The sequence below is a fragment of the Ranitomeya imitator genome, chromosome 1, assembly GCF_032444005.1.
Source record: "Ranitomeya imitator isolate aRanImi1 chromosome 1, aRanImi1.pri, whole genome shotgun sequence".
NCBI lineage: Eukaryota > Metazoa > Chordata > Amphibia > Anura > Dendrobatidae > Ranitomeya > Ranitomeya imitator.
In genome coordinates, this window is record NC_091282.1 from 650,851,051 (window position 1) to 650,923,139 (window position 72,089).

At 44.2% G+C, this 72,089-nt stretch overlaps 1 protein-coding gene and 1 pseudogene across 1 annotated transcript; one reads left to right on the top strand and one right to left on the bottom strand.

Moving 5' to 3' along the window:
* Window positions 1-12,213: 12,213 nt before the first annotated feature.
* Window positions 12,214-15,277, bottom strand: LOC138658011 (uncharacterized; annotated as a pseudogene).
* A 5,242-nt stretch (window positions 15,278-20,519) lies between these two features.
* LOC138658012 (olfactory receptor-like protein OLF1) lies at window positions 20,520-21,798 on the top strand. The gene has a single exon (XM_069745596.1). The coding sequence runs from the start codon at window positions 20,520-20,522 to the stop codon at window positions 21,453-21,455; it is 936 nt and encodes a 311-aa protein (XP_069601697.1). The 3' UTR covers window positions 21,456-21,798.
* The last annotated feature ends 50,291 nt before the right edge of the window (window positions 21,799-72,089 follow it).

The following is a 72,089-nucleotide window of genomic DNA, read 5'->3' on the forward strand; positions in this document are numbered from 1 at the left end:
CTGCAGTCAGAGATTGACACTGGCATTTAACATACATACATGTAAGGCAGATGTGGTAAAGGTGTTAATCACCTGAGGACCCCCTTCACCACTGTGTCACCCAATATCCTATGGGCCCCCTCCCCCACCGTGTCACCCAATATCCTATGGGCCCCCTCCCCCACTGTTTCACCTCTATTTTCCTTTGGCCCCCTCCCCCACTATTTCACCTCTATTTTCCTATGGGCCTGCTCAGAGAGTGAAAGGGGAGCCACAGTAAGGCTATGTGCACACGCTGCGGATTTTGCTGCGGATCCGCAGCGTTTCCGCAGCTGCGGGTCAGCAGGAGTTTCCCATGCATTTACAGTACCATGTAAACCTATGGGATACAGAAAACGCTGTGCGGAAAAAAACGCGCAGAAACGCAGCGGTTTACATTCCGCAGCATGTCACTTCTTTCTGCGTTTTCCGCAGCGGTTTCCCACTGCGGAATTATCAAATCCGCTGCAGAAAAATCCGCAGTGGACCCAGAATATGTGTGCACATACCCCAAAAATTAGAATATCACTGTGGGCCCCCACCCGTGTCACCTTTAGGATGCATGGGGCCCCCTCCCCTAACTGCCTCTGTGGCCGGAGATCTACTCAGGGTGCCGGCATCATATAGTTATTTACTTACAGTCACACTGACTGCAGCCATCAGACTCCCTCTGCTCCACTGCTGCTTGGGTAGAACTGCTGACCAATCACAGCACAGCTCCTTGCCTGAGCTGTACTGTGAACTCACACAAATAAAACTAACGCTGATTGGCTGAATTGCAGCCAATCAGCGTTTACACCGCTGCCCAGGGCTTTGTAGAAGAGGAGCAGAGATACCCAGCACAGGAAACAGGTGACTGCGGCCGGTCAGCTGTTGTGTGCTGTCTGCTCTCAGCCTCAGCCTCACAGTCAGCTGTTCCTCTGACTGCTAGCTGAAGTGAGGGTCCGCACACACAGCACAGCTCTCCTGGCAGAGGAATGGCAGCGGCAGCAGGTGATGTGAAGGAGCTGCTCCTGCACTTCCCATCACCTGTGCAGTCTGCCAGCCGATGCCGGCTATATAATAAAGTGCGCACTGCTGGTGCACCCTACGAGCATGCAGAGCAGGCACAAATGAGGGAGGCAGGAGCTAGGGGCGGGGCCTACCGGAGGATTCTCCGGTGTCCCGGTGCCCCAGTCCGACCCTGGATCTATGAGATGGAGCACCATCCTGCTGCAGAATTTACCCCTTTTATGATTTGGAATATAAGAGGTAGCTAATACTTCTTGATAGTTTAGGCTATTGATATTGCCTTCCACCTTGCAAATGCTTTGCACACCCCCATGCTGAATGTAACCCCAGACCATGATCTTTCCAACACCAAATTTAACTGTTTTGGGGGTGTATTTTGGATCCATACGGGCTCCAGTAGGTCTCCTGCAGTATTTGCGATGGCTGTAATGTAATTCTACTGAAGATTCAGCAGAGAAATCCACCTTCTGCCACTTTTCCAGCATCCATCTGTTTAGCAGGCCGTGTAACTTTGCAAATGCCACACAGTTTTTTATTTGCCTTTTGTTTAGTGCTGGATTCTGGGCCCTGATTCGACCATTGAGGCCATTTCGAGACAGAATCCTACAAACTGTTCTGTTGACACAGGGACTTGAGGTGACCAGGCCTGTTGGAGATCTGCTGCAGTGGAAGAGGGGCTTGCTTTGGCGTATAGCAAATGTGGTGCCAGTATTCAAAAAGGGGACAAAAACCGAACTCGGAAATTATAGGGCAGTAAGCTTAACCTCTACTGTGGGTAAAATCCTGGAGGGCATTCTAAGGGATGCTATACTGGAGTATCTGAAGAGGAATAACCTCATGACCCAGTATCAACACGGGTTTACTAGGGACCGTTCATGTCAGACTAATTTGATCAGTTTCTATGAGAGGTAAGTTCCGGATTGGACCAAGGGAACCTAGTGGATGTAGTGTATATGGACTTTTCAAAAGCTTTTGATACGGTGCCACACAAGGTTGATACATAAAATGAGAATGAGGATAGGGGAAAATATGTGTAAGTGGGTTGAGAGCTGGCTCAGGGATAGGAAACAAAGGGTGGTTATTAATGGAGCACACTCGGACTGGGTAGCGGTTAGCAGTAGGGTACCACAGAGGTCAGTATTGGGCCCTCTTCTGACCTGGGCTTGTCAAACACACCTCCAGTCTCTTCAAATCTTTTTTTTAATTCTTTGTACTTGTCTTTCTTATACACCGGAGACCAGAACTGTGCACAGTATTCTAAGTGTGGTCGAACTAGTGACTTGTATAGAGGTAAAATTATGTTCTCCTCATGAGCATCTATGACTCTTTTAATGCATCCCATTATTTTATTTGCCTTTGTAGCAGCTGCCTGACACTGGCCACTGAATATGAGTTTGTCATCCACCCATACACCCAGGTCTTTTTCATTGACGGTTTTGCCCAGAGTTTTAGAATTAAGCACATAATTATACATCTTATTACTTCTACCCAAGTGTATTGATTACCCTGCAGAGTTTAGTGTCATCTGCAAATATTGAAATTCTACTCTGAATGCCCCCTACAAGGTCATTAATAAATATGTTAAAAAGAAGAGGGCCCAATACTGACCCCTGTGGTACCCCACTGCTAACCGCTACCCAGTCCGAGTGTGCTCCATTAATAACCACCCTTTGTTTCCTATCCCCGAGCCAGCTCTCAACCCACTTGCACATATTTTCCCCTATCCCTATTATTCTCATTTTATGTATCAACCTTTTGTGTGGCACCGTATCAAAAGCTTTTGAAAAGTCCATATACACTACATCCACTGGGTTCCCTTGTTCCAATCCGGAACTTACCTCTTCATAGAAACTGATCAAATTAGTCTGACATGAACGGTCCCTAGTAAACCCGTGCTGATACTGGGTCATGAGGTTATTCCTCTTCACATACTCCAGTATAGCGTCCCTTAGAATGCCCTCCAGGATTTTACCCACAGTAGAGGTTAAGCTTACTGGCCTATAATTTCCGAGTTCAGTTTTTGTTCCCTTTTTGAATATTGGCACCACATTTGCTATACGCCAGTCCTGTGGCACAGACCCTGTTATTATGGAGTCTTTAAAGATTAAAAATAATGGTCTATCAATGACTGTACTTAATTCCTGCAGTACTTGAGGGTGTATCCCATCCGGGCCCGGAGATTTGTCAATTTTAGTGATTTTTAGACGCCGCCGCACTTCCTGCTGGGTTAAGCAGGTGACATTTAATTGGGAATTATTTGCAACAACAGAAAACAGCTGACCGCACTACCGCACTCCAAACAAAGCGTAGAGAACTCACAGCTTGCAGCCAGCCGGCAGACCAGAGGTGCTCAGCCAGAACGGACATCAGCGATGCAGGCAACAAAGGAGAAACTTGGCGGCACTCACCGGTCTTCAAAACAGGTTTCTTTATTTCATAAATTCACGGCACGGGGAACCCGTTGAAGCGCCAGAAGGGCGCGAAACGGCCGTTGTTCGCCAGCTGCTCTTGTTGTATACATCCCCGTGCCGTGAATTTATGAAATAAAGAAACCTGTTTTGAAGACCGGTGAGTGCCGCCAAGTTTCTCCTTTGTTGCCTGCATTTAATTGGGAATTTTTATCACTAGACATTTTGTCTGCCATGGGATTTTCTTGTGTAAATACTGATGAAAAAAAGTCATTTAGCATATTGGCTTTTTCCTCATCCTCATCCACCATCTCACCCAGACTATTTTTAAGGGGGCGAACACTATCATTTTTTAGTTTCTTACTATTTATGTAGTTAAAGAATATTTTAGGATTATTTTTACTCTCTCTGGCAATGAGTCTCTCTGTCTCAATCTTTGCTGCCTTGATTTGCTTTTTACAGAATTTATTTAATTTTCTGTATTTATTTAATGCCTCCTCACTACCTACTTCCTTTAATTCTCTAAATGCTTTCTTTTTGTCACTTATTGCGCCCCTTACAGCTCTATTTAGCCATATTGGTTTCCTCCTATTTCTAGTATGTTTATTCCCATACGGTATATACTGTGCTAATAAACGTCTCCCATTTTCTTTGTGTATTTTTGTGTCTCAGGATATCGTCCCAGTTAATTGCACCAAGATCCTCTCTCATCCGTTGGAAATTTGCCCTCCTGAAGTTTAGTGTCCTTGTAACCACTCTACTACACATCTTTTTAAAGGATACATGAAAACTTATTATTTTGTGATCGCTATTTCCCAAGTGACCCCCAACCCTTATATTTGATATGCGGTCTGGCCTGTTGGTTAATATTAGGTCTAGCAGTGCCCCCTTTCTTGTTGGGTCCTGAACCAGTTGTGAAAGGTAATTGTCTCTCATAGTTGTCAAAAACCGATTACCTTTGCTGGAACTGCAGGTTTCTGTTCCCCAATCTATTTCAGGGTAGTTGAAGTCCCCCATAATAATGACTTCTCGTTGAGTCGCAGCTTCATCTATTTGCTTTACGAGGATATTCTCCATTGCTTCCATTATTTTTGGAGATTTATAACAAACCCCTATCAGTAATTTATTATTTTTTTACATAACATGGATAAGCGACATAACGTCTGTCAAGGAGTGTATGTTAAAGTTTCATATGTACTCTACCATAACAGATTTTCTCAGAAGATAAGCCAGTAACATGTCAGTTTTTTTTCTAATCATGTGGAACCATCTCTGAATATATTACATACAAAATAAAAAAAAGTTTTATTAATTGTCACAGATCGTTGTTCAGAAATATCCTTTATTTTGTTGCATATTTTGCTGCTCATCACCAGGAGGATCAGGCACCCACTTTGTTACGGTTCCAGGACTTTTGATTTCAAAGAGAAAAAATAAATCATAACCTCACTTCTTTTACATTTTACTCATGGATACATTAAGGCCATGTGCACACGTTCAGTATTTTTCGCATTTTTTTTGCTATAAAACCGCAATAAAAACGTGAAAAAAACGCTTACATATGGTTCCCAATCGTTTCTATGGATTCTGCAAAAATTGTGCAAATGTTGCGTTTTTTTCCGCGAAAAAAACGAATCGTGGAAAAAAAAGCAACATGTTCATTAATTTTGCGGAATCGCTGATTTCCCGCACACATAGACTTGCATTGAAACGCTAGAAATCCGCAAACATATAAAAATTTGGGGATTTCTAGTGTTATTTTTGCGGTAAAACTGGGGGAAAACAGGAAGTGACAACACAATGTCCATCCCATAATGGCTATCCCATCATGCCATTCATGCGCATCCCATAATCCAGGAAGAGGAAACTCCCACATCATTCCCGTCTTCCTGTCTTATGGCTGCCGACATGGAGTGGTATGATCGCATGAGCCTGGATGTGCTGCAGATGATAAGTGTGGTAAGTGTGTGTGTGTGTGTATATATGTGTATATATATGTGTATCTGTGTATATGTGTGTGTGTGTGTGTGTGTGTTTGGACATCGGCCGATGAGACTACTCCCATCGGCCTATGTCTGTTCCCTCCAAGTCGTTGTAGCAGGCTCAGCTCGATGGGAGCAGTATTTCCCATCAAACTGTCCCAGCTGTTATGTACTTTATTTGATTTTAATGTTGCCCCCTCCCCCTAAACCAAATAAAATGTCCCAATTTTCCCCACAAAATGTCCCCTAAAATAATTGCCATTGGTGACCAGTGGTTACGGGCCCATTCCCCCTAAACAATACAACTATTCACCCCCACACTAAATTATCATTGGTGGCCAGTGTGTAATAATTAACATTGGTGGCCAGTGTTAATTTAATTCAATATATTTTATCGTCCCTTTCATTCATTTACATTGGTGGCCAGTGTTTAATAATTAACATTGGTGGCCAGGGGAAATAATATATAAATAAATTATGCCCTCATTAAAATTCATTTTCATTGGTGGCCAGTGGAAAAAAAATAATAAAAAAATGTTTACACTTTCCATAATATTCCTTTTCATTGGTGGCCAGTGGTTACCTGTGGAAAAAAATTATAAATACCTGTACCCGGCGATAGCCACCTAAAATAAAAAATAAAAAAACACACCCATACTCACCTAAACGCCCAATTCCACGAATCCCTCGTCAGAAAAAAAGTAAAAAAACAAACTACAACAAATACCTACCCTCCGCAGCATCCCATTAATGAGTGTCCCACGATGATCTAGAGTTTAGAGCAGCCACCTAACATGCGGCTGCTCTAAACCGCGGCCGCCGATACAATGAACGGGATCATAAAGCGATCCCGTTCACTGTATACCGAGTTCTCCCGAAGGCAGCTTGCGCTGTTCGGGGGAACTCGTTAGGTACTCACTGCAGCTGTGCGGACTCCCCGGCTGACCGGAGGTGAACTCTGGAGCGTGGGAAAATTTTCCCATGCTATCAGTTCATCTCCGTTCAGCCAGTGAGGCTGCGCAGAGATGATATATGTCATCTGCAGTAATGTTTACAAAGGGCCGTTCAGCCGGTGAGGCTGCGCAGAGATGATATATGTCATCTGCAGTAATGTTTACAACGGGACAGGTGCATTTGCACCTGTTCCCTTGTAAACCAATGTTTTTGGGGGGGTTTTAACCCTTGGATTTCCAGTTAAATAAAATGTGGTCTAAAACTTGGTGTCTTTATGTCATTAAAATATTAAAATCAGATGTGTGGCTGTCTTTATTAACCCTTTATATGTGCAAAGGTTAACAATGGATAGGTGTCTTATTGACGCCTCTCCATTATTAACCAGGCTTAATGTCACCTTACAATAGCAAGGTGACATTAACCCTTCATTACCCCACATCTCACCGCTACACAGGAGTGGGAAGAGAGTGGCCAAGTGCCAGAATAGGCGCATTTTACAGATGTGCCTTTTCTGGGGTGGCTGGGGGCAGATTTTTGTAGCCAGGGGGGGGGCCAATAACCGTGGACCCTCTCTAGGCTATTAATATCTGCCCTCAGTCACTGGCTTTACCACTCTGGCAGAGAAAATTGCGCGGGAGCCCACGCCATTTTTTTCCGTAATTTAACCCTTTAGGTTAACAGCTATCGATAGAAGAGAACAGAGGAGATAGAAAAAGCCGGGAATTTAATAACCGGCTTTTCTGAATTCTAGCGCTGTATGCAATAGTAAAATATATTATATATATAGTTATTAAAGTTGAAGGAAGACTTTAAGTCCATCTAGTTCAACCCATAGCCTAACCTAACTTGCCCTAATATGTTGATCCAGAGGAAGGCAAAAAAAACCCATGTGGCAAAGAGTAAGCTCCACCTTGGGGAAAAAAATTCCTTCCCGACTCCACATACGGCAATCAGACTAGTTCCCTGGATCAACGCCCTATCAAGGAATCTAGTGTATATACCCTGTAACATTATACTTTTCCAGAAATGTATCCATTCCCCTCTTAAATTTAAGTAATGAATCACTCATTACAACATCATACGGCAGAGAGTTCCATAGTCTCACTGCTCTTACAGTAAAGAATCCGCTTCTGTTATTATGCTTAAACCTTTTTTCCTCCAAACGTAAAGGATGCCCCCTTGTCCCTGTTTCAGGTCTATGATTAAAAAGATCATCAGAAAGGTCTTTGTACTGTCCCCTCATATATTTATACATTAACATAAGATCACCCCTTAGTCTTCGTTTTTCCAAACTAAATAGCCCCAAGTGTAATAACCTATCTTGATATTGCAGACCCCCCAGTCCTCTAATAACCTTGGTCGCTCTTCTCTGCACCCGCTCTAGTTCAGCTATGTCTTTCTTATACACCGGAGACCAGAACTGTACACAGTATTCTAAGTGTGGTCGAACTAGTGACTTGTATAGAGGTAAAATTATGTTCTCCTCATGAGCATCTATGTCTCTTTTAATGCATCCCATTATTTTATTTGCCTTTGTAGCAGCTGCCTGACACTGGCCACTGAATATGAGTTTGTCATCCACCCATACACCCAGGTCTTTTTCATTGATGGTTTTGCCCAGAGTTTTAGAATTAAGCACATAATTATACATCTTACTACTTCTACCCAAGTGCATGACCTTACATTTATCCCCATTAAAGCTCATTTGCCATTTATCAGCCCAAGCTTCTAGTTTACATAAATCATCCTGTAATATAAAATTGTCCTCCTCTGTATTGATTACCCTGCAGAGTTTAGTGTCATCTGCAAATATTGAAATTCTACACTGAATGCCCCCTACAAGGTCATTAATAAATATGTTAAAAAGAAGAGGGCCCAATACTGACCCCTGTGGTACCCCACTGCTAACCGCTACCCAGTCCGACTGTGTTCCATTAATATATATATTAAAAAATATATTTAAAATTATATATATATATATACACATATATATATATACATATATATATATACATATATATACAGTATATATACACACATATATATATATATACATATATCTATAAACATAATTGTGTAAGGGGTACTTCCGTCTGTCTGTCCTTCTGTCACGGTTATTCAGTCGCTGATTGGTCTCGGCAGCTGCCTGTCATGGCTGCTGCAACCAATCAGCGACGCGCAGAGTCCGGAAGAAAATGGCCGCTCGCTCCTTACTCCCCGCACTGACTGCCCGGCGCCCGCATACACACCGCTACTATTAACCCTGTGTGACCAAGTTTTTTACTATTGACGCGGCCTATGCAGCTCCAATAGTAAAAACATTTAATGTTAAAAATAATTTAAAAAAATAAAAAACGATTACATACTCACCTACGACGCCTTTCCCGCTCCACGCAATACAACCGCCACGTTCCCTTGCCCCAGATCGTCTGGCAGAAGGTCCTGCCATGACGACACGGTTATGTGACTGCGACGTCATCACAGGCCCTGCGCAAGCAGGCTGGGACCGAAAGTTGCCGCCTGCACCTCGCACAGGCGGCAGAACTACAAGGGGCCCTCGGATCGGAAGGTGAGTATGTTTATTTTATTTTTTTTTAAACGGTGACATACCTGGCTAGGCAATATACTACGTGGCTGGGCAATATCTTATGTTGCTCTGTGCTGTATACTACGTGGCTGGGCAATATCTTATGTTGCTCTGTGCTGTATACTACGTGGCTGGGCAATATACCACGTGGCAGAGCAATATACTACGTGGCTGGGCAATATACTACGTCGCTGGGCAATATACTACGTGGCTGCGTGGACATGCATATTCTAGAATACCCAATGCGTTATAATCGGGCAATCATCAAGTATTGACACCCCTGCAATTCTGTCAGATAATACTCAGTTTCTTCCTGAAAATGATTGCAAACACAAATTATTTGGTATTATTATCTTCATTTAATTTGTCTTAAATGAAGAAAACACAAAAAGAATTGTCCTAAAGCCAAATTGTATATAACTCCACACCAAACATAAAAAAGGGGGTGGACAAAAGTATTGGCACTGTTCGAAAAATCATGTGATGCTTCTCTAATTTGTGTAATTAACAGCACCTGTAACTTATCTGTGTAACCTAACAGGTGTTGGCAATAACTAAATCACACTTGCAGCCAGCTGACATGGATTAAAGTTGACTCAACCTCTGTCCTTGTGTGTACCACATTGAGCATGGAGAAAAGAAAGAAGACCAAAGAACTGTCTGAGGACTTAAGAAACCAAATTGTGAGGAAGCATGAGCAATCTCAAGGCTACAAGTCCATCTCCAAAGACCTGATTGTTCCTGTGTCTACCGTGCGCAGTGTCATCAAGAAGTTTAAAGCCCATGGCACTGTAGCTAACCTCCCTAGATGTGGACGTAAAAGAAAAATTGACAAGAGATTTCAATGCAAGATTGTGCAGATGTTGGATAAAGAACCTCGACTAACATCCAAACAAGTTCAAGCTGCCCTGCAGTCCGAGGGTACAACAGTGTCAACCCGTACTATCTGTCGGCGTCTGAATGAAAAGGGACTGTATGGTAGGAGACCCAGGAAGACCCCACTTCTTACCCCGATACATAAAAAAGCCAGGCTGGAGTTTGCCAAAACTTACCTAAAAAGCCTAAAACGTTTTGGAAGAAAGTTCTCTGGTCAGATGAGACCAAAGTAGAGCTTTTTGGGCAAAGGCATCAACATAGAGTTTGCAATCATTTTCAGGAAGAAAATGAGTATTATCTGACAGAATTGCAGGGGTGTCAATACTTTTGACCATGACTGTATGTGTATATACATACATATGGGTTAGGAAATTTAAACAATTGTGTTGGTATGGGTCCGTAGCAAAGCTGCGGGTCCACTTTCTGACCGAAGTTGTCAACCTAGTGCACGACGTGAGCAGTGGATGCAGTATTTCAACGCATCTGCCGCCCTTAATTAAATGAAGTACGGCGAGGAGGGGGAATAGTTACTGTTGCGCAAGGACGGTGGAAAATGTCGGACGTAACGGGCCAAAAAACCAACACTTTAATGTATTTTCTTGCACACGGTCTTTGTGCTACTGTAGATAACCGTATATTTCTTTTAGCCCACAATTAATTTTAATACAATTTTTCCCTTGTTATGTTATTTTTTAGATTGAAAAACACCCTGAGGTCTGGGACCGGTCAAGTGATAAATACAAGGGGGCAAAGCGTGATGCCTGGCCCCAAATTGTAAACGCTCTATTTCCAGAGTGGCCGAATCTCCCGAAACAGGGGCAAACAATGATTTGAAAGTACTGATTTTTTAAATTATTTTGAAAATGTAAGAAAAATGGATTTGTAATGTTTTATTTTTAAATTATTTCATTTCAGTGGGCGATGTGAAGAAGAGATGGCGGTCTGTGACAGACAGATTCATGAAATCCCTCAAGAGTCCAAGTGGCAGCTCACCGCCAAGGAAGAGGGTGCCATATGCAGACCAGCTGCAGTTCATATTGGGAAGCCGGAGTTTGAGGAGGTAGATAATATATAAAAATTGTTTTGCTTGACCTCATGATTTCAAATTGTATTTTTGTAACATTGGTTTTTCTTTGGTCTGCAGAACAGAAAGCAACGTCTATGCCCAAACACCTCCGGACCTTAATGAAGGTGACACCACGGAGGACAATATTGGAGAGGAAGTACAAGACTGCAGGATGGGCAGCCAAGATTCTACGGGGAACATGTCTTTGTCCGGAAGGTCACCAGAAATTACTGATACCTTTGGAGAACGTGACATTGCAGCAAATACGGGAGAATTTTTGGACTCTAACACAACTTCAACTTCCTCGGACGCTGCAGCCAACTCTGGTGGTGGTGTGTCGAGGCACATGGGGATGGGGGCTGCTTCTGCCCGTCCCGTGACTTTGAGAAGGGCGGTACCAAAGAAGACCAAACAAGCTCAAATTATTGAAAACTTAACAAGCAGAACGCTCAATCTGCTTGATAATTCGGCAAAGCAAGATGAGCAAGACAAATTTGGGTCACTTTTGGCAGACTGCCTTAGACCACTCCCACGGGACAAGCAGCAAATGTACATGACTGCAGCCAATTGTCTATTAATGGCAATTGATGGCACATCCACCCTACCCCCTGCTCAACAAGTTATGATGGGTATTTTTTACCTTTTTAACAACCCCATTGTGCCTCCACCACCACCACCAGCAGCTGCATCGCAGCATTATGGACAGGCGGCAACATACAGGGCCGACCATGTAGATGCGTACAGTTATGGCCATACACCTGTACCTAGTGCAACTGGCCATCGTTCAAGTACGCCCAATACCAGTGTCTCCTCCCGTCCAGACTTATTTACGGGTTATGGATATCAACCCGAATATCACCACTTTTGAGATTTGACGTCTCATCCTTTTTGAGTAGAGATGGGAGTGAAGAGAATGTTTAACCGTTAGAGTTCCAGACAAAATATTATAAAGTTATTTAAGTTTTGTTAAAAAATGTCAGTTTATTGAAAAAAAAAATTTGTTATTTAATGTTTGATATTACATCAGCTTATGTATCTTCCTTGAACAATATTAAAAACAGTTTCTTGTATGTAATAAAACTATTTTACTTTATTAAAAAAAGTTTAGTTTAACTACTCTGTGAGTTGGGATTATCAAAAAAATGTGAAAATCGGATAATGGGATCTGATGAAGCAACAGTAAAAGAAAAAAACATGGAAACGATTATTGTTTTAATCATATTTTGTATTTATTAACAATTATTTGCTTTCAATTTGATGATTAAAAAGGGCCTTGGTAGATAGGGATTTGGCGTCGGTAGATAGGGATTAGGCCTCGCATTTTCTCTGGTGTTATCATCTCTGCCGTACAGACTGGTTCCTTAGTTGATAGGGTTCAGCCGTCATATGTTCTCTGCTGTTATATCTGACGTCCAGGCTTGGGCCTTGATTCAGTTTAGGCATCCGATCTTCTCTGCAGTTCAGGCTGCTCTACACCGGCAAAAGAGTATTGCCAGTGCACGGCTCCTTCAGGACTCATGAAGTAGTCTGCGAAGATTTCTCTCACACGCACACCCGAGTTACATTGCTTTCCTTGACCAAAGTTGTCCACTGCAACTAATTCCGACACCTGTGGCTCCTCAACTACCTCTGTGCTGTATTCCCGAGCATAGTTGTGGAGCACACAGCATGCCTTTATCTCAGTGTCCACGGTCTCCGGATCTAAATGGATGGCAGTGTGAAAGATCCTCCACCGACTACACATGATCCCGAAGGTACATTCCACATATCTTCGTGCACGGCTCAGCCTATAATTAAAAATCCTATGCCGATCATCCAGTGCTCTTCGTGGGTATGGGCACAGCAGGTGGGGCTTTAAGGGAAATGCCTCATCCAATACCATCACAAAGGGCACTGCATGTGTGGAACCTGGCAAAGGTCTTGGGGCTGGGAGCGTGCCGCCATCTCGAAGAATTTGAAGTCCAATCTGTGATGATTGCAGCACCAGAGAATCCCCAGAACTGCCATAAGCACCGACGTCGATGGCAACAAACTTGTAATGTGCGTCAGCCACCGCCATCAGGACCACCGAAAAATACTTCTTATAATTAAAGAAGCTTGATCCTGATCGTGGTGGCTTCAGCACTCTTACATGTTTGCCATCAACAGCACCTGCGCAGTTGGGGAAATTGGCCACAGTTTGAAACCCTGCTGCAACCTGCAGCCATGTCTCCTCGGTTGGGCAAGACATCACGATGGGCTGCAACTTCTGCCAGATGATGGTACATGTGCACCCTACAATTTGCGAGATGGTGGATTTACCAAGCCTAAATTGGAGGTGCAGGGATGTGTAGCTCTCTCCTGTGGCTAAAAACCTGAAGAAAGGAAAAAAATAATTTAGAAAACCTACTAACACTAAATGTATGTATTGCAAGATAAAACATACACATCATGGCCACTAGCGTTATGGGGACACAGGCAGCATTGTGGCAGCATTATGTGGGCGTGCTGCCAGCATTGGGGCAGCATTATGAGGGAAACAGGGTGCACTCGCAGCATTGCGGCAGCATTATGAGGGAAACTGGCAGCATTGGGGCAGCATTATACGGCCACTGGCACAATTGCGGCAGCATTATTAGGGAAACTGGCAGCGGCAGCATTATGGGTGCACTCGCAGCATTGCGGCAGCATTATGAGGGAAACTGGCAGCATTGTGGCAGCATTATGGGGCCACTGGCACAATTGCGGCAGCATTATGAGGTAAACTGGCAGCATTGGGGCAGCATTATGAGGGAAACAGGGTGCACTCGCAGCATTGGGGCAGCATTATGAGGGAAACAGGGTGCACTCGCAGCATTGCGGCAGTATTATGAGGGAAACTGGCAGCATTGTGGCAGCATTATGGGGCCACTGGCACAATTTGCGGCAGCATTATGAGGGAAACTGGCAGCATTGGGGCAGCATTATGGGGCCACTGGCACAATTGCGGCAGCATTATGAGGGAAACTGGCAGCATTGTGGCAGCATTATGGGGCCACTGGCACAATTGCGGCAGCATTATGAGGGAAACTGGCAGCGGCAGCATTATGGGTGCACTCGCAGCATTGCGGCAGCATTATGAGGGAAACAGGGTGCACTCGCAGCATTGCGGCAGCATTATGAGGGAAACTGGCAGCATTGGGGCAGCATTATGGGGCCACTGGCACAATTGCGGCAGCATTATGAGGGAAACTGGCAGCATTGTGGCAGCATTATGAGGGAAACAGGGTGCACTCGCAGCATTGCGGCAGCATTATGAGGGAAACTGGCAGCATTGTGGCAGCATTATGGGGGAACTCACAGCATTGCGGCAGCATTATGGGGGAACTGGCAGCATTTTGGCAGCATTTAGGGGGGCACTCGCAGCAAGGCCTTACCGCAAGGTGATGAGCAGCCTTTCTTCTGCAGAGATTGCTCTTCACATAACCGTATCTTCATAAGTGAGGTGTGGACCAAGAAGAATTAGAAGACGATCAAATGCCACAATGGAAAGCCGGCAAAACTGAGTAAATTTATCTGGAAAGCTGAAAATAAAAAGGAAAAAAAAAATTAAAATTAAAATAATTTTAAACACACACATATTGTACGTTGTATATAGCAATAAAAAGTTACAAATAAACTCAGCTGTCAATATACCATTTCTCCCTATATCTTACCTCCTTAAATCCCGGAAAAGAACATGGAAGTGTCCCTTTTCCTCCCATTCCTGAATAATGGGATGAACCCACATCCTTTTTTGTCGTCTGCTATTCCTTCTTCTCCGAGATTGCTCCTATGGGAGAATATAGTATGTGTTATTACATGGAACTGTACAACGCATGGAATACTGCTGCCAATCCGCAGCGTCATAAACTCGGCATCTCCGCAGCCTAAGGCTGGGTTCACATTGCGTTCCCCCAGTCCGTTTGACGGACTTCGTTACACCGCTGCATAACGTGGTGAAACATAGTCCGCTAGCGCCGCCATTGACTCCTATGTCGGATGCATCGCTAGCCATGTGCCGTCATTTGAGTGATGGTAGGACCCCGAGACTCGGACTGCAGCGTTGCCGGGTCCGTCACTGCTAGTGCAGATAGAGCTGGCAGATGCTCTATCTGCGCTAGCGATGTGCCAAAGACAGCACTTGCGTTACAGCAGACCGTTAACGTATGTGTTGAACGGGCTGCTGTACACAGTGTGAACCCAGCCTAATACGCAAAATGTTCACATCTAATGAAATTATCTTACCAGATCGCTGTGGTGGTGCAGCAAAAGCAGTGCCGTATGCAACAGTAGCCGGTTCTGTTGTGGAGTAAGACGATGGTGCGGCATGTTGAATCCTACAAGGAAGCAAAATGGAGAAGAGGGGTTGGACCAGGAAATGACCTCATGGGATGTTTTTTTTTTCAACCAACTTTATGTGTTTTAAAAAACGCACAAAAAAATGCATTTAAAAAACACATAAAAAACGCACAAAAAACGCACTAAAAACAAACGCATGCGGATTTCCTGGGAGTGGTGCCAGATTTTCCTCAGGAAAATTCTGCACAAAATCCTGACGTGTGCACATACCCTAAGTTTTCACCCATAAACAAAGTTCTTCCTGTTAAAATAGATAAGGCAGACTGGAGAAACTACCTGTTGGAAAAATCCAGGGTAGAATGAAGTAATTTAAGTATGCCAATATATATCTAAGTTATTCTTAGATAACCAGGGCTAGGATAATGACTAGGTAAGTGAGGCTGTATGGCGACAAATATGAAACAGGAGCAAAGTAATGCAGACTGGAGCAACTGCCTGCAGGAAAAAAATAATGCAGTGACGGGTAAAAAATCAATTCAACGTGATAGGAGCCATATAGAATGGAGCAACTGTCTGCAATAAAAAATACAAAGTAGCAACAGGTAATGAAATTTAACTATAGATAACAACAGAAAATTAAGCTTTTCTTAGGAAATCAAGGTCAGCACAGAAACTAGGCAATTGAGGCAATATGGCTACTTAAATGCAGCATGAGAGGTGTAATGCAGACTGGAGCAACTGCCTGCAAGAAAAATCCAAAGAAATAATTTCTGGACAGGAAAAAGGGCTAGACGTGAAAGTGCACCAGGGTAGTTATGGCTAGCACTCATGATTTATACCACTGCTTATCATGATCTTCCTAAAACATTAATAAAATATGAAATTCAAGTAACATACTGCAGCTGGTAAAACAAAAGTTTATTACTCTAACAATAATTATTGTAGTAAATCATCATCACCGTGAGATAATAATAGTAATGCCGTTGAGACTCCAATGATGAGGAATAAGGGATTTCTGCAATGAAGACATTTAATTGACCTGGGAAAATATAATCAGAAATAAACAACAGCAGCCAAATATTACAAGCAGCAAGACAGTATATAAAAGGACAGGTTATCGGACTGGTGATTTTTCTAGGACAATTGCTGTTCTCGATGTGGAGACTCTGTGATGAATATTCCAATATGGAGCAGTCAGCCATGGATGAATCAGCTGAATAAGGAAGCGCCTGCTTATGTGTAAGTTCAAATAACGTGTGTTGTAGGCTTCATTGACTGAGTTCACATGTATGTGTCTAACTTGTCAGAAGCATTATTATGGACTTTCTCTAAGAGAATCATTGTGAAACTTGGAAACATGACAACTGCTTGACAGCATTTTCTAAAAGAAAGTAAAGAGAAGAGATATTCATGAAACTTGTGACTGACCTCATGACTCTGAGTTGCTTGGGATTTTTTCCAAAGGGGATTTTTAAAAGGCCATGAAATTTTAAGTAGCCATCCTTTAAAATTGATAATCATAACTTTCTCACACTGAAGATACTTGAGGTTGCTCCCATATAAGATATCAGATGAATAAAAAAAACAAGACAGTGTAAATGATCCAGTAACAGAGAAAGAACTTAAAATTATTAGCAACGGACTTAAAAACTGGGAGAATTATAAGGTACCTACTGGTCACTTTATGAATAGAAGGCGAAGGGGAAAGGGATATGATTAAGCGCTCCACGTTGATGACTTCAGTTCTCCAAGGCGGTCAAACTGGTTGGTGCCATTTCCGCTGGTGATAGCAGCCATAGTGAAGGGGAGGAGGGAAATTTAATCCAACCAGGTAATAAAACTATTTTTTTTATCTAAGGAATTTTAAAAGGTTAAAAGGACCTTGAAGCCTTCGAAGTCCTTTTAACCTTTTAAAATTCCTTAAACAAAATAATTGTTTTTATTACCTGGTTGGAATGTGTTGATGAAATTCCCCTTCTCCCCTTCACTACTGGACACTTTCTGGCTTACCATCAATTGATGTGATTTGTTAAATACCAGCCTTTCGAAGTTAGATGGACAATGCTTAGATAGGGTCTTTTGAACTAATTATACAATCTGTCCCAACCAGATCTCCTTTATGGACACTATATCATAAACTAAGTGTTACGCCCTTGTCCTTGATATACTGGGCTTCACTTCCTTCCCCTGGGTCCTCTGCTGTCTGTTGTGCTCCGTGTCGGGTTTTACAAGTTGCCCAGCATGGATCAATTCCATCATCTTCCTAGGCTAACTAGGTAAACATGGAGAAGCAAAGAGTCAAAAGCAGATGCTTTTTTTGAAAATTATGCACTTTTATTTGTTGTTGTCTCCTGTGCGAGTAAATCAACATATTAGTACAAGTCTTTCCAAAACACAACATGGTATTTGCTGGAAAATCTAGTAGAATATTTGGAAAAGCTCAAAGCAACTTGTTATCAAATTAATAGAGAGTGTGGGTGGGAGCCAGTAGTTTGTTTCGGTATGTGTCATTTTGTTCTGTCTTTATTAAAAGGTTTTACTTTTATGTTAAAGATCTTCTGTGATTCACTTTGTGTTTTCTTAAAGGTGACATTTTGGCATTCAGATATGTGCAATGCAAGTTTGTATAGTTCAATAAAAAGAATTGGAAGGAAAGAAAAAATACCTAGATATTAAAAAAAGAAAACTCATGCCAAGCCAAACATTGCTCAATAATTCACTATTTTTCATTGAATCGCTGAATTGTAAGATTCCACCACATTCTAAGGAAAAATAAGTCACATACACAGGGGCAATACAGATGAGCTAGGCAGTCTCAATGTTCCATGGTACCGAGGGTCTGATCAAGTTTTTTGTTTCTTTGTTTTTTCTGTCTTAAGGTTGTTTTTGTTTTGTACTAAACTCTTCTTTTGAATTAAAAAAAATCACAAAAATGGAGGAAATGGACTCCAATCTCTTTAAGTATGAATGATTTTTTTGTACGCCAGAATTTTTATGCAAATGTTAGAGTTGTGTGTAATGTTTTAACCAGTCATGTGACTTTTTTCATTAAATGGACGAAAAAGAGGTAAAAGACGAAAATAAAATATAAATTTTATTTTGTGCAAAAATAATTAACTTCCATGAGCCATTTTTAAGAATTTGGTGCTAAAAAAAGCCAACGAATACTACCAGACAGAAAACAAAAGTGACTTTAAAAAACCCAACACATAATGAGAACTACAGGCTGGGCTGTATTAACACATGGCCAGGTTCCTAGGCTTTTAAGTATTTCCGTCTCCTTCCAGAACTTCAATCTGTGACTGATATGCAGTTAAAAAAAATATTCTGCTGACCTATTTTTTTCACAGAGCAATTCCGCCTGTCTTTTTGAAATCCTGACATGTGCTTGTACATTTTGGCTGCCATCTTTTATTTCTAAAACTGGCTGGTTCCAATAGCCCGTGGCAACATACGAGCAGGTGGGATCAAGGTCACGACTAGACAGTATTGCTCATTGAAGTATAACAAAGGGGAAAGTAGCATGCCATTACAACTCAAACGCTAGTACGCTATTGGTTCATTGTGATATATTGCTATGTCGCAATAGCAATTAGATCCCTAGGGTGCAATTAACAGTGCTTAAAAAAACATTTGATGGGGTCAGAGTTACCAAGGGTCATTAAGTTACAGCTGTCTCCTCCTACTTGTCCATAAGAAGCCCAGTGCTCCAGTGTTCTGTACGAGAGAGCACCTGCCAGACTCCTCTGGCAGCGGCTTAGTTCCCATAGAACAAAACGATTTTCCATTGGCAATCCAACCAGCTGGATCCTCTTCTCCTTACAAAATCCTCTATTGAGGAGAGTTGTGAAGCTTCCATACACATCAGACTGCCGATATTGGCAGGTTCAGATAAGGTTAGGTTTAGTCTAATTTCTGTGGATTTTAGAAGTCAGCCTAACAAATAATGGAGCCAAATAGTGTCTGCAAATAAAGGGGTAGTATGAGATTATAAAGAAGGGTCTGTTTTTGGTCCAATAGAAGTTCCACTTTTGCCGATGGAAAGTGCCTGACATTGTTGAGCAGATGTAACACCCCAGGTAACCTGTTGTTACATTGGCATTGCTTTCCTCACGGGGAGAGTGATGTCACACTTGGAAGCAGTGAATGATCCATTTAGCAGGTAATCAGCACATACAACACTGAGGAGTCAGTTGCTAGGCCATTGCTAGGCAGTTAGGAAGAGTTGGGACTTGGTGAGAGGAGAGCGACATGTGAGGAAGGAAAGCTGGAGCCGTGCAACTCCTAGGAAGGAATGACAGAATAGAACAACTGATCTAGAGACTGAAAGGGAAAAGAGGCAAAGGTGAAGTTAAGGCCAGAGGAGAATAGCTGCAATTTAGCTACCTCTTGACAGAGCGCAGACACCGGTGGCTGGAAAACTGAGGTTGTGAGGGGCTCTTAAACTCACAGCAGAAACCGGCAGGACAACCAAACTACAGGTCACTTGCCCGCCCTAACACCTGAAGACACAGTGGCGTATAGAGCCTGGGTCGTGATAGAGACCCTGTGAAAAGGCTCGAGCCACCTGTCATACAGGTTTGTGTCCCACTTCAATAAAGGACAGATATAACTGAGAGGACCTTGCTAAGAAGCCATAGGCAGTAGGGAAATACACCACAGCGCTTGAGGGTAGGCTTCTAACCCCACCTGGTAAGGGGAAAATCCCAACTTGCTTCCAAGCCGACCGGACCACCACCAGCACCTGTGATCCGGTACCCTGGACTGTGGCTGCCTGAATTGCTTGAGTAAAGAGGTAAAGAGACTGCAACCTTGTGTCCTCTGTTTCTTATTACACCATCCTCATCTACACATGGGAGCCCTGGGGACCTACTTCACCTGTGGGAAGTTATACCATCTAGCTGGCATAACATCTCCCCAGAGGACCCCTTTAAGCAGCATCGATCCCTACTGACCGTGTACCACAGGTGGCATCACAAACTTTCCCTTATTTCTACAAATCCCTTTAAAGACCGTCTCTTTAACATGGGCATCCAGGGCCACGGACCAAGTCGCCATTGCCGTGACTCATCCCTTTAAGTAACAGACCGGGTACTGAGTATGCCACGGCCCTGGCAGGCAACTCACAGACAGTCAAAGAGCATTTACCATCTTAAGGGTCCATCATATATAAACCCATCTAGCGGTGACACATGATCCACTGTAGTATGGGGGTGTTTAAAAAGTGGCAGAAATAACTTTCAGATACTCCAGAGTGCCCAACTATATCAATACTAGTTATGGCCTTTTATTTTTTTAGGTACATCTGGAGAAGTGTAATGGAACAGCTCAACCAAACAAGTGTGAAGTCATTCATCCTTCTCGGTCTCTCCGGCATACCCCAACTTCAGGCAATCTACTTCCTGCTATTCTTGATTATATATACCATTACACTGACAGGAAATGTCCTATTAATTGTAGTGGTCAGGATCAACAGCCAACTGCGCACCCCTATGTACTTCTTCCTCAGCAACCTCTCATTCATTGACATCTGTTTCTCCTCTACCGTTGTGCCCAAATTACTCGTAAATACATTGTCTCAAGACAAAAGCATTTCCTTCTTAGGATGTGCCTCTCAGATGTATTTCTCGCTGGCTTTGGGAGCTACGGAATGTATAACACTGGCAGTGATGGCCTATGACAGATATGTAGCCATTTGCAATCCCTTACGATACCAAATCATAATGAACAAGAAGGTATGTTTGTGTCTGGCTGCTTTTTCCTGGACTGTAAGCTTCCTAAATGCCATTATCCATGCTGCCTTCACCTTCCAGTTGCCCTACTGCAAGTCCCACCATGTCAACCATTTCTTCTGCGAGATGCCACCACTCTTCAAGCTCTCTTGTCATGATACTTTATTTAATGAGGTGGCTGTGTACATCTCTGGTGGGATAATAGCACTTTGCTCCTTTTTGTTGACTTTAGTTTCTTACTTTCACATTATCACCACCATCTTGAAGATACGTTCCACCAAAGGTAGATACAAAGCATTCTCCACCTGTGCTTCACACCTAACTGTGGTTTCACTTTACTACGGAACTATTATGTTTATGTATTTACGTCCCCGACACAGTTACTTTCCAGATCGAGACCGAGCCATTGCTATTCTCTACACCGTGGTGACTCCCATGTTGAATCCTATCATCTACAGTATAAGAAATAAGGATGTCACTGGAACCCTAAGAAAGAAGTTGTCCCGAAAAGAAAATAAGTAAAAATACAGTCTTGCCATTGAAAACCATCTAAAGGAATATAAAAAATGGTGGAACTCTGTAGTTCCACCATAAAAGGTTCTAAAGTAATTTGAAGGTTGTGGTAGGGTTTGTGGTGTCAAACAATTAAGATTTAAGACTAAGCACAAAAGGAGAAAGATGGTGATTGGGTATGGGACAATGCGGGTGTCCTGTTTGGGGGCAAATCTACATTCAAATGTGTGATTTTGGGGGGTTACAGGTGGAATAAAAAATTCCTAGAAGGACTTCCTGTTACATCTCTACCTGGACCTGCGCAAGTGACATATGCCTTTGTAACCAAGTGCCACCATATTCATTCTGTGGGAGGCACCGTTGATAGAGGAGATGCAATGGCTAATATCGTTGAGCGGCAAAGGCACTGTCCAGCCAGATATACTGATACTGTCCAATCAAGCAGACTCGGTGTATGCTGTCCAATACCCCAGTAGGTGTAATCAATTCCTTGCTGTGGCCAGTGCTACAGCACCACACCTTACTACTTAAACTCCCAGCATACAGCATGTAATTGCCAATGACTGTTTGGTTATCCTATGTCTCTGCTGATATTTGTATGCTTTGTTCCTGATTCTGAGTCTACCATTTCCGCCCCCTGGGTTTGTCCTTAATAATACTGACCCAACTTTGTTTGACTATCCTTGCCTCAGACTTGCTCCTTCAGCCAGCCAGTTTTGTAGTAATCCGAGGATGCCAAGTGCACCCTTGGTGTGGATAAATGCCTCTTTGCACTTATTTAGACTAATGTCACTTTTCCAATGTTGATTGTGTTGACTTGCCAAGAGCAAGCACTGACTGAAGATAAACCTTTGTTATGTGATCAATGTCCATGTGTAAAAGAAAGAGCACACAAATATATCTCTCCTGGCTTCTGACATTGGTAATTTCCTCTGCTATCACTTCAGGGCAGAAGAGCGTGCTGACACAATACTGTAGCAGGATTTCCAAGGGCAATGGGTTCCTTTCCTATCCCTCAAGGTAGGAGGACCCTAGACTACCCCTGTACCCCAGATTACCCCTCAAGGTGGAGTTGCTGTGGCCTATTACCTTGCTCTGCTCCTATATGCATGCTGATTTTTGTTACTCCCCCCACCCAGGGAGGTATGGGGCAAAAATGTATAGGATAACACAAACCTGACAGACAGGGGAGACAGATAGGGATAAAATAAGTCAACAATCATACAAATACACTCACCAATCAACCGAGTGGAAATTAAGTGAACAGTAGGTGGGGTAAACCAAATGGGAGAGGATTAGGATGAATACACAATGGCAAATTCACCCAGATATCACCTGTAAACTACACCAACTGACTGTTACTAACTCAAGACCCTCCTTCACCACCAAACTAGGAAGTTGCAACTATTACTAACAATTCCCTATTGCAACAGGTGAGTATACATACCTGAGAGGAGTGGCCAACACAGAACAGCTATGAGAAATCAGGACACAGAGTGTGAGGAGACGGACAAAACTGATTAACCCTTGCAATAACAAAGCAAGGAAAACCTGCATTGCTAATAGGAAGGTGAAGCACATCTAATACTTGCAAGGGTTTGTGCAACCAGACGCCAGAATTTTCTGGCTCCTCTCTGTGGTGGTATTCTCATGATAAGAGCACAATACATTCTCTCCTCGCTGATAACCTAGCTTGAGTATAGCTGAGTATCTGACTGAAGCTAAACTTCTGTTATTTGATGACTGTCCATGTTTAGGAAAGAGAGCACACAAATCATTCTCTCTTAGCTGCTGACATTGCTCCTCTCCTCTGCTAACACTTCAGTGCAGGAGAAAGCGCCCAAATCTCTCACTCCTTGCTTCTGACATTGCTCGTCTCATCTACTATCTCTGCACTGACAGTACACAAATTAATTTCTCCTTACTTCTGAAATTGCTTGTCTCTTCTTCTCTATCACTTCAGTGCAGGAGACAGCACACAAATCACTCTACTCACTTTTAACATTGCTTTTCTCCTCAGCTGTCACTTTACTGCAAGAGAAAGCTCACAAATCACTCTCTCCTCACTTCTGACATTGCTCATCTCCTCTGCTATCTCTTCAGTGCAAGAGAGGCAACACAAATCACTCTCTTAGCGCTTGTGACATTGCTTGTCTCCTTGACTATCAGTTCAGTTCCAGAGAGCGCACACAGATCACTCTATCCTCGCTTCTGACATTGCTTGTCTTCTCTATTATCTCTTCAGTGCAGGAGAGAGCACTCAAATTGCTCACTCCTTGCCTTTAACATTGTTTGTCTCATCTACTATCTCTTCACTGTAGGAGAAATGAATCTCTCATTACTTCTGAAATTTTTTGTCTCCTCTGCGATCACTTCAGTGCAGGAGAGAGCACGCATATCACTCTGTACTCACTTCTGACATTGCTTCTCTCCTCTGCTGTCACTTCAGTTTTCACTAGAGTGAAGAAATTACTTTCTCCTTGCTGTGATTTGTGAGTTCTCTCCTGCACTTAAAGGGAACCTGTCACCCCCAAAATCGAAGATGAGCTAAGCCCACTAGCATCAAGAGCTTATCTACAGCATTCTGTAATGCTGTAGATAAGCCCCCGATGTATCCTGAAAGATGAGATAAAGAAGTTAGATTACACTCACCTGGGCGGGCGGTCCGATCCGATGGGTGTCGCGGTCCGGGCCTCCCATCTTCATAGGATGACGTCCTCTTCTTGTCTTCACGCTGCGGCACTGGCGCAGATGTACCTTGTCTGTCCTGTTGAGGGCAGAGCACAGTACTGCAATGCGCAGGCGCTGGGCCTCTCTGACCTTTCCTGGTGCCTGCGCACTGCAGTACTTTGCTCTGCCCTCAACAGGGCAGACAAAGTACGCCAGCGCTGGAGCCGCAGCGAGAAGACCAGAAGAGAACATCATTGTAAAAAGATGGGAGGCTCCAGACCAGACCACGACGCCCATCAGACCTAGACCGCAGCGGGACCGCCCCTGGGTGTGTATAATCTAACCTCTTTTTCTCATCTTTCAGGATACATCGGGGGCTTATCTACAGCATCTCTTCTCACTCCTGACTTTCCTTGTTTCCTCTGCTATTGCTTAAAGGGAACCTGTCACCCCCAAAATCGAAGATGAGCTAAGCCCACTGGCATCAGGGGCTTATCTACAGCATTCTGTAATGCTGTAGATAAGCCCCCGATTTATCCTGAAAGATGAGAAAAAGAGGTTAGATTATACTCACCCAGGGGCGGTCGCGCTGCGGTCCGGTCCTATGGGCATCGCGGTCCAGGGCCTCCCATCTTCTTATGATGACATCCTCTTCTTGTCTTCACGCTGCGGCTCCAGCGCAGGCATACTTTGTCTTACCTGTTGAGGGCAGAGCACAGTACTGCAATGCGCAGGCGCTGGGCCTCTCTGACCTTTCCCGGCACCTGCGCACTGCAGTACATTGCTCTGCCCTCAACAGGGCAGACAAAGTATGCCTGCACTGGAGCCTCAGCGTGAAGACCAGAAGAGGACGTCATCGTAAGAAGATGGGTGGCCCCGGACCGGACTGTGACACCCATCGGACCGGACATCTTCGATTTTGGGGGTGACAGATTGCCTTTAAGCAATAGCAGAGGAAACAAGGAAAGTCAGGAGTGAGAAGAGAGTGACTTTTATGCAAAACCCTGCACAGGGAGAAGGATCACATAACTGAGGTTTATCTTCAAATAACAAAAATATTTGTATATTAGCTTTCCGACTGAGCACTCCACCCTCCAGACTGGTGGTTAAAATTGTAGCAGGATCCTACCTACCCATAAATTCAGGCTTTAGCAAAAGAGGGGTATTCACACCTAGCCATAAATTCAGGCTTCAGCCTAAGAGAGGTATTCACAGCAGACCCGTAGTTTCCCAGCAAACCGGAGATCACCTTGTCGTTGCTTGGCATGCGTGAATTGGCCAAATTATGTGCTAAGTAACTCCATTTTTTCTTATTATCTAAAGCAGTAATTCTATTCATATTTCATATATTTCATACTTATATGCTTTAAAACTACAGTGTGCAACTTTATTTGCTTGTTATTTGTTGAGATGGCTACTTGCATTTCACACCTGTATTGACCAGTTTTCTGATTTGGAAGTGCCAGTGAGTTTTTTGTCATTTGTATATTAGCCCTCTGACAGAGCACTCAGCCCTCCAGCCAGTAGCAGTTTTATTTGCAGCAGGATCTTACCCATAAATTTAGGCTTCAACCTAAGAGAGGTATTCACACTAGACACATAGGTTCCCATCAAACTGGAGATCACCTTGTCGTTTGCTGCTGGGCATGCATGAATTGGCCAAATTATGTGCTAAGCATCTCCAAGTTTTCTTATTATCTAGAGCAGTAATGCTATTCATATTTCATATTTACATGCTTTAGCACTACAGACAGTGTCGGACTGGCCCACCTGAGGATTCTCCGGTGGGCCCAGGCACTAACACCTGCTGGCATATTGGCCAGCAGCTTCCTAGGGCCCCCACTGCTCCAGGGCCTGTCCCCGCTGCTAAAGAGAAATATTCACGCTTCCCCATGCCCCCATGGGCGTGGAGAGGCGTGAATACCATTTCACTTTAATAGCGGGCAGCGTTAGCTGCAGGCTGAGGTTAACACTGCCTGCGGCTGCTGCTGAATGGGGGGCCCTGGAGGTGGTCCTTGATTGCGATCCCTGCAGCTTTGGACCAGAGCAGAGCTGCAGGGATCCACGCAGTCCTCCTTCCTGCCCAGCACTTCCTGTCTGAATCTGCACGGCTGGGTGACGTCATCATTCAGCGTGGCTGTTTCAGAGAGAAAGTTGCCGGGATGTGCTGCAACTGCTGGGAATGTGCGGAGAGGTGAGTGGGTGCTGTGTGTGCGGCTGTGTGTGTCTGTGTGTGTGCCTGCTTGTGTGTGGCTGTGTGTGTGTGTCTGTATGTGCGTCTCTGCCTGCCTGCGCGTGTGTCCCTGCCGCCGTGTGTGCAGCTGTGTGTGTGTGTGGGGGGAGGCAATGATGACGATGGTGCTGGAGGCAATGATGATGGTGGTGGGGCAATGATGATGATGATGGTGGTGGGGGAAGCAATGATGATGATGGTGCTGGAGGCAATGATGATGGTAGTAGGGGCAATGATGATGATGGTGCTGGAGGCAATGATGATGGTGGTGGGGGCAATGATGATGGTAGTAGGGGCAATGATGATGGTGCTGGAGGCAATGATGATGGTGGGGGGGCAATGATGATGGTGGTGGGGCAATGATGATGGTGGTGGGGCAATGATGATGATGGTGGTGGGGGAAGCAATGATGATGATGGTGCTGGAGGCAATGATGATGGTAGTAGGGGCAATGATGATGATGGTGCTGGAGGCAATGATGATGGTGCTGGAGGCAATGATGATGGTAGTAGGGGCAATGATGATGATGGTGCTGGAGGCAATGATGATGGTGGTGGGGGCAATGATGATGGTGGTGGGGCAATGATGATGATGATGGTGGTGGGGGAAGCAATGATGATGATGGTGCTGGAGGCAATGATGATGGTAGTAGGGGCAATGATGATGATGGTGCTGGAGGCAATGATGGTGGTGGTGGGGGCAATGATGATGATGATGGTGGTGGGGGCAATGATGGTGGTGGGGGAGGCAATGTTGATGATAGTGGTGGTGGGGAAGCAATGATGGCGGTTGGGAAGGCAATGATTATGATGGTGGGGAGGCAGTGATTATGGTGGTGGGGGAGGCAATGATGATGGTGGTTGGGTAGAAAGCAATGATGGTTGTGGTGTAAAGGACAAAGATGGTAGTGGTGTAAAGGACAATGGTACTGGGGAGGAGGCAATGATGGAGGTGGTAATGAGTACAATGGTGGAGGGGGAGAACAATGATGATGGTGGAGGGGGCTGCATTATACCCTTTCAGGGGGGCTGCATTATACCATATGAGGGGGCTAGATTATAATTCTAAGGGGGGCTGACTTATGAGGGGTTGGCATTATACTCTGAGGGGGCTACACTATATTCTGTGGAGGGGCTGCATTATATTATATGTGGGGACTGCATTATTCTCTCAGGTGGCTACATCATACTATATGAGGGGAGCTGCATTATGCCCTATTATGCTACAGTATATTCTATGGGGGGCTGCCTTATGAGGGGTTGGCATTATACTCTGAGGGGGCTACATTATATTCTGTGGAGGGGCTGCATTATATTATATGTGGGGACTGCATTATTCTCTCAGGTGGCTACATCATACTATATGAGGGGTGCTGCATTATGCCCTATGAGGGGGGCTACAGTATATTCTATGGGGGCTGCCTTAGGGGGGTTGCATTATACTCTGAGGGGCTACATTATATTTTGTGGAGGGGTTGCATTATGCCATATGAGGGAGCTACATTATATTCTATGGGGGGCTGCATTATACTTTATTATGCCCTAATAATAAAGGGGGTTGCATTATATTTTGTGGGGTGCTCTATTATACCCTATGAGGTGGACTGCATTATATTCCATGAGGGAGGCTACATTATATTCTATGGGGGAGGCTGCATTATATTCTATGGGGAGCTGCATTATATTCTGTGGGAGGCTACATTATATTCTATGAGGGGGCTACTTTATATTCTATGAGGGGCTACCTCAACCCCTGCTACATAATTAAAATGTGTACTACCTTATATTATGCCCTGATATTAGCGTGTTTTACTACACAATTGATGGTCTTGAATTTATTTCTATGTAGCTACATAGTGGGCCCCAAGAATGATTTTCTCTGGTGGGCCCAAGGTGCTCCAGTCCGTCGCTGACTACAGAGTGCAACTTTATTTGTTAGATGTTTATTGTCAGACAACATTGGCTTTGGGCAAACCATTGATGTCAATCAACATAGGAGTGCTCAGGGTGCACGGAGCAGCTTTATGTGCACATTACAATACAGGTATCATTTTTATTGAAATTCTGTGACCATACAGCCATATCATAAGTTTGATTAGTTAAACCAGCCTGACGGATTCCCTTTAAGTCTGCAACACTATTTTAGTCACTTCCTTATTTTAGTTCCTTTAAAATAAGGCTATTTACCATTGTTTCAAGTGTGGAGTTAAATCCTTTTCTTATAACTGTGGACATTATTGGGGAAATCCAAACAAAAATATAAGAAAAAGATAGATAAAAGAACACGGCTGAGAAAACGTACCCCCCATACAGGTATGGCACACAATTTATAAAAGTGAATATTTCAGCATTAATAGGGATCAAAAACATAAGAGCCATCTTCACAGAATGCATCCTTAGTAATACAGAAGATGACTCTCTTACCTTAATAGGCCCTGGGGGGGTGACAGGTTCCCTTTAAAATACCAGCCCGCAGCTGACCCAGAAATGGCACATCACAGGAGATGCTCCAACTCTGGCGCTTCGCCTTCACTCTTTCTGATTGCCTGCTGTGTTGTCAATTGGAGTAATGGGAAATGGGATTGATCTCAGCTATGAATTATCCAAAATCACAGACAGCTGGCATCATGTCCTGGTGCTAATAGTGGAGAGGAGCCCCCATTACTAACCTAGTAATAAAAAGTAGAAAGCACACACCGTAAATGAACACTCCCCAACAATTTCCCTTGTTTACCATTTTATTAAAACAAAACAACCCATGCAGGTCCGACATAGTCCAAAAATTCAATGTAGTCACCAAACGTAAACCTGAAAAACATAAAAAGAGAGAGGAGCATCTTTTCTGATGTCACTGCTCTTCAGAGCCGCCATTGACTTCCCTCATGAAAGCCACCGGCGAAACGCGTCAAGAAATAGCTTTTGGTTTGAGATCAGAATTCTACCATAATTTGCTGTATTGTGGTTTCAATGTGGACCACGTAATACACTTGCTATCTTTGACTCTATGTTACTTCTAATCTATCCAGTCTCATTATTATATGATACATAGTAGAACTGGGGATACATCCCTATTTGCTTCAACACTCTTACACTTTATGGAAAGACGCCCCTTCTGATGCTATGATAGCATTAAAATATGCCCATCCTATTACAGCTGTGTAACGCACCTTATATGTACTTACAGCAGAACATGTATATATGGATGTGCATGATAAAGCAATTATGTATTTGTATACATCAGTAACATTAAATGTGTTTATGGCTTAGATTTCATTTGTGGTCATTTACCCCCTTATCATGATTTTATATAGTTTCATATTCAATAAAAATGTATCTGTAAAATTTGGACAAAAACATTTTGGTCATATATCCTTTTGTAGGCTATATATGGTTCACCAATTTCTTAAAACAAAAACAACCCATGCAGCTCCAACGTAGTCCAGGGAATCCAACGTAGTCAAGGGAATTCGACATAGTCCGTAAAGGGAAACCTGAAAAACAAAAAAAGAGAGGCGTAGTCCAGCACTTCCCACGTCGTTACTGATGTCACTGCTCTCCAGAGCAGCCAGGTCTCACAGAGCTCAGCATGAACCAGGAGTGGCTGCTGCTAAAGCCTATGGAGTCTCAGAACGAGCCTCCATAGGCTTTGTACGACTGATTCGGGGAATGTCATGAGAAGCGCTGGACTATGACGGACCTGCGTGGGACCTTTTTTTACAATAAATTGGTGAACGAGGGTCAGTGTCTTGTTTTTATGTTTTTTCAGGTTACCATTTGTAGACTACGGTGGAATCTCTGGAGTACATTGGACTCCCTGGACCTGAATAGTATTTTTTTATTTTTATAAATTGATGCATCAGGGAAGAAATAATGGGGCATTCTTATTTTAAATAAACAATTTTTGTGTGTGTTTTTTTCCTTACCCCAATTGCCAACGCACCAGGACAATCAGTATGAGCGAAGGCGAAGCACTAGAATTTTGGCGCATCTAATGTGATGTTCCACTTCTGGGGCAGCTGTGGGTTTGTATTTTAGGCTGGGAAGGGACCAATAACCAGGAACCTTCCCTGCCTGAAAATATCAGCCTGAAGCTGTCTTCTTTACCTTGGCTGGTTTCATAAAATAAGGGAGACCCCATGTCATTTTTTTTTCATTTATTTACTAGTTTAAAAAAACAAAGGTGCAATTTTAAAATATGTAGGAGCATTGTGAAATTATTTATCTGCAAGATATCTATTATCTATTTATTCTCTACCTATAGAAAAAATGGAAGCAGCACATCATCATAGTGCAAAAACAAGTAGCTTTTAATAGCCCATCATGCAATGTTTCGGCTCTGTGTGTGAGCCTTCTTCAAGCTGCTTCCATTTTTACAAGGACCGCTATGTAATTAGGGAGCCCTGCACCTGGCTATTTTTTATGAAGTGCTGTTGTTGGTTTTATTTTTCTAACTATTCTCTATCTATCTACTATCTACTGTATCTATTAGCTATCTATTATCTATCTTTATTATCTATCTATTATCTATTTATCTACTGATCTATCTATTATCAATCTATATGCCTAACTATTATCTATCTATTTTCTATATATCTATTATCTTTTTATCTATTATCTATTATCTATCTGTTATCTATATATCTATTATTAGTGATGAGCGAGTATACTCATTGCTCGGCTTTTCCTGAGCACGCTCGGGTGATCTCTCAGTATTTGGTATTGCTTGGAGATATTTATTTTTCATCGCCTCAGCTGCATGATTTATGACTGCTGGACAGGCTGAATACATGTGGGAATTCCCTAACAAACAGGCATTCCTCACATGTATTCAGCGTATCTGGAAGCCGTAAATCATGCAACTGAGGTGATGAAAACTAAATCTCCGAGCAATAGCAAATACTCGGAGGCCACCCGAGCGTGCTCCGGAAAACCCGAGCAACGAGTATACTCGCTCATCACTATCTATTATCTATTTATCTATCTATAATCTATATTGTCCATCAACTGTTAACTATATTTCTATTATTATAGAAGATTGATTCCAGCTCACCCAGTTGCTCTATGCTCATCCAGTTGGGGCTCAGACTCCGGCCTCGCCCTGGCCTCACATCAAGGAAAATAGAAAAAATTGGAGTCCGGCTCAACAGGACTGGATTTAACTTTTTTTTTCATTTTTCAGAAGAAATTATAGCGTATACAAAAGAAAAATGTACATGGTCGACATGACCCATTCGATGCGTTTCGACTGCACTAGGCAGTCTTACTCGTCGACATGTACATTTTTTATTGTATGCACTATAATATCTTTTGAAATATCTATCTATCCATTATCTGTCTATCCATGATATATTATCTTTCTATTATTTATCTATCTATTATCTATCTGTTATTTATCTTATCAATCTATCATCTATCCATTATCTATATATTATCTGTTTATCTATCATCTATTATCTATCAACTATCTATTAATTAACTATCTATCTATTATTTATCTATAATCTATTATCTATCTATTATCTATCTTTCTATTATCTATCTAATATTTCTTATTTATCTATTAATATATTATCTATCTATTATCTACTTATTATCAATCTATTATATATCTATTGTTTATATATCTAATTATTATCTATTATCCATCTATCATAATTATCTATCTATTATATATCTATTATCTATCTATAATCTATCTCTCTATTATCTATCTAGTATCTATGTATTATCTATCTATTAATCTATTATCTATCTATTACATGTCTATCTATTATATCTCCATCTATTATCTGTCTATTATCTATCTATTATCCATCTATCATCAATTATCTATCTATTATCTATCCATCTCTATCTATTATGTATCTATCATATATTTATCTATTTAATATCTATCTATTTATCTATCTATATACTATTATCTATCTATTATCTATAGGTGCTTCTCACAAAATTAGAATATCATCAAAAAGTTAATTTATTTCAGTTCTTCAATACAAAAAGTGAAACTCATATATTATGTAGAACCATTTACAAAGTGATCTATTTCAAGTGATTATTTCTGTTAAGGTTGATTATTATGGCTTACAGCCAAAGAAAACCTAAAAGCCATTATCTCAGGTACTGCATCAATGCGGCGTGGCATGGAGGCGATCAGCCTGTGGCACTGCTGAGGTGTTATGGAAGCCCAGGTTGCTTTGATAGCAGCCTTCAGCTCGTCTGCATTGTTGGGTCTGGTGTCTCTCTTACTCTTGACAATACCATATAGATTCTCTATGGGGTTAAGGTCAGGTGAGTTTGCTGGTTAATCAAGCACAGTGATACTGTTGCTTTTAAACCAGGTATTAGTACTTTTGGCAGAAAGTCAAAGCGACATAACTTCTGTCAGGGTGTTAGGTCTCGAGTTCCCGCCGCTGCACAGGGGGAATCTCGAACCACCTCTGCTGCGGTCTCCCATTCTCCTGCAGCCACAGAGAAGCCTGCTCAGCAGAGACCTCAGTCCCAGCATCTGGCTCAGGCAGATACTGTGCGCATGGTTACTGCTGCCCTTCCAGGCTACGTCATTGTAGCCAGTACTGGACAGCAGCTAGCAGACGCTTCTGGGACTAAGTCCTGCTTTTCTCCTTCTGAGCATGCCCAAGGGAAGACCTCTCATTGGAGGTCGGGGGTCACATGCTCAGGTCCTGTAGCAGCTCCTATTGGTCCACTAGGAAGGTCCTGAAGAAGCTACAACTATAAAAGGTTTGCATGGCCGCACGGCCATGCGCTAGTATCAATTGTGTTTGGCTGTTGCCAGTGGATACTCTACCACTCAGTCATATGTAGAGAGTCTGTTTAGTTCTGGGGCTGTACATTCACGCCTTAGCCTAGCATCTGGCTCCTTCAAGTGTGCGGTTAGCACAGAAGAATTCCAGAGCAAGCACAACCCTAGTTAGGGTAATAGTTTTCTGTGTACAGCGCGACTCTGTGAAGCAACAGAGGTCCCATGGTTAACCCATGGGTGAGCTCTGTGTCCATCCGCCATTACTTAGCAGCAGGTATCTCTGCACGGTGGACCGCAGGCTGCGAACGCACCTCGTATCTATCTCTCATTACTCAGTGTGTTCTGCTAGCCCTAACAGTATACTAGCGCCAGGGTCTGGCTAGTAAAGGCGGATGAACAGCAACCCTTGCGGTACATCCAGCATGTGGAGGGCAGGTTTGCGGCTCTCGAGCGCACAACCTCAGCTGTGGATGTTACCGCAGTAGCTGTTCAGGCTGCTAGCGTGGCTGCAGCAACTTTGTCCACTGCCACCCCTGTTCCGACCTTATCTCGCCTCCCGCTGCCAGATAAATACTCTGGTGATAGCAAATCTTGTAGGGGTTATGTGAGCCAGTGCTCTATACACCTCGAGCTCCTGGCTGCACGTTTCCCCACAGAGGGGGCAAAGGTGGGATTCATTACATCTCTCCTGTCAGAAAGGGCATTGGAGTGGACTAAGCTGCTGTGGGAGCGTGGCGATCATGTGGTGCAGAGTGCTCCACTGTTCCTGAGCACTTTGAAACAGGTCTTTTTAGAACCTCGAGTCACCTATGATATGGCGCTCCAACTGTTGGCATTGACTCAGGGCTCATCCTTGGTCAGCCATTTTGCCGTCCACTTCCGCACCTTAGCATCTGAGCTGGAGTGGTCAGATAAAGCCCTCATCCCTGTATTTTGGAGGAGGCTGGCAGACCATGTGAAGGGCGCTTTGGCCACTAGGGAGATTCCCGCCACACTGGAGGACCTAATAGCAGTATCAACTTGTATAGACCTTCGTTTTAATGAGCGAAGGTTGGAGCGAGCCCAGTGTAGGCAGAGGTTTCGGCTGGCTTCCACCTTCACCAAACCTTGGGAATTTCTGGTCCAGGCACCCGAGTCACATGAGGCCATGGAGGTGTCACGAGCGGGATCTAAGTCCCGGACCGCTCGTGCACTCAAGGTCTGTCATGTCTGCCAGCAGTCAGGACATCTTGCCTCCAGATGTTCCCAGAGGTCGGAAAAATGTCAGCGTCTAGTGGTTGTAGGAGAAGGTACACTAGACACAGCGATGTTTTCTTCCAAACTGTCCTTTAAGGTGACAATTACTATAGGCCCATCCACTCATACAGTAGAGCTTTGCGTGGATTCTGGGGCAGAGGGCAATTTTATGTCATCTGCCTTCGCCCAACGACACGCAATGCCCCTGGTGATGCTCACCAAACCTATGACCGTACGAGTGGTGAATGGGTCGACACTGCCCTCACAATTAACATGCCAGACCATCCCATTTACTCTATCTATATCCCCATCTCATCAGAAGATTATTTCCTACTCGTCATTCCTGAGAAAATTGATGAGGTCCTGTTAGGGATACCTTGGTTACGGTACCCCTCCCCTCATATAGAGTGGTCCACAGGCAGAATTTTGGGATGGAGTAAATCCTGTGAGGGTAGATGTCAGAGGGAGTGCGTTCAGGTTGCTACTACTGAGGTACCCGCAGATCTTTCCTCTCTCCCCAAGCAATACTGGTCTTATGCAGACGTGTTCTCCAAAAAGGCGGCGGAGACCCTTCCGCCCCATCGCCCCTATGACTGTCCTATTGACCTCTTGCCTGGTGCTGAGCCTCCCCGGGGTCGATTGTATCCGTTATCTCTCCCGGAGACGGAGGCAATGTCACAGTACATCCAGAAAAATCTGGCAAGAGGATTCATTAGGAAGCGAGTGTCACCTGCTGGGGCAGGGTTCTTCTTCGTGCAGAAGAAGAATGGAGAATTACGTCCATGCATAGATTACAGGGGTCTTAACGCCATCACAGTTAAGAACAAGTACCCACTGCCCCTGATATCTGAGCTCTTTAATAGGCTTCGGGGAGCAAGGGTATTTAATAAACTAGATCTGCGGGTTGCTTACAACCTGATTCGCATCCATGAGGGGGACGAATGGAAGACGGCATTTAACACTAGGGACGGGCACAATGAATACCTGGTGATGCCCTTCGGGCTCTGTAATGTGCCTGCCACTTTCCAAGATTTTGTGAATGATATCTTCCGGAATATGCTCTCCACCTCGGTTGTAGTCTATCTGGATGATATTCTCATCTACTGTTCAGATGTAGACTCCCACCAGAGAGATGTTTGCAAAGTCTTCGACCTCCTACGGGCAAATTCCCTCTATGCCAAGTTAGAGAAGTGTGTGTTTGAGCAGGAGTCCTTTCCTTGGCTATATCATCTCCGCCCAGGGATTGGCTATGGATCCTGCCAAGCTACAGGCTGTGATGGACTGGCAGGAACCCCATTCTCTCAAAGTGGTGCAGCGCTTTTTGGGGTTCATTAATTACTATCGCCAGTTCATTCCCCACTTCTCAACTTTGGTAGCTCCCTTGGTTGCCCTCACCAAAAAGGGAGCAAATCCCAAATTGTGGTTGGAGGAGGTCTCCAAGGCTTTCCTCTCTATTAAGTCCCCCTTTGCTAGCGCTCCCATTCTACATCGTCCCGATGTAGATAAACCTTTCATAATGGAGGTGGATGCCTCATTTGTCGGTGCTGGAACAGTCCTATTCCAAAAGGATGCTTAAGGTTGGAAGCATCCTTGCTTCTTTTTCTCTAAGACCTTCACACCGGCGGAGAGGAATTATTCCATCGGGGACAGGGAGTTGCTAGCCAAGAAGTTGGCTTTCTCGGAGTGGAGATGGATCGCCCCCAAGGGCTAGGGGATACTCGGTATCGGGCCCTTCTGTAGTCAATAGGGATGTCACGGCGGCTGACCCGGACCGTGACCCTCGGGAGGTCCATTGATGAAATGGGGGAAGTGTTATGGCTGGCAATCAGGCAACACAGCGTGCAGTAATCAGCGCACATACAGAGATCTGGCAATAACCAAAAACAATAGGACGAGCTCTGAGACGTGGAATCTCAGTAGACTGCAGTACCTGATCTATCCTCACACAACTATAAGCAGCAGTGGATTGCGCCTATCACTACCTATGCAACTCGGCACTGCCTGAGGAGCTGACTAGCCTGAAGATAGAAATACAAGCCTGACTTACCTCAGAGAAATACCCCAAAGGAATAGGCAGCCCCCCACATATAATGACTGTTAGCAAGATGAAAAGACAAACGTAGGAATGAAATAGATTCAGCAAAGTGAGGCCCGATATTCTAGACAGAGCGAGGATAGCAAAGAGAACTATGCAGTCTACAAAAAACCCTAAAACGAAAACCACGCAAAGGGGCAAAAAGACCCACCGTGCCGAACTAACAGCACGGCGGTGCACCCCTTTGCTTCTCAGAGCTTCCAGCAAAAGTTAATAGCAAGCTGGACAGAAAAAAACAGAAAACAAACTAGAAGCACTTATCTAGCAGAGCAGCAAGCCCAAGGAAAGATGCAGTAGCTCAGATCCAACACTGGAACATTGACAAGGAGCAAGGAAGACAGACTCAGGTGGAGCTAAATAGCAAGGCAGCCAACGAGCTCACCAAAACACCTGAGGGAGGAAGCCCAGAGACTGCAATACCACTTGTGACCACAGAAGTGAACTCAGCCACATAATTCACAACAGTACCCCCCCCCCCTTGAGGAGGGGTCACCGAACCCTCACCAGAACCCCCAGGCCGACCAGGATGAGCCACATGAAAGGCACGAACAAGATCTGGGGCATGGACATCAGAGGCAAAAACCCAGGAATTATCTTCCTGAGCATAACCCTTCCATTTGACCAGATACTGGAGTTTCCGTCTAGAGACACGAGAATCCAAAATCTTCTCCACAATATACTCCAATTCCCCCTCCACCAAAACAGGGGCAGGAGGCTCCACAGATGGAACCATAGGTGCCACGTATCTCCTCAACAACGACCTATGGAATACATTATGTATGGAAAAGGAGTCTGGGAGGGTCAGACGAAAAGACACCGGATTGAGAATCTCAGAAATCCTATACGGACCAATAAAACGAGGTTTAAATTTAGGAGAGGAAACCTTCATAGGAATATGACGAGAAGATAACCAAACCAGATCCCCAACACGAAGTCGGGGTCCCACACGGCGTCTGCGATTAGCGAAAAGCTGAGCCTTCTCCTGGGACATGGTCAAATTGTCCACTACCTGAGTCCAGATCTGCTGCAACCTGTCCACCACAGAATCCACACCAGGACAGTCCGAAGACTCAACCTGTCCTGAAGAGAAACGAGGATGGAACCCAGAATTGCAGAAAAATGGAGAGACCAAGGTAGCCGAGCTGGCCCGATTATTAAGGGCGAACTCAGCCAACGGCAAAAATGACACCCAATCATCCTGGTCAGTGGAAACAAAACATCTCAGATATGTTTCCAAGGTCTGATTGGTTCGTTCGGTCTGGCCATTAGTCTGAGGATGGAAGGCCGAGGAGAAAGATAGGTCAATGCCCATCCTACCACAAAAGGCTCGCCAGAACCTCGAGACAAACTGGGAACCTCTATCAGAAACAATATTCTCAGGAATGCCATGTAAACGAACCACATGCTGGAAGAACAAAGGCACCAAATCAGAGGAGGAAGGCAATTTAACCAAGGGCACCAGATGGACCATTTTAGAAAAGCGATCACAGACCACCCAAATGACCGACATTTTTTGAGAAACGGGAAGGTCAGAAATGAAATCCATCGAAATATGTGTCCAAGGCCTCTTCGGGACCGGCAAGGGCAAAAGCAACCCACTGGCACGTGAACAGCAGGGCTTAGCCCTAGCACAAATTCCACAGGACTGCACAAAAGCACGCACATCCCGTGACAGAGATGGCCACCAGAAGGATCTAGCAACCAACTCCCTGGTACCAAAGATTCCTGGATGACCGGCCAGCACCGAACAATGAAGTTCAGAGATAACTTTACTAGTCCACCTATCAGGGACGAACAGTTTCTCGGCCGGACAACGATCAGGTTTATTAGCCTGAAATTTCTGCAACACTCTCCGCAAATCAGGGGAGATGGCAGACACAATGACTCCTTCCTTGAGGATACTCGCCGGCTCAGATAACCCCGGAGAGTCGGGCACAAAACTCCTAGACAGAGCATCCGCCTTCACATTTTTAGAGCCCGGAAGGTATGAAATCACAAAATCAAAACGAGCAAAAAATAACGACCAACGGGCCTGTCTAGGATTCAAGCGCTTGGCAGACTCAAGATAAGTAAGGTTCTTATGATCAGTCAAAACCACCACGCGATGCTTAGCACCCTCAAGCCAATGACGCCACTCCTCGAATGCCCACTTCATGGCCAGCAACTCTCGGTTGCCCACATCATAATTACGCTCAGCAGCAGAAAATTTCCTGGAAAAGAAAGCACATGGTTTGAACACTGAGCAACCAGAACCTCTCTGTGACAAAACCGCCCCTGCACCAATCTCAGAAGCATCAACCTCGACCTGGAACGGAAGAGAAACATCAGGTTGACACAACACAGGGGCACAGCAAAAACGACGCTTCAACTCCTGAAAAGCTTCCACGGCAGCAGAAGACCAATTAACCAAATCAGCACCCTTCTTGGTCAAATCAGTCAATGGTCTGGCAATGCTAGAAAAATTACAGATGAAGCGACGATAAAAATTAGCAAAGCCCAGGAATTTCTGCAGACTTTTTAGAGATGTCGGCTGAGTCCAATCCTGGATGGCCTGAACCTTAACCGGATCCATCTCGATAGTAGAAGGGGAAAAGATGAACCCCAAAAATGAAACTTTCTGCACACCGAAGAGACACTTAGATCCCTTCACGAACAAGGAATTAGCACGCAGTACCTGGAAAACCATTCTGACTTGCTTCACATGAGACTCCCAATCATCTGAGAAGATCAAAATGTCATCCAAGTAAACAATCAAGAATTTATCCAGATACTCACGGAAAATGTCATGCATAAAAGACTGAAAAACAGATGGAGCATTGGCAAGTCCGAACGGCATCACCAGATACTCAAAATGACCCTCGGGCGTATTAAATGCCGTTTTCCATTCATCTCCCTGCCTGATTCTCACCAGATTATACGCACCACGAAGATCAATCTTAGTAAACCAACTAGCCCCCTTAATCCGAGCAAACAAGTCAGAAATCAATGGCAAGGAATACTGAAACTTAACAGTGATCTTATTAAGAAGGCGGTAATCAATACACGGTCTTAGCGAACCATCCTTCTTGGCTACAAAAAAGAACCCTGCTCCCAATGGTGACGACGATGGGCGAATATGTCCCTTCTCCAGGGACTCCTTCACATAACTGCGCATAGCGGTGTGTTCAGGTACGGACAAATTAAATAAACGACCCTTAGGGAATTTACTACCAGGAATCAAATCGATAGCACAATCACAATTCCTATGCGGAGGTAGGGCATCAGACTTGGACTCTTCAAATACATCCTGAAAGTCCGACAAGAACTCTGGGATGTCAGAAGGAATGGATGACGAAATAGACAAAAATGGAACATCACCATGTACTCCCTGACAACCCCAGCTGGTCACTGACATAGAGTTCCAATCCAACACTGGATTATGGGTTTGTAGCTATGGCAACCCCAACACGACCACATCATGCAAATTATGCAGTACCAGAAAGCGAATAACTTCCTGATGTGCAGGAGCCATGCACATGGTCAGCTGGGCCCAGTACTGAGGCTTATTCTTGGCCAAAGGTGTAGCATCAATTCCTCTCAACGGAATAGGACACCGCAAAGGCTCCAAGAAAAATCCACAACGTTTAGCATAATCCAAATCCATCAGATTCAGGGCAGCGCCTGAATCCACAAACGCCATGACAGAATACGATGACAAAGAGCACATTAAGGTAATGGACAAAAGGAATTTGGACTGTACAGTACCAATAACGGCAGAGCTATCGAACCGCCTAGTGCGTTTAGGACAATTAGAAATAGCATGAGTAGAATCACCACAATAGAAACACAGTCTGTTCAGACGTCTGTGTTCTTGCCGTTCTACTTTAGTCATAGTCCTGTCGCACTGCATAGGCTCAGGTTTACTCTCAGACAATACCGCCAGATGGTGCACAGATTTACGCTCGCGCAAGCGACGACCGATCTGAATGGCCAAGGACATAGACTCATTCAAACCAGCAGGCATAGGAAATCCCACCATTACATCCTTAAGAGCATCAGAGAGACCCTTTCTGAACAAAGCCGCTAGTGCAGATTCATTCCACAGAGTGAGTACTGACCACTTCCTAAATTTCTGACAATATACTTCTACATCATCCTGACCCTGGCATAAAGCCAGCAGATTTTTCTCAGCCTGATCCACTGAATTAGGCTCATCGTAAAGCAATCCCAGCGCCTGGAAAAATGCATCAACATTACTCAATGCAGAATCTCCTGGTGCAAGAGAAAACGCCCAGTCCTGTGGGTCGCCGCGCAAAAAAGAAAAAATAATCAAAACCTGTTGAATAGGATTACCAGAAGAATGAGGTTTCAAGGCCAAAAATAGCTTACAATTATTTCTGAAGCTCAGGAACTTAGTTCTGTCACCAAAAAACAAATCAGGAATCGGAATTCTTGGTTCTAGCATCGATTTCTGATCAATAGTATCTTGAATCTTTTGTACATTTACAACGAGATTTACAACGAGATCCATTGAGGAGCACAGAGCCTGAATATCCATGTCCACAGCTGTGTCCTGAAGCACTCTAATGTCTAGGGGAAAAAAAAGACTGAAGACAGAGCTAAGAAAAAAAAATGATGTCAGGATTTCTTTTTTCCCTCTATTGGGAATCATTGGTGGGGCTCCTTGTACTGTTATAGCTGGCAATCAGGCAACACAGCGTGCAGTAATCAGCGCACATACAGAGATCTGGCAATAACCAAAAACAATAGGACGAGCTCTGAGACGTGGAATCTCAGTAGACTGCAGTACCTGATCTATCCTCACACAACTATAAGCAGCAGTGGATTGCGCCTATCACTACCTATGCAACTCGGCACTGCCTGAGGAGCTGACTAGCCTGAAGATAGAAATACAAGCCTGACTTACCTCAGAGAAATACCCCAAAGGAATAGGCAGCCCCCCACATATAATGACTGTTAGCAAGATGAAAAGACAAACGTAGGAATGAAATAGATTCAGCAAAGTGAGGCCCGATATTCTAGACAGAGCGAGGATAGCAAAGAGAACTATGCAGTCTACAAAAAACCCTAAAACGAAAACCACGCAAAGGGGCAAAAAGACCCACCGTGCCGAACTAACAGCACGGCGGTGCACCCCTTTGCTTCTCAGAGCTTCCAGCAAAAGTTAATAGCAAGCTGGACAGAAAAAACAGAAAACAAACTAGAAGCACTTATCTAGCAGAGCAGCAAGCCCAAGGAAAGATGCAGTAGCTCAGATCCAACACTGGAACATTGACAAGGAGCAAGGAAGACAGACTCAGGTGGAGCTAAATAGCAAGGCAGCCAACGAGCTCACCAAAACACCTGAGGGAGGAAGCCCAGAGACTGCAATACCACTTGTGACCACAGAAGTGACCTCAGCCACAGAATTCACAACAGGGAAGGTCTTTAAAGGGATAATGTTCATGACACCACCTGTGGTATTCGGTCAGGGTGACCGACGCTGCTTAGGGGTCCGCTGGGGTGATGTTATGGCAGCTAGATGGTATACCTTCCCACAGGTGAAGTATGTCCCCAGGGCTTCCCAGAGTGTAGATGGTGGATGGTGCAAGGCGCAGTGAATAACAAGGACACAGGGGTGCAGTCTCTTTACCTTTTACTGAAGGCTTCAGCATCCACAGTCCAGGGTAGGGACCTGTTATGATCTGGTGGCCTAGGAGCAGCATGAGACGTACTCTGGAGAAGGTGGTACCTTTACTGACTGCAAACCCTGAACTAGCAGCGCAACTAGAAGTAGCCGTGGGGGGTACCTATCACTCCCTAGACCCCTCGACACAGCCTAAGAGCTAACTACCCCTAAAGACAGAAACGGGAAAACTATCTTGCCTCAGAGAAAATCCCCAAAGGATAGACAGCTGCCCACAAATATTGACAGTGAAAGGAGAGGGAAATAACATACGCAGACATGAAATCAGGATTTAGAATAGGAGGCCATACTAGCTAAAAAGGAAGAATAGGACAGAGTACTATGCGGTCAGTATTAAAACACTAGAAAATATCCACCACAGAAAATACAAAACACCACATCTGACTAAAGACATGGAGGGTATATCTGCATCTCCAGAGACACAGCTAGGCTGCAAAAAATCCTTCACAGACAAAGCTGGACAAAACAAAACAAGAAAATGCACAGACTATTAGGTCCACAGCAGGTGGACAGCAAAAACAAGGCCAGAACTTATCTTTGAAGAAATGAACAGCAGACCAGGAGAGACCAAGTATGGATGTGAATCCTCCAAAAACAATGGACAACTGGCACTGACTAAAGGATAAAGCAGGACTTAAATAGCCCAGCCCAAATTGCAAAAATGGATACACCTGATAAATGCTGCGATCCAACTACCGCAGCACTACCACCGGAGGGAGCCCAAGAGCAGAATTCACAACAGTACCCCCCCCCCCCTTGAGGAGGGGTCACCGAACCCTCACCAGAGCCCCCAGGCCGATCAGGATGAGCCAAATGAAAGGCACGAACCAAATCGTCAGCATGAACATCGGAGGCAACAACCCAAGAATTAACCTCCTGGCCATAACCCTTCCATTTGACCAGATACTGAAGCTTCCGCCTCGAAAAATGAGAATCCAAAATCTTCTCAACCACGTACTCCAACTCCCCATCAATCAATACCGGGGCCGGAGGATCAGCAGAGGGAACAACGGGCACCACATACTTCCACAACAAAGATCTATGGATCACATTATGGATGGAAAAAGAGGCTGGAAGGGCCAAACGAAAAGACACCGGATTGATAATCTCAGAAATCCTATAAGGACCAATAAACCGAGGCTTGAACTTAGGGGAAGAAACCTTCATAGGAACATGACGGGAAGACAACCAGACCAAATCCCCAACCCGAAGCCGGGAACCAACACACCGACGACGGTTAGCAAAACGCTGAGCCTCCTCCTGAGACAACACCAAATTGTCCACCACATGAGCCCAAATCCGCTGCAGCCTGTCAACCACTGAATCCACACTAGGACAATCAGAAGGCTCAACCTGCCCTGAAGAAAAACGAGGATGAAAACCAAAATTACAAAAAAAGGCGAAACCATGGTAGCAGAACTAGCCTGATTATTAAGGGCAAACTCGGCCAATGGCAAGAACGCCACCGAATCATCCTGATCAGCAGACACAAAGCATCTCAAATAAGTTTCCAAAGTCTGATTAGTTCGCTCCGTCTGGCCATTTGTCTGAGGATGAAATGCGGAAGAAAAAGACAAATCAATGCCCAGCCTAGCACAAAAGGCCCGCCAAAACCTAGAAACAAACTGGGAACCTCTATCGGACACAATATTCTCCGGGATGCCATGCAAACGAACCACATGCTGAAAAAACAACGGAACCAAATCAGAAGAGGAAGACAATTTAGGCAAAGGTACCAAATGAACCATCTTAGAAAACCGGTCACAAACCACCCAGATAACCGACATCCTCTGGGAAACCGGAAGATCTGAAATAAAATCCATAGAAATATGCGTCCAAGGTCTCTCAGGGACCGGCAAAGGCAGAAGCAACCCACTAGCGCGGGAACAGCAAGGCTTAGCCCGCGCACAAATCCCACAGGACTGCACAAAAGAACGCACATCCCACGACAAAGAAGGCCACCAAAAGGACCTACCAACCAAATCTCTGGTACCAAAAATCCCAGGATGGCCAGCCAACACAGAACAATGAACCTCAGAAATCACTTTACTAGTCCATCTATCAGGAACAAACAGTTTCCCCAATGGACAGCGGTCAGGTTTATTAGCCTGAAATTCCTGAAGAACCCGTCGTAAATCAGGGGAGATGGCAGAAAGAATCACCCCTTCCTTCAGAATGCCGACCGGCTCAAGAACCCCAGGGGAATCAGGAAAAAAACTCCTAGAGAGGGCATCCGCCTTAACATTCTTAGTACCAGGAAGGTACGAGACCACAAAATCAAAATGGGAGAAAAACAGGGACCATCGAGCCTGTCTAGGATTCAGTCGTTTGGCAGACTCGAGGTAAATCAGATTCTTATGATCGGTCAAGACCACAATACGGTGCTTGGCCCCCTCAAGCCAATGACGCCACTCCTCAAATGCCCACTTCATAGCCAACAACTCCCGATTGCCGACATCATAATTGCGTTCCGCAGGCGAAAACTTCCGAGAAAAGAAGGCACACGGTTTCATCAAGGAACCATCAGAATTCCTCTGAGACAAAACGGCCCCTGCCCCAATCTCAGATGCGTCAACCTCAACCTGAAATGGAAGAGAAACATCCGGCTGATGCAACACAGGGGCAGAAGTAAATCGGCGTTTAAGCTCCTGAAAGGCAGAAACAGCCGCAGAGGACCAATTCATCACATCAGCGCCTTTCTTCGTCAAATCGGTCAGAGGTTTAACCACACTGGAGAAGTTGGCAATGAAACGACGATAAAAATTAGCAAAGCCCAAGAATTTCTGAAGGCTCTTCACAGATGTGGGCTGAATCCAATCATGAATGGCCTGAACCTTAACCGGATCCATTTCTATAGATGAGGGAGAAAAAATGAAGCCCAAAAAAGAAACCTTCTGCACTCCAAAGAGGCACTTCGACCCCTTCACAAACAAAGCATTTTCACGGAGGATCTGAAAAACCATCCTGACCTGTTTCACATGAGACTCCCAATCATCGGAAAAAATCAAAATATCATCCAAATATACAACCATGAACTTATCAAGATAACTCCGAAAGATATCATGTGTTGTGAGTTCTGTTTTTGGGCTCCCTCTGGTGGTTACTGATGGTACTGGGTGACTTGTCTTTCCTGGGTTTCTGGGTTCCACCTGTTCCATCAGCATATGGGAGTTTCCTATTTAACCTGGCTTTGCTGGCATTTCCTCGCCGGTTATCAATGTATCCAGTGTGTCTTGTTACCTCTGCTCCCTGCTCCTAGAACCTTCTGGACAAGCTAAGTTTGGATTTTCCTGTTTTGTGTTTTGCTTAATTTGGTTTTTAGTCCAGCCTGCAGATATGTGATTCTCTGCTGCTGGTTGCTCTAGTGGGCTGAAATTGCTTTTCATGTACCATGAGTTGGCACATGAGTTCAAGTAATTTCAGGATGGTTTTTTGAAGGGTTTTTCGCTGACCGCGCAGTTCACTTTTGTATCCTCTGCTATCTAGCTTTAGCGGGCCTCATTTTGCTGAAACTGTTTTCATACTACGTATGTGCTTTCCTCTCATTTCACCGTCATTATATGTGGGGGGCTGCTATTTGCTGTGGGGTATTTCTCTGGAGGCAAGAGAGGTCTGTGTTTCTTCTGATAGGGGAAGTTAGATCTTCGGCTGGAGCGAGACGTCTAGGATCATCATAGGCACGTTCCCCGGCTACTTTTATTTGTGTGTTAGGTTCAGGGTCGCGGTCAGCTCAGGTTCCATCGCCCTAGAGCTTGTTTGTATCTGTGCTTGTCCTTTTTGTGATCCCCTGCCATTGGGATCATGACAGTATAACCGGCCCACAAAGTGTTAATTGTATTGGCTGAAGTAGGAGGATAAGTAGTCTGAGGAAGTTTTTTTTTTTTTTTTTTTTCCCCTCAGAGTTTGCTGCCTAGCCTTATTGCAGCCTGGCTACTTCCTCCTCTGAGTTGGTCCCTCTGTTTTTTCAGAATGTAGTTCGTTTGCATGGGATTCCTGAGAACATCGTTTCTGACAGGCACGTTCCCCGGCTACTTTTATTTGTGTGTTAGGTTCAGGGTCGCGGTCAGCTCAGGTTCCATCGCCCTAGAGCTTGTTTGTATCTGTGCTTGTCCTTTTTGTGATCCCCTGCCATTGGGATCATGACAATCATGCATGAAGGACTGGAACACAGATGGGGCATTAGAGAGTCCGAATGGCATCACTAGGTATTCAAAATGGCCTTCGGGCGTATTAAATGCAGTTTTCCACTCGTCACCCTGTTTAATACGAATAAGATTATATGCCCCTCGAAGGTCAATCTTAGTAAACCAGCTAGCCCCCTTAATCCTAGCAAACAAATCAGTAAGCAAAGGCAAAGGGTATTGAAATTTGATCGTGATCTTATTCAAGAGGCGATAATCAATACACGGTCTCAAGGAGCCATCCTTCTTGGCAACAAAAAAAAAACCTGCTCCCAACGGTGAAGAAGATGGCCGAATATGCCCCTTCTCCAAAGACTCCTTAATATAGCTCCGCATGGCGGCATGTTCTGGCACAGACAGGTTGAAAAGTCGACCCTTAGGGAACTTACAACCTGGAATCAATTCAATAGCACAATCATAGTCCCTATGTGGTGGAAGGGAACTGGATTTAGGCTCATCGAATACATCCTGGAAATCTGACAAAAACTCAGGAATTTCAGAAGAGGGGGAAGAGGAAATCGACATCAAAGGAACGTGATCATGAACCCCCTGACAACCCCAACTAGTCACAGACATGGATTTCCAATCTAACACCGGATTATGTAGCTGTAACCATGGAAAACCCAGCACAATATCATCATGCAAATTATGCAACACCAGAAAACGACAATCTTCCTGATGGGCTGGCGCTATGCGCATGGTCAGCTGTGTCCAAAACTGAGGTTTATTTTTAGCCAACGGTGTAGCATCAATCCCCCTTAAAGGAATAGGGTTCTGCAAAGGCTGCAAGGGGAAACTACAACGTCTGGCAAATTCTAAGTCCATTAAATTCAGAGCGGCGCCTGAATCCACAAATGCCATGACAGAAAATGACGATAATGAGCAGATCAAGGTCACAGATAACAGAAATTTTGGTTGTACAGTATTGATGGTAACAGAACTAGCGATTCTCTTTGTACGCTTAGGGCAATCAGAAATAACATGAGCAGAATTGCCGCAGTAAAAACACAACCTATTCTGACGCCTAAATCCTTGTCGTTCAGCTCTAGACAAAATCCTATCACACTGCATAGGCTCAGGGCTCATCTCGGAGGACAACGCCACAGTGTGCACAACTCTGCGCTCGCGCAAGCGCCGATCAATCTGAATGGCCAGAGACATAGAATCACTCAGACCAGCAGGCGTGGGGAACCCCACCATAACATCTTTAACGGATTCAGAAAGACCCTTTCTGAAAATTGCCGCCAAGGCATCCTCATTCCATTTAGTCAGTACAGACCATTTTCTAAATTTCTGGCAATACGATTCTGCCGCCTCTTGACCCTGACACAGGGCCAACAAAATCTTCTCAGCTTGATCCACAGAATTAGGCTCATCATACAATAACCCCAATGCTTGAAAGAAAGAATCAACATTAAGCAAAGCAGGATTGCCAGATTCCAGGGAAAATGCCCAATCCTGTGGGTCACCACGCAGCAAGGATATGATGATTTTTACCTGCTGAATGGGATCACCAGAAGAACGGCGTCTCAATGCAAAAAACAGTTTACAATTATTTTTGAAAAGCAAAAATTTGGATCTGTCACCAAAAAATAAATCAGGAGTGGGAATCTTAGCTTCTAAGGCAGGAGTCTGAATAATAAAATCTGAAATTCCCTGTACCTTGGCAGCAAGCTGATCCACCAGAGAAACTAACTCCTGAACATTCATGTTAATACTAGGTTCCGTAGCCACCCAGAGATTAAGAGGGAAGAGAACACAGAATAGACTGGGAAAAAAATGGCTCAAGAGCTTCCTTCCCTTCTTCTGAGATGCATTTAACTCATTGTGGGCCAGTTGTACTGTTATGATCTGGTGGCCTAGGAGCAGCATGAGACGTACTCTGGAGAAGGTGGTACCTTTACTGACCGCAAACCCTGAACTAGCAGCGCAACTAGATGTAGCCGTGGGGGGTACCTAACACTCCCTAGACCCCTCGACACAGCTTAAGAGCTAACTACCCCTAAAGACAGAAACGGGAAAACTATCTTGCCTCAGAGAAAATCCCCAAAGGATAAACAGCCGCCCACAAATATTGACTGTGAAAGGAGAGGGAAATAACATACGCAGACATGAAATAAGGATTTAGCATAGGAGGCCATACTAGCTAAAAAGGAAGAATAGGACAGAGTACTATGCGGTCAGTATTAAAACACTAGAAAATATCCACCACAGAAAATACAAAACACCACATCTGACTAAAGACATGGAGGGTATATCTGCATCTCCAGAGACACAGCTAGGCTGCAAAAAATCCTTCACAGACAAAGCTGGTCAAAACAAACAAGAAAATGCACAGACTATAAGGTCCACAGCAGGTGGACAGCAAAAACAAGGCCAGAACTTATCTTTGAAGAAATGAACAGCAGACCAGGAGAGACCAAGTATGGATGTGAATCCTCCAAAAACAATGGACAACTGGCACTGACTAAAGGATAAAGCAGGACTTAAATAGCCCAGCCCAAATTGCAAAAAATGGATACACCTGATAAATGCTGCGATCCAACTACCGCAGCACTACCACTCATAACCACCGGAGGGAGCCCAAGAGCAGAATTCACAACAGAGACCACAAGGTAGGCAAAGTCCGGCTGGTCTCAAGGTAAATCCAGAGTCCCCTTGTCCAGGAGGAATTCAATAGCCTACCCCTAGCGCACAGTAACGTAGTAGGTCCCTACTTGCATAAGCTACCATAAGGTCCTCACTGTTGTTATTCCTCTCTGTCCCCCAGATGGTACGGATAGGACAAAACCCGTATGACTGATGGCCTGAGGCTTGTTTATAGGGACCCTAGAGACGCCCCGACCCCCACAAGTTGCCACTGTGTCTTCTTAGGTATAAAGGTCGGACAGCCAATTTGGAATTAACTGCCCTGCCAGTCTCTGAAGTAACAGCATAGAGCTCTTTACTCCCTCGGTATTCTGGCCACCGGATCTGTGTTTCAGATGGAGGCAGCCTGCTTCTAGCTGGTCTCCCCCTGATGTTTCACTCCTGTTGCTATGACTTCTTTTATCACTCACTACAGCACAATTCCTTTCTTGTCCTTTCTTAGGATGCTGCCGCATGGGTTGCAGGCGCAGCTCCGTGTCCTTCTTCCTTTTCAGACTTCAGTCTGGATCTGACCAGAGATCACCCTAGCCAACTCGACCGGGAGACCTTTCCTCGTCGGTCCCCAGCCAGGAACCCTCCTCAGACTTCTCGTCCTGATTCTGACTAACTTCCTCACCAACCCCCCAGTTTTACCCTAATGTGAGGCGTGGCCTAATAGATAGAATCCTTAGCTCCCCTTGGAGGACTGGCGTGTGAACTGTGTGTGTGGCTGTGATACCTGGACAGAAGATCTCCTTCATTGCCTTCAGACGTAACATCACTCCCCCTGGTGGAAGAATAACATTACTGCAACGAACCAGGACTCCTGGGCGCTGCAGAGACACCTCCTGGAGGGGGCTCGCTTTCCCTTCCAAGTTTGCACTGACCACAAGAATTTGGTCTATATACAGACTGCCCAGCGGCTAAATTCTTGCCAGGCCAGATGGTCCCTGTTCTTCTACCGGTTCCATTTCACCCTCCTCTTTCTCTCCAGGGAGAAAAACATTAGTGCCGATGCTCTCTCCCGCTCCGTAGTGTCATCAGTGGAGGAGGAGGAACCTCGACTTATTATCCCTTCTGAGAGCCTGAGGACCATGGCTCCGGTTTCGCTAGAGTCCCTCCCCCCGGGCACGACTTTTGTGCCATCAAATTTGCGACCAGAGGGTCTCTCTTGGGCTCACTCGTCCAGGGTGGGTGGACACTTTGGGACCAAAAGGACATCTGAGCTTCTGGTGAGGACATACTGGTGGCTGCATATGGCCCGTGACGTCGGAGACTATATCCGGGCATGTGTCTCCTGCGCCAAGAATAAGTCTCCTCGACAACGGCCAGCTGGGTAACTTTATCCCCTGCTGGTGGCAGACAGGCCCTGGGAGATGGTCGGGATGGACTTTGTGGTGGGCTTACCCAAGTCCCGTGGCTGCTCCATCATTTGGGTAATCACCGACCATTTTTCTAAAATGGTACACTTGGTGCCGCTTCCAGAGCTACCTTCTGGACGAGCCTTGGCAGCGTTGTTTATAAAACACATTTTCTGCCTACACGGTATGCTGAACAAAATTGTCAGTGACTGGGGTCCCCAGTTTGCGTCTCTGTTCTGGAGAGAGCTTTGTTGTCGACTCAGCATCAAGTTGAATCTGTGTTCAGCATACCATCCTGAGACGAATGGGTTGGTAGAGAGGGCCAACCAGACCTTGGTCACATATCTGCGACATATTGTTTCATCCAGGCAGGATGACTGGGCATCCTTGCTACCATGGGCGGAGTTTGCGCTGAACAACGCCATAGCCGACTCCACTGGGCAGACCCCATTCCTCCTTAACTACGGTCAGCATCCGTGGGTTCCTGTGCCTACGCCTGTGTCTTCTACCGACTCCAGGGTGGCAGACTGGGCTGTGGAGGCACGGGACATTTGGGACCGCACTCAGGATGCCATCCGGGCCTCCAAGGAGAGAATGAGGTCCTCCACCAATGCACATCGGCGCCCCGCTCCGATTTCCTGGCGATTTAGTGTGGCTCTCCGCCCGTAACATCAGGCTGCAAGTTGAGTCCACTAAGTTTGCACCTCGCTACTTGGGTCCCTTCAAGGTCCTGGAACAGGTTAACCCTGTTGTCTACTGTCTGGCCCTTCCTTCACACCAAGGTATTACTGACACCTTTCATGTGTCAATCTTAAAGCCTGTACACATGTCCCGGTTTTCCGAATCATCTGCCGGGACATCAGGTTTGTTTACGGACGATTACGAGGTGAACGCTATCTTGGGGTGTAAGGTGGTACGTGGCAAAAAAATTTATTTGGTCGATTGGAAGGGTTATGGCCCAGAGGACAGGCCCTGGGAGCCTGCTGAGCACATTCAAGCTCCGCAGATCAGTGCTTCCATTTGAGTGTAACGAGGTCCAAGGAGGGGGAGCCCTAGGAGGGGGTAACGTTAGGTCTCGAGTTCCCACCGTTGCACAGGGGGAATCTCGAACCACCTCCGCTGCGGTCTCCCATTCTTCTCCAGCCGCAGTGGAGCCTGCTAAGCGGAGACGTCGGTCCCAGCGTCTGGCTCAGGCAGATACTGTGCGCTTGATTGCGCTTGGAATTGTGTTTTGCTGTTGCAAGTGGATACTCTACCACTCAGTCATATGTGGAGATTCTGTTTAGCTCTGGGGCTGTACACTCAGGCAGGCAGCTAGCATCAGTGGGGGCAATTAGCCTTGGCTTAGCATCTGGTTCTTTCATGTATGCAGTTAGCACAGAAGAGTTCCAGAGCAAGCATAACCCTAGTAAGGGTAATAGTGTTCTGTGTACAGCGTGACTCTGTGAAGCAACAGAGGTCGCTCACATTTAACATGGGGTGAGGTTAACCCATGTGTGAGCTCTGTGTCCATCTGCCATTACTTAGCAGCAGGTATCTATGCACGGTGGACCCCTGGCTGCGAGCGCACCTCGTATCTATCTCTTATTACTCGGTGCATTCCGCTAGCCCTAACACAGGGAGAGTAGACATATGGCAACAGGCATTCCCTTAAATAACCCCTAACATATGCATGCTCAATGTGGCATGCTTGGAAGTTCACAGGAATAACAGGATTACCAATTGAAATCCATCTACCCAATCCTTATCTCCATATCTGCCATCGGGAAAGAATCCGGATGCTACCATGTACAATATATTGCCCAGTCTAACCAAAATCATTAGCTCTTGCTGATATACATTTAATGCATATGGTTATACTTCTGAAACTAAGCTTAAAATTTTGGCAGGACCAGACTTGTGTAATGGGTATGATGGCCTCCGGACTCTCCATCACATAATGGTTCACAGTGGAGATGAGCTATTGCCAGACAAGTCTAGCCCCCTCACCCATCTCAAGTGTATAGAGGAGTCAGGGAGAATGACCACTGACTATCTCATGTGTATGGAAAAGTCGGGAGAGTATGACTGCTCACTGTCTCATGTGTATGGAGGAGTTGTGGAGTATGACTGGCCACTATCTCATGCATATGGGCACCTTAAGATATGAAGATATGGTGTCAAACAATATATTATATACATATGTCAACTGAAATAAAATTTTAAAGGAACTCTCTAAAAATGTGATAAAATGACCCCCATCACATAATTCAAATGGCATAGTCATTTGTCATGATGAGCTGCAGTGTGAAGAAATGCAGCGCTATAGACCCATGTCTCAGCTGACAGAGGACCCATATGGTAAGCACACATACCTTTGAGCTACAGAAGAAGGGCTGTGATAAAAGAAGAAATAAATCTGACTGAGCAAAAAGCATTTTTCTTCAGCCTCAATCGTCCATGGCCAGTCAGTCAAGGAGAAGATTTATTTCTTCTGTTTTCACAATTCTTCTGCTTGGCTCACAGAGGTATGTGTAATTATGATACAGTTTATCTGAAGAAACACTATTCTGTCTCTTCAAGGCAGTATGAGTTTCTAAATCCTTAGCCAACAATCCCTCAGATAACTGTATGACTGTTGTACTCACATGCCAGGCTTCCTCAGACAGTGCCAACCTAGCTAGCAGTGACTTGTAATAAGAGTCCAGGAGAAACAGAGTTGATATTCTCTGAAATCTTGTATTAAGTACAATGCAGCAAGTGGAAAGAGTAATACCAAACAGAGGAGTAACATGTGCATCCAAACATGGCTACAGCAAACTGATAGTGAAGAAGAAAGGAGGGGCAAGGGCTAACATCATCAACTACAGGAGAGACAAGGAGACAAACTTAGAGGGCAGAGCTTCTCTATAGCAACAACAGATTGCAATGCATAATACACAACAAGCTGTTCGCATTCATAGGACACAACACTCCCCGTCTGGAATCTTCAGATTTCATCACGTCTCTATGTCACGTGACGAGTCATTGCTGTCAAACGCAGACATGGAACATGAAAAGAGTGAGAGAAGAAAATACTATGCAATAATTATGAATGCAACAATTCAAATCTATACTTGAGCAATGAAGCGTAGTCCTTGAAAAAAGAGATAAAAAACGAATATGAGTTCACTAGAAAAAAATATCTTCGGGTTGGGGAAGCCACAACAAGCCAACTCTTCCATCAACCCAGCAATCCAATGGTAATGTTTAATCCATGGAGAAGTGTTCAAGTCTGCCTGCGTGCAGAGTGTTTTATTTCCTAACACGGCTGGGATATGAAGAAGTGACGGAGTCCAGCAAAAATGTTCAGTTCATATGACGTCCTCCTTCGGTAGAAGTAGCATGAGTTCAGTGACTGGGCGAATGAAGAGAAGTAGCACGAGTTCAGTGACTGGGCGAATGAAGATTTGAGTTGAACCCCCTTTTGTCAATTTGACTTTCACCTTCTGAGTTTTTCCGTCATCACTGGGCACAACCTTGGTGATAAGACCCATCGGCCAGTTGTTACGATGAGCCTCATTGTCTTTTAAAAGGATGAGATCTCCTTATTGGAGGTTAGGAGTTGGTCTAATTTCCTTGTCAGATTCTGGATCCACCAGCTCATATACGTTGCTAACGTAGTTATCGTTGTTATCCTCATATAAGATACTTGGAGGTGTCAACCACATGTTGTCACCGAGCTTGGATGCAGCTGTGAGTCTCGTTCTTTGGTCAGCTGAGTTTAGATCAGAGTGTATGTGATGCCACTGCTGAGGAGTAGCAAAGCGTCTGATGCGTTCTACTCTATTACTCACGTAGACGTAGAAATGTTTAGTTTGGTTATATATATATCCGAGTGCCACTCTACAATCTGTGTAGAATGTAAAGGAATCGATTGTGATGTCCATTTCATCTCTCACGGCTTCAGCGATATCTACTGCCAATACTGCTGCACAAATTCAAGCCTTGGTACTTAATGTGCACGTGTAGTGGTTAGTTTGGCCTTGCCCAGAATGAAACCACAGTGCACTTCATTGTGTGCTCCCAAGGTCTTCAAATGAGCTACTGCGGCTATGGCTTCTGTAGATGTGTCGGAGAAAATGTGGACTTCTCTTCTGGTGGCAACTGGAGAAGATTTTACAGAGTAACAACAAGGAACTTGGAGTTCTAAGACCTTTAGTTACTTCTTCCAGGCCTCCCAACTTTGTTGTTTCTGGGACGGCAGCGAGGCATCCCAATTGGTATTTTCAGCAGTGAGCTGTCTTAGCAGAATCTTGCCTTGAATAGTGATGGGTGCGACGAACCCAAGAGAATCGTAGATACTGTTTATGACAGATAGGACTCCTCATTTGGTGAATGGTTTGTCGCAGGGTTTCACTCGAAAAGTAAATGCGTTCTGTTTAATATCTCATAGCAGACCGAGGCTGAATTGCGTGGGAGGAACGTCGGAACCTAAATCGAGGTCTCTTAAGCTTGTGACATAGTCTTCGGATGGAAACGCTTCCATTAATTCTTGACTATTGGAGATAATCTTGTGAAGCCTGAGATTTGATGAAGAGAGCATTTCCTGAGTCCTGGAGAGCATATAGATAGCCTTTTCACTTGAAGATAAAGACTTGAGCCTGTCGTCCATGTAGAAGTTCTTCTCTACAAACTGATGAGCATCGCATCCATATTCTCTCTCACCTTCCTGGGCTGCTCGACTCAGTCCATAGATCGCTACAGCAGGTGAAGGGCTGTTACCAAAGACATGTACCTTCATCTGATAGTCCACGACCTCACTGTGGATGTCATTGCCCCTGTGCCATAGAAACCTGAGAGTTTCTACTGTCTTCCCTCACGATGAAGCAATGAAACATCTGCTGGATGTCAGCCATTATCGCCACGGGATCCTGCCTGAAGTGAATCAACACTCATATGAGGCTGCTGTTCGTGTTGGGTCCAGTAAGAAGCAAGTTGTTGAGGTAGAAGTCTTCATGCTGAGCACTGGAGTCAAATATCACCCTGATCTGGTTAGGTTTTGGAGGGTGGTAGACCCTGAAGGACGTAAGGTACCAGCATTCTTCTCCTTCCTTCAGTGGTGGTGTGGGTTCTGCGTGATCTCTGTCAAAGATGTTTTGCATGAAATCGATGAAATGTCTTTCCATCTCTGGTCTTTTTAAAGTGCTCTTTAGAGAAGAGAACCTTGCAGTTGCTTGCTGCAGATTGTTTGGCAACCTTGGTCTTGGAGAACGAAAGGGTAATGGAGCCACCCAGCTGTTGGAGTCATCATGAGCGAATTCTTTGTCCATAACCCTTATGAACTCATTTCCTTCTTTTGTGGGTGCCAACTTGTTGCCTTCACTTGTGGAATTGAACACCATTGACCCGAGGTCATCGTCCCAGGGATGGTCTGTGTTCACATTGTCAAGTGGTGGCCGTCGGCTCTTGATGTTGCTCAGTTTCTCTTTCACCAATTAATGATGTGGGCATGTTAGGACTAGCAGCATACACCAAGTAATAGAGAGATTGATACGAGGTGCGTTCGCAGCCTGGGATCCACCGTGCAGAGATACCTGCTGCAAAGTAATGGTGGATGAACACTGAGCTCACATGTGGGTTAAACTTCACCCTGTGGGAAATGTAAGTGACCTCTGTTGCTTCATAGAGTCGCGCTGTACATAGAAACTAATACCCTAAATAGGGTTGTGCTTGCTCTGGAACTCTTCTGTGCTAACCACACACATGAAGGAACCAGATGCTAAGCCAAGGCTAATTGCCCCCACTGATGCTAGCTGCCTGCATGAGTGTATAGCCCCAAAGCTAAACAGACTCACACTACATAAATACTGAGTGGTAGAGTATCCACTGGCAACAGCCAAGCACAAATGATACTAGCGCATGGCCATGCGGCAATGCAAACCTTTTACAGTTGTAGCTCTCTAGGACCTTCCTAGTGGACCAATAGGAGCTGCTACAGGACCTGGGTGTGTGACTCCCGACCTCCAGTGAGAGGTCTTCCCTTGGGCATGCTCAGAAGGAGAAAAGCAGGACTTAGTCCCAGGAGCGCCTGCTCACCGCCGAATAGTACTGGCTATAATGGCTGAACCTGGAACACTTAACAGGGCATAGCTGGAAATGAGTGCTGCGACCATTTGGCAAGATGTTTATGTTATAGGAGAAGATAGCATTAGGTCTCTTCATTTTGTCCACGCAGACATTCCCTATGATCACCCAGCCTAGGTTGAAGCGTTAAGTAAATGGTGCGTCATGAGGACCGTTGATTTGCTGACATACCTTATGTAAACTCAGGATGTCTCTCCCAAGTAGAATCAGGATTTCTGCATTGTGATCGAGAGCTGGAATCCTGCTGGATATACAGGTCCTTCTCAAAAAATTAGCATATAGTGTTAAATTTCATTATTTACCATAATGTAATGATTACAATTAAACTTTCATATATTATAGATTCATTATCCACCAACTGAAATTTGTCAGGTCTTTTATTGTTTTAATACTGATGATTTTGGCATACAACTCCTGATAACCCAAAAAACCTGTCTCAATAAATTAGCATATCAAGAAAAGGTTCTCTAAACGACCTATTACCCTAATCTTCTGAATCAACTAATTAACTCTAAACACATGCAAAAGATACCTGAGGCTTTTATAAACTCCCTGCCTGGTTCATTACTCAAAACCCCCATCATGGGTAAGACTAGCGACCTGACAGATGTCAAGAAGGCCATCATTGACACCCTCAAGCAAGAGGGTAAGACCCAGAAAGAAATTTCTCAACAAATAGGCTGTTCCCAGAGTGCTGTATCAAGGCACCTCAATGGTAAGTCTGTTGGAAGGAAACAATGTGGCAGAAAACGCTGTACAACGAGAAGAGGAGACCGGACCCTGAGGAAGATTGTGGAGAAGGACCGATTCCAGACCTTGGGGAACCTGAGGAAGCAGTGGACTGAGTCTGGTGTGGAAACATCCAGAGCCACCGTGCACAGGCGTGTGCAGGAAATGGGCTACAGGTGCCGCATTCCCCAGGTAAAGCCACTTTTGAACCATAAACAGCGGCAGAGGCGCCTGACCTGGGCTACAGAGAAGCAGCACTGGACTGTTGCTAAGTGGTCCCAAGTACTTTTTTCTGATGAAAGCAAATTTTGCATGTCATTCGGAAATCAAGGTGCCAGAGTCTGGAGGAAGACTGGGGAGAAGGAAATGCCAAAATGCCTGAAGTCCAGTGTCAAGTACCCACAGTCAGTGATGGTGTGGGGTGCCATGTCAGCTGTTGGTCTTGGTCCACTGTGTTTCATCAAGGGCAGGGTCAATGCAGCTAGCTATCAGGAGATTTTGGAGCACTTCATGCTTCCATCGGCTGAAATGCTTTATGGAGATGAAGATTTCATTTTTCAGCACGACCTGGCACCTGCTCACAGTGCCAAAACCACTGGTAAATGGTTTACTGACCATGGTATTACTGTGCTCAATTGGCCTGCCAACTCTCCTGACCTGAACCCCATAGAGAATCTGTGGGATATTGTGAAGAGAAAGTTGAGAGACGCAAGACCCAACACTCTGGATGAGCTTAAGGCCGCTATTGAAGCATCCTGGGCCTCCATAACATCTCAGCAGTGTCACAGGCTGATTGCCTCCATGCCACGCCGCATTGAAGCAGTCATTTCTGCCAAAGGATTCCCGACCAAGTATTGAGTGCATAACTGAACATTATTATTTGTTGGGTTTTTTGTTTGTTATTAAAAAACACTTTTATTTGATTGGATGGGTGAAATATGCTAATTTATTGAGACAGATTTTTTGGGTTATCAGGAGTTGTATGCCAAAATCATCAGTATTAAAACAATAAAAGACCTGACAAATTTCAGTTGGTGGATAATGAATCTATAATATATGAAAGTTTAATTGTAATCATTACATTATGGTAAATAATGAAATTTAACACTATATGCTAATTTTTTGAGAAGGACCTGTAATCTTCAGGTAAGGGTGATGACGAGCGGCTTCCGGCATTGGGATCTTTTTCTTGTTAGACGGTATCTGATTGCACTTCACGAGTGTGGGTAGAGGTATTTCTATGGTAATTTCAAGAGATGTTCCCATGAGACCACTGGCACGTCTTCCGAAGACTTCTTAGTAGCTGCTGCAGGTGCCTAAGGTGTAGGGGTAGGCGCTTCCCTTAAAATCAAACATATCAAAGAGTTCTAACCTTGCTAGTGATCAGTTGCTCAGATCATCCAGGATGCGATACACCTTCATGACCTTCTCTGGGTGACCCTTGGGATGTGCCTTTACCAGGCAAATCTTTGCACAAGAATTGTCCCAAAGACCTTCTCCACAGACTTCTGTGCATGAAGAAGATACTGCAATATGATTTGCTGCTTGGCCTGTACTCTCCCCGCCATGGCTTGTGGTGGGAGAAGGCGTAGGTGTTGGGTTAAGCAGGGATGGATGGAGTGCTTGCACATGGTCCTCGCTGTCACACTCCATACACTTGATTGTAACCTTACAGTTGTTAACAAGGTGTTCGTTAGAAGCTCCTTGCGTTCTTGGAGCGGTTTCTTTCTGAAGCCTATACATTTCTTCAGCGGATGTGGCTTCTTGTGGATGGGACACTAACGGTTTGGATTCTCGACTCTTTCACCCTTGTCATCCTTGTCAGGAACCAATGCTGATGTGGTAAGCACATCAGTCTTTTTTACTGATACTGAGCCTCTACGTTTTCTGTCAATTTGATGAGGGCTGTTATATTTCAGATGCTGTGAATGCTGTGTCGGTGGGTTCTACAAAGGTAAAGCTTGGGTAGACCTTACGCTCTGCAATGTTTTTGATTAACTCACAGAAGTAGGAGACACCTTGTGTTCCTTTTTGCAACTTGTCCCCAGCATAGTCCACCTTTCTTGCACATTATATGTTATATGTAGCTTGGCGACTATGGGTTGCACCCCGCGTGTCCAGATAGCTGAGGCCAAGTAGATGTGTGACTGTCTTAGCCAGCTGGACTTCAAACAGCAGGTTGCTGAGTTCCTGGAATTTTAAAGAGTCCTTGCTGGATATTTTAGGAAAAACCTGTAATTGTTTGAGCAGAGTGTCTTCTATAGCTTCAGGACTGCTGGACCCTTTCTCTAGTCTGTCCCATGAGGTCGTGAAACCAGCCGCTGGATCACTGATGTAAACGGATCTGAGTCTCTTGATTCACTCTGTGGATCATGATCACAGCTGTTGTGAATTCTGTGGCTGAATTCACTCCTGTGGTCACAAGTGGTACTGCAGCTTCTGAGCTCCCTCCCTCAGGTGTTCTGGTGAGCTCGTTAACTGCTTCATTACTTAACTCAGCCTGATGCTGCTATCCTTGCTCCTTGTCAATGTTTCAGTGTTGGATCTGAGCTTCTCCTGATTGTTCCTGTGACCTGCTGCTCTGTATAGCTAAGTGCCTTTTGCTTTTTTGTTGCTTTTTTTCTGTCCAGCTTGTCTTTTGTTTTGCTGGAAGCTCTGAGACGCAAAGGGTGTACCGCCGTGCCGTTAGTTCGGCACGGTGGGGTTTTTTTGCCCCCTTTGCGTGGTTTTGCTTTAGGGTTTTTTGTAGACTGCAAAGTTCGCTTTACTGTCCTCGCTCTGTCCTAGAATATCGGGCCCCACTTTGCTGAATCTATTTTATCCCTACGTTTTGTCTTTTCATCTTACTCACAGTCATTATATGTGGGGGGCTGCCTTTTCCTTTGGGGAATTTCTCTGGGGCAAGTCAGGCCTATTTTTCTATCTTCAGGCTAGCTAGCTTCTTAGGCTGTGCCGAGTTGCCTAGGTAGTTGTTAGGCGCAATCCACAGCCGCTTTTAGTTGTGTTTAGGATAGGATCAGGTGTGCAGTCTACAGAGTTTCCACGTCTCAGAGCTCGTTCTTGTATTTCTGGGTATTTGTCAGATCACTGTGTGCGCTCTGATCGCTAAGCACACTGTGTTTCTGGATTGCCTTCATAACACCTGTCATTAGCAAACATAACAGTACAAGGAGCCAACTAATGATTCTCAATAGAGGGATAGAAAAACTTCTGACATCATTTTTTTTTTTTTTTTTTTTCTGCTCTGTGTTCACTTTTTTTTTTTTCCCCTAGACATTTGGGTGATTCTGGACACAGGTGTGGACATGGATATTCAGGGTCTGTGCTCTTCAATGGATAATCTCGTTATAAATGTACAAAAAATTCAAGATACTATTGATCAGAAATCTATGTTAGAACCAAGAATTCCTATTCCTGATTTGTTTTTTGGAGATAGAACTAAGTTTCTAAGTTTCAAAAATAATTGTAAGCTATTTCTGGCCTTGAAACCTCATTCTTCTGGTAATCCTGTTCAACAAGTTTTGATTATTATTTCTTTTTTGTGCGGCGACCCTCAAGACTGGGCATTTTCTCTTGCGCCAGGAGACCCTGTATTGAGTAGTGTCGATGCGTTTTTCCTGGCGCTCGGATTGCTGTACGATGAGCCTAATTCAGTGGATCAGGCTGAGAAAAATTTGCTGGCTTTGTGCCAGGGTCAGGATGATATAGAAGTATATTGTCAGAAATTTAGGAAATGGTCAGTACTCACTCAGTGGAATGAATCTGCGCTTGCAGCTTTGTTCAGAAAGGGTCTCTCTGAGGCTCTTAAGGATGTCATGGTGGGATTTCCTATGCCTGCTGGTTTGAATGAGTCTTTGTCTTTGGCCATTCAGATCGGTCGACGCTTGCGCGAGCGTAAATCTGTGCACCATTTGGCGGTACTGCCTGAGGTTAAACCTGAGCCTATGCAGTGCGATAGGACTATGACTAGAGTTGAACGGCAGGAATACAGACGTCTGAATGGTCTGTGTTTCTACTGTGGTGATTCCACTCATGCTATTTCTGATTGTCCTAAGCGCACTAAGCGGTCCGCTAGGTCTGCCGTCATTGGTACTGTACAGTCCAAATTCCTTCTGTCCATTACCTTGATATGCTCTTTGTCGTCATTTTCTGTCATGGCGTTTGTGGATTCGGGCGCTGCCCTGAATCTGATGGATTTGGATTATGCTAAACGTTGTGGGTTTTTCTTGGAGCCTTTGCGGTGTCCTATTCCATTGAGAGGAATTGATGCTACACCTTTGGCCAAGAATAAACCTCAATACTGGGCCCAGCTGACCATGTAAGGGTTAGGGTTTGTGTTAGGGTTAGAGTTAGGGTTTGTGTTAGGGTTAGAGTTAGGGTTTGTGTTAGGGTTAGAGTTAGGGTTTGTGTTAGGGTTAGAGTTAGGGTTTGTGTTAGGGTTAGAGTTAGGGTTTGTGTTAGGGTTAGAGTTAGGGTTTGTGTTAGGGTTAGGGTTAGGATCCCTAGGGTTAGGGTTAGGGCTAGGGTTAGGGTTAGGATCCCTAGGGTTAGGGTTAGAGTTTGTGTTACAGTTTGTGTTACAGTTTGTGTTACAGTTTGTGTTTTAGGGTTAGGGTTAGGGTTTGTGTTAGGGTTAGGATCCCTAGGGTTAGGGTTAGAGTTTGTGTTACAGTTTGTGTTAGAGTTTGTGTTAGAGTTTGTGTTAGAGTTTGTGTTACAGTTTGTGTTACAGTTTGTGTTACAGTTTGTGTTACAGTTTGGGTTACAGTTTGGGTTACAGTTTGGGTTACAGTTTGGGTTACAGTTTGGGTTAGAGTTTGTGTTTTAGGGTTAGGGTTAGGGTTAGGGTTGGGGGATGGCTTATAAGTGTGTATTATTGTGTTTTTCTATAAAAACGCATGCGTTTTTCATGCATGCAAACGCATGTGCTTAAAAACGCATGCGTTTACATAGACATCAATAGGTTTTTTTACCGCGAAAAAAACGCATGCGTTTTTTTCACGGCAAAAAAACGCCGCTAAACGCCGCTAAAATTACTACATGTTGTATTTCTGCAACAAAACGCATGCAGCGAAAAAACGCATGCGTTGCAAAAACGCGTCAAAATGCATGCAAAAAAACGCATGCGTTTTCAATGTTAAGTATAGGGGAAAAAACGCATGCGTTTTTTTGCGTTTTTTACCGCAAAAACGGAAAAAAAAAACGCAAATGTGAAACCACCCTTACAGCGTGAATGAGATTTGGGTTTGGACATTGGTTGTGCATTGGACTGAGAGCTGCAGGCGGATCAGCATCTTGGTGCTTTGGAGAAGTGTCAGAACTGACATGAACGCTAGTGGTGATCGGTGGTTCGTTGTTTTGGCTTAGTACATAGTCTCTTGTGTGCTTAAGGGGGTCTTGTGTATCTATCTCACACAAGCTGATACTGTCCCCTTGACTCCCACTTAGAGCTTGTTCAAAGACCTTTAACCTTGCCATGGCTTTCGCATGTTCACATTCTTTCTCTAGGACTTCTATTTCTGCCATCTTACGTACAGATTCAGCTTTCATATCTGCCTTCTTGCGTGCAGATTCAGGTTCCATTTCTGGCTTTCTCAGCTTCCAGCTCTGCTTTCTTTTAGGCAAAGATGGTTTGCACTTTCGCAGTCTCTGCTTCAGCACATGCTCTTATACGCTGTTCACTGAGGAAAAAAAAAACACAAAATTGAGCTTAACTTAAGATGGTATACATGCAGAGGTAAAACGCATGTTCAAAATGGCCACAAAACATTAAAACCTACAAGAGAAAAAAGTAAATGAAAACCCTGATATAACTAAGTAAAAAAGCAAAAATGCATTTAAATAACACAGAGTTTTTAGTAATACTGTTTTTTGATCAAAAAATAGCACAAAAGCCATCCCACCTCGTCACGGTAACTCTGATCGGGACAGTCCTAAACTATCTAATATTAAAACCTTACCATGAGTCAATGTTGACCTCAGTGTGAATAAGGGCAGATGAAAGGACTGAGCCCAAAAAGTGAAACACTAGACTAGGGAAGCCTTATATAGTTTCTAGCTCAGAAACAGGGAGGCCACACCCCGGATTGCACAGAATGCAACAATACACAGAAAAAAAACACAAAATTGAGCTTAACTTAAGATGGTATACATGCAGAGGTAAAACGCATGTTCAAAATGGCCACAAAACATTAAAACCTACAAGAGAAAAAAGTAAATGAAAACCCTGATATAACTAAGTAAAAAAGCAAAAATGCATTTAAATAACACAGAGTTTTTAGTAATACTGTTTTTTGATCAAAAAATAGCACAAAAGCCATCCCACCTCGTCACGGTAACTCTGATCGGGACAGTCCTAAACTATCTAATATTAAAACCTTACCATGAGTCAATGTTGACCTCAGTGTGAATAAGGGCAGATGAAAGGACTGAGCCCAAAAAGTGAAACACTAGACTAGGGAAGCCTTATATAGTTTCTAGCTCAGAAACAGGGAGGCCACACCCCGGATTGCACAGAATGCAACAATACACAGAAAAAAAACACAAAATTGAGCTTAACTTAAGATGGTATACATGCAGAGGTAAAACGCATGTTCAAAATGGCCACAAAACATTAAAACCTACAAGAGAAAAAAGTAAATGAAAACCCTGATATAACTAAGTAAAAAAGCAAAAATGCATTTAAATAACACAGAGTTTTTAGTAATACTGTTTTTTGATCAAAAAATAGCACAAAAGCCATCCCACCTCGTCACGGTAACTCTGATCGGGACAGTCCTAAACTATCTAATATTAAAACCTTACCATGAGTCAATGTTGACCTCAGTGTGAATAAGGGCAGATGAAAGGACTGAGCCCAAAAAGTGAAACACTAGACTAGGGAAGCCTTATATAGTTTCTAGCTCAGAAACAGGGAGGCCACACCCCGGATTGCACAGAATGCAACAATACACAGAAAAAAAAACACAAAATTGAGCTTAACTTAAGATGGTATACATGCAGAGGTAAAACGCATGTTCAAAATGGCCACAAAACATTAAAACCTACAAGAGAAAAAAGTAAATGAAAACCCTGATATAACTAAGTAAAAAAGCAAAAATGCATTTAAATAACACAGAGTTTTTAGTAATACTGTTTTTTGATCAAAAAATAGCACAAAAGCCATCCCACCTCGTCACGGTAACTCTGATCGGGACAGTCCTAAACTATCTAATATTAAAACCTTACCATGAGTCAATGTTGACCTCAGTGTGAATAAGGGCAGATGAAAGGACTGAGCCCAAAAAGTGAAACACTAGACTAGGGAAGCCTTATATAGTTTCTAGCTCAGAAACAGGGAGGCCACACCCCGGATTGCACAGAATGCAACAATACACAGAAAAAAAACACAAAATTGAGCTTAACTTAAGATGGTATACATGCAGAGGTAAAACGCATGTTCAAAATGGCCACAAAACATTAAAACCTACAAGAGAAAAAAGTAAATGAAAACCCTGATATAACTAAGTAAAAAAGCAAAAATGCATTTAAATAACACAGAGTTTTTAGTAATACTGTTTTTTGATCAAAAAATAGCACAAAAGCCATCCCACCTCGTCACGGTAACTCTGATCGGGACAGTCCTAAACTATCTAATATTAAAACCTTACCATGAGTCAATGTTGACCTCAGTGTGAATAAGGGCAGATGAAAGGACTGAGCCCAAAAAGTGAAACACTAGACTAGGGAAGCCTTATATAGTTTCTAGCTCAGAAACAGGGAGGCCACACCCCGGATTGCACAGAATGCAACAATACACAGAAAAAAAACACAAAATTGAGCTTAACTTAAGATGGTATACATGCAGAGGTAAAACGCATGTTCAAAATGGCCACAAAACATTAAAACCTACAAGAGAAAAAAGTAAATGAAAACCCTGATATAACTAAGTAAAAAAGCAAAAATGCATTTAAATAACACAGAGTTTTTAGTAATACTGTTTTTTGATCAAAAAATAGCACAAAAGCCATCCCACCTCGTCACGGTAACTCTGATCGGGACAGTCCTAAACTATCTAATATTAAAACCTTACCATGAGTCAATGTTGACCTCAGTGTGAATAAGGGCAGATGAAAGGACTGAGCCCAAAAAGTGAAACACTAGACTAGGGAAGCCTTATATAGTTTCTAGCTCAGAAACAGGGAGGCCACACCCCGGATTGCACAGAATGCAACAATACACAGAAAAAAAACACAAAATTGAGCTTAACTTAAGATGGTATACATGCAGAGGTAAAACGCATGTTCAAAATGGCCACAAAACATTAAAACCTACAAGAGAAAAAAGTAAATGAAAACCCTGATATAACTAAGTAAAAAAGCAAAAATGCATTTAAATAACACAGAGTTTTTAGTAATACTGTTTTTTGATCAAAAAATAGCACAAAAGCCATCCCACCTCGTCACGGTAACTCTGATCGGGACAGTCCTAAACTATCTAATATTAAAACCTTACCATGAGTCAATGTTGACCTCAGTGTGAATAAGGGCAGATGAAAGGACTGAGCCCAAAAAGTGAAACACTAGACTAGGGAAGCCTTATATAGTTTCTAGCTCAGAAACAGGGAGGCCACACCCCGGATTGCACAGAATGCAACAATACACAGAAAAAAAACACAAAATTGAGCTTAACTTAAGATGGTATACATGCAGAGATTTTTTGATCAAAAAACAGTATTACTAAAAACTCTGTGTTATTTAAATGCATTTTTGCTTTTTTACTTAGTTATATCAGGGTTTTCATTTACTTTTTTCTCTTGTAGGTTTTAATGTTTTGTGGCCATTTTGAACATGCGTTTTACCTCTGCATGTATACCATCTTAAGTTAAGCTCAATTTTGTGTTTTTTTTTCTGTGTATTGTTGCATTCTGTGCAATCCGGGGTGTGGCCTCCCTGTTTCTGAGCTAGAAACTATATAAGGCTTCCCTAGTCTAGTGTTTCACTTTTTGGGCTCAGTCCTTTCATCTGCCCTTATTCACACTGAGGTCAACATTGACTCATGGTAAGGTTTTAATATTAGATAGTTTAGGACTGTCCCGATCAGAGTTACCGTGACGAGGTGGGATGGCTTTTGTGCTATTTTTTGATCAAAAAACAGTATTACTAAAAACTCTGTGTTATTTAAATGCATTTTTGCTTTTTTACTTAGTTATATCAGGGTTTTCATTTACTTTTTTCTCTTGTAGGTTTTAATGTTTTGTGGCCATTTTGAACATGCGTTTTACCTCTGCATGTATACCATCTTAAGTTAAGCTCAATTTTGTGTTTTTTTTCTGTGTATTGTTGCATTCTGTGCAATCCGGGGTGTGGCCTCCCTGTTTCTGAGCTAGAAACTATATAAGGCTTCCCTAGTCTAGTGTTTCACTTTTTGGGCTCAGTCCTTTCATCTGCCCTTATTCACACTGAGGTCAACATTGACTCATGGTAAGGTTTTAATATTAGATAGTTTAGGACTGTCCCGATCAGAGTTACCGTGACGAGGTGGGATGGCTTTTGTGCTATTTTTTGATCAAAAAACAGTATTACTAAAAACTCTGTGTTATTTAAATGCATTTTTGCTTTTTTACTTAGTTATATCAGGGTTTTCATTTACTTTTTTCTCTTGTAGGTTTTGCTGTTCACTGAGGGTAGAGAATTTTGATGCACTTGATCTGGATGAGTGCTTTAAGTACTTAGTGGACCTGATTTGCAAGATGACAATTCTGACATCTGTGTGATTTTTGCTTCCATTTTATTCACGATGTTGCGCACAGTGCAGTCTCGTTCAGAATTGAGTTGTTGAAAGCTCTGAAGTTCCTTTAGAGACTCTGGCATGTTTAGTCTCAGCAAGACAGAGGTATATTTCTCACAAGTGTCCTTGAAAGACTGGTATGCTGAGTACAATCGTTCCAGGGCTCCCTCTTGTGGTAACTCATGAGAACCAGGCATAGATAAGACAGTCACTTGATTCTGCACCCTTTCTCATAGGGAAGTTACACTGCCAAGTAATTCAAATTTGGCAGTTTCTAGATTGTCTTTGACATGTCATGTAGGTTTAGTCAAGCGTTTGGATCTTTCACTGAAGGCTACATGAGATCCTGTGTCTATTTCTTGCTGTTGTAAATCAGGTTGAGAATTAGAAATCCTTCCTGTATTTGCCATTATACAAGGAATGCAAGAGTGGGGTCTATTCTGCTCCTAGCTGCAGAGGAGTTCACATACAATGTAGCAATTTATAAGCAGCACAGGCAGAGTCTGCAGACTATGTAAGCTGATGTGTCTTCACAATTAGCTTTATAGATGTTCCTTTCTCTGGATTGTAAGCTGTATACTGTTCTTGGTGGCAGGCTACTCTTTCCACTATTCTGACTCTTCAAGGCAGTATGAGTCTCTAAATCCTTAGTCATCAATCCCTTAGATAACTGTATGATTGTTGTACTCACATGCCAGGCTTCCTCAGACAGTGCCAACTCAGCCATAATGACTTGTAATAAGAGTCCAGGAGAAACAGAGTTGATATTTTCTGAAATCTTGTATTAAGTACAATGCAGCAGATGGAAAGAGTAATCCCAAACAGAGGAGTATACATGTGCATCCAAAGATGGCTTCAGCAAACTGAATAATGAATAAGGGAGGGGAAAGGGCTAACATCATCAACTACAGTAGAGACAAGGGGACAAACTTAGAGGGCAGAGCTTCTCCATAGCAACAACAGAATGCTATGCATAACATAGAAAAAAAACACAACACGCTGCTCCCATTCATGGGACACAACAAACGCAGGTCCCTAAACCTGTCTAAACTTACAGACTGCAGTCCATCCTGACACATGACTAGAACGGGTTGCTGCTTGAATTTTATGATGAGGACATTTTAACACATTCTTGGAGAAACCGTATTAGAGGATTTACAGGAAGTAGCTGGCTGTGTAGGAGGAACAAGTGGTCCTACTCTATAGCCAGTCTACTGCCGAAAAAATAACTGTTTGCTGAGCGATGAATTAGCTTATCAATTGGCCAACGACTATGTCTCCCACCTCTCCCTACTCTGGCGATGGCTGAGCTTGCTAAGAACAAAAGGATAGACAGTCGGAAACTAAACATGCCGAATCCTTCTCTCCCTTGACATCATATGTCAGGTGAAGGGGAGAGAGGCCATGTACATAATTTGACTTTTAAAAACTATCACAGCATATGAAATAAATAATCACTGTCATAGTCATAAAGAAAATATTTGGGAACAAACTGTATAATCTGACCAATCCCATTGCATAATAACCCACACCCCACAAATACTGCCATAATACAAGCCATATCTCACAATTACTGCCCTATAGTAAGCCACGCACCCAAATACTGCCATACAGCAATCCACACCCTCAATAAATACTGTCCTACAAAAAGCAAGAACCCCACAAAAAAAACATAAAAAGCCCCATGCGGATAAACCACGAGCTGAATAATATCTAGAAAGATTGTACAGATGTTGATAACTAGGAAGATGTTTCTTCTGGAGTTTCCCTTCATGAGTGTTTGTCAGTGGTTGCACAATCATGGCACAGAGAAGCCTCATTGTGCAGTACTAAGCGTTTTCCATTCTTGTTTGTGATGGTTAATCTGGCTGACTCTGACATTATACAATTATCCAGAGAGGTCAGTATACTTTCATAAGTAGCTGGCTCAGAGTCAGACTTCCTAGGCGGTGAGAACTGCCCTGTTATATCCTCCTCACTCCCCACATCTGCAGATACAAGACATAAGACTTATCTCCTGCCTGCAGCTCCACAGCCAGATGTCCCTGCTACTTGCAGCGCTCCTGCTCCTCCAGCTGTGCAGAGGTAAGAGATTACTGGCTGTAAATATTAATGATTACTGTCAATAACTCATATAGCTGCTGACCAGAGGAGTAGCTAGGGTTTTGGTTCGGGGGGAAAGTTTCTGAGTGGGCCCCTAACCATGTAACCTTGATTACAACTGGGTGACGCACCCTAATAGTGGAGGAGAACCTCAGCAGATGACAGCGCTGTTATTGAAGATAATCTCTATACAAAGAGCAACATGGATATTACCGTCATATGGTCAGTGGTAGATACCAGCCCTACAGAACATATAAGTGATCATAGCACAGTTACAGATAGTGACTTACCGCTGACGTTCTTTCTGATGGAATCGTTCATTTTTCCCATCTTTTCCATCTGGCCCAGACCGACATGACAACTTCTTCCAGCCAGTACTCGGCTGCAGAGAAAACAACAAAGACACCTTTCACTTCTCATATTCCAGCCATCACCATCTATTCCCAACCTGCACAAACCCCTCATCCTGCTGATACCCCAATACTGAGCCGCTGCTGCCGTATGTGTCCCTATTACTGCCCCTGATACCCCAATACTGAGCCACTGACGTTGTATGTGTGCCTATTACTGCACCTGATACCCCAATACTGAGCCGCTGCTGCCGTATGTGTCCCTGTTACTTCCCCTGATATCCCAAATACTGAGCCGCTGCTGCCATATGTGTCCCTATTACTGCACCTGCTGTGTGGTTCTCTGTGCCTTCTAAATTTTAAAGCACCCCTCTATAATATAGTAATGCTATGTGCAAATGCACGAGAAAACAGTGCCCATATTTTGCCCCCTAGGAAGTAATAATGCCCCTATGTGTGTCCCTTTGATAATCACAGTAACCTGAGTTCCCCTATAACAATAAGCGCCCAGTTTACATTTAATAATGTCCCGAATCTCCCCCTGTACAGCTCCTCTATACACAGTATGATGCTCTCTTATACACAGCATAATGCCTCTCACTGCATAGTACCACCCACACAGTATACTGACTCCTTAGTAGACCCCAAACTGTTTGATTGCTCCAACACTGTATGATGACCCCCTCACTGTAATCTATAATGCACCAGATAGTCCTCAATACAGTATAATTCACTACCCATGGGCCTTCATATAGTAAAATGCACTCCCCATAGGCCTTCATATAGTATAATACACTCCCCATAAGCCTACTCTATATTGTATAATGCACCCCCATAGGCCTACTCTATATTGTGTAAGGCAGCCCCCATAGGCAGACTCTATAGCCTTAGGCAACCCCAATAAGAAGACTTTAATAGCATAAGGCAGCCCCCATAGGCAGACTCTATAGTATAAGGCAGTCTCCATAAGCAGACTCTATAGTATAATGCATCCCCCATAGGCAGACTATAGCATAAGGTAACCCCATAGGAAGACTCTATAGCACAAAGCAGCCCCCATAAGCAGACTTTATAGCATAAGGCAGCACCCACAGGCAGGCTCTATAGCATAAGGAAGCCCCCCATAGGCAGACTCTGTAGTATAAGGCAGCATCCCATAGGCAGACTCTGTAGTATAAGGAATCCCCCATAGGCAGACTCTGTAGTATAAGGAAACTCCCCATAGGCAGACTCTGCAGTATAAAATCCCCCCATAGGCAAACTCTGTAATATAAGGAAGCCCCATAGGCAGACTCTATTATAAGGCATCCCCATAGGCACACTCTGTAGTATAAGGAAGTCCCCTATAGGCAAACCCTCTAGTATAAGGCAGCACCCCATAGGCAGACTCTGTAGTATAAGGCATCCCCCAATAGGCAGACCTTGTAGTATAAGACAGCACCCTATAGACAGACTCTGTAGTATAAGGAAGCCCCCGATATGCAGACCCTCTAGTATAAGGCAGCACCCCATAGGCAGAATGTGTAGTATAAGGAAGCCCCCCATAGGCAGACCCTCTAGTATAAGGCAGCACCCCATAGGCAGACTCTGTAGTATAAGGCATCCCCCAATAGGCAGACCTTGTAGTATAAGACAGCACCCCATAGGCAGACTCTGTAGTATAAGGAAGCCCCCCGATATGCAGATCCTCTAGTATAAGGCAGCACCCCATAGGCAGAATGTGTAGTATAAGGAAGCCCCCCCATTGGCAGACTCTGCAGTATAAGGCAGCCCCCCATAGGCAGACTCTGCAGTATAAGGCAGCCTCCATAGGCAGACTCTCTATTATAAGGCAGCCCCCATAAAAATAAATAAATACCTCTCTTCTTCCTGGCTCCTCCACTGCTCCGAGTGCCCGCTGTCAGTATCGGCGTCAGTGACATCAGACGCTAACAAGGGGATGATGGGAGAAGGTGCACAATGCTCCTTCTCTCATCAATGCGGTCAGATGTATCGGTATGTAGTCGATACAGCTGAACCTGCGATGACAGGCGGGGGCCCACTGATGGCACCGGGCCCTTCTGTCTGCTCAGGGGTCCCATAGCGGCCGGGCGGCAGAGCAGGGAAATCGATTCTTCCTGCTCTGCCGCAGAATGTAGCTGTATCGGCATGCTGTACACACGCCGATACAGATACAGTAGCATAGCTCCAGGAGGGCCCCCTCAGAGCGTGGGGCCTGGGGCGATGGCCCCTCTGCCCCCTCGATAGCTATGCTACTGCTTCTGACTGTTACCACTGACTAATTGCTTTCTGTTACTGGCTATTCTTCTCTGCTACTGTCTAACTGCTGGCAACCTAGGTTGGTTGTTACTCACTGCTATCAATTGATGAATTCTTTCCTTACTGATTGCTACCAACTGATGGCTTGTTTCCTTACTGACTGCTACAAACTGATGGCTTCTCTCCTACTGACTACTACCAACTCATGGCTTCTCTCTTTACTGACTGTTGCCATCTGATGGCTTCTCTCTTTACTGACTGTTGCCATCTGATGGCTTCTCTCCATACTGACAGTTGCCATCTGATGGCTTCTCTCCTAACTGACTGCTACCATCTGATGGCTTCGCTCCTTAATGACTGCTACCAACTGATGGCTTCTCTTCTTACTGACTGCTATAAACTGATGGCTTCTCTCCTTGCTGACTGTTACTATCTGATGTCTTGTCTCCTTACTGACTGCTACCATCTGATGGCTTC

Bases quoted from the DNA above. Each gene is read 5' to 3' on its own strand.
- LOC138658012 (XM_069745596.1), top strand. From the start codon at position 20,520: ATGGAACAGCTCAACCAAACAAGTGTGAAGTCATTCATCCTTCTCGGT.